The sequence below is a fragment of the Ranitomeya imitator genome, chromosome 4 (genome assembly GCF_032444005.1).
Source record: "Ranitomeya imitator isolate aRanImi1 chromosome 4, aRanImi1.pri, whole genome shotgun sequence".
NCBI classification, from domain to species: Eukaryota; Metazoa; Chordata; class Amphibia; order Anura; family Dendrobatidae; genus Ranitomeya; species Ranitomeya imitator.
The window spans coordinates 646,288,683-646,360,771 of NC_091285.1; the positions used below are offsets into that span (position 1 = coordinate 646,288,683).

A 72,089-nucleotide genomic window follows, 5' to 3' on the forward strand; every position below is an offset into this window, starting at 1 on the left:
GGCAAAAAGACCCTCCGTACCGAACTAACGGCACGGAGGTACACCCTTTGCGTCCCAGAGCTTCCAGCAACAAATTAGACAAGCTGGACAGAAAAAATAGCAAACAAATAGCAAAGAAGAACTTAGCTATGCAGAGCAGCAGGCCACAGGAATGATCCAGGGAAAAGCAAGTCCAACACTGGAACATTGACAGGAAGCCAGGATCAAAGCATTAGGTGGAGTTAAGTAGAGAAGCACCTAACGACCTCACCAGATCACCTGAGGGAGGAAACTCAGAATCCGCAGTACCACTTCCCACCACCAACAGAAGCTCACAGAGAGAATCAGCCGAAGTACCACTTGTGACCACAGGAGGGAGCTCTGCCACAGAATTCACAACAGTACCCCCCCCCTTGAGGAGGGGTCACCGAACCCTCACCAGAGCCCCCAGGCCGACCAGGATGAGCCACATGAAAGGCACGAACAAGCTCGGGAGCATGGACATCAGAGGCAAAAACCCAGGAATTATCTTCCTGAGCATAACCCTTCCATTTAACCAGATACTGGAGTTTCCGTCTAGAAACACGAGAATCCAAAATCTTCTCCACAATATACTCCAATTCCCCCTCCACCAAAACCGGGGCAGGAGGATCAACAGATGGAACCATAGGTGCCACGTATCTCCGCAACAATGACCTATGGAATACGTTATGTATGGAAAAAGAATGGAAGGGTCAGACGAAAAGACACAGGATTAAGAACCTCAGAAATCCTATACGGACCAATGAAACGAGGTTTAAACTTAGGAGAGGAAACCTTCATAGGAATATGACGAGAAGATAACCAAACCAGATCCCCAACACGAAGTCGGGGACCCACACGGCGTCTGCGATTAGCGAAAAGTTGAGCCTTCTCCTGGGACAAGGTCAAATTGTCCACTACATGAGTCCAAATCTGCTGCAACCTGTCCACCACAGAATCCACACCAGGACAGTCCGAAGACTCAACCTGTCCTGAAGAGAAACGAGGATGGAACCCAGAATTGCAGAAAAATGGCGAAACCAAGGTAGCCAAGCTGGCCCGATTATTAAGGGCGAACTCAGCCAAAGGCAAAAAGGACACCCAGTCATCCTGATCGGCAGAAACAAAGCATCTCAGATATGTTTCCAAGGTCTGATTGGTTCGTTCGGTCTGGCCATTAGTCTGAGGATGGAAAGCCGAGGAAAAAGACAAGTCAATGCCCATCTTACCACAAAAGGCTCGCCAAAACCTTGAAACAAACTGGGAACCTCTGTCAGAAACGATATTCTCTGGAATGCCATGTAAACGAACCACATGCTGGAAGAACAATGGCACCAAATCAGAGGAGGAAGGCAATTTAGACAAGGGTACCAGATGGACCATCTTAGAAAAGCGATCACAGACCACCCAAATGACTGACATCTTTTGAGAAACGGGAAGATCAGAAATAAAATCCATAGAGATATGTGTCCAAGGCCTCTTCGGGACCGGCAAGGGCAAAAGCAACCCACTGGCACGAGAACAGCAGGGCTTAGCCCGAGCACAAATCCCACAGGACTGCACAAAAGCACGCACATCCCGCGACAGAGACGGCCACCAAAAGGATCTAGCCACTAACTCTCTGGTACCAAAGATTCCAGGATGACCAGCCAACACCGAACAATGAACCTCTGAGATAACTTTATTGGTTCACCTATCAGGGACAAACAGTCTCTCCGCTGGACAACGATCAGGTTTATTAGCCTGAAATTTTTGCAGCACCCGCCGCAAATCAGGGGAGATGGCAGACACAATTACTCCTTCCTTGAGGATACCCGCCGGCTCAGACAAACCCGGAGAGTCGGGCACAAAACTCCTAGACAGAGCATCCGCCTTCACATTTTTAGAGCCCGGAAGGTACGAAATCACAAAGTCAAAACGGGCAAAAAACAGCGACCAACGAGCCTGTCTAGGATTCAACCGCTTAGCAGACTCAAGATAAGTCAAGTTCTTATGATCAGTCAATACCACCACGCGATGCTTAGCTCCTTCAAGCCAATGACGCCACTCCTCGAATGCCCACTTCATGGCCAGCAACTCTCGGTTGCCCACATCATAATTTCGCTCAGCAGGCGAAAACTTCCTGGAAAAAAAAGCGCATGGTTTCATCACTGAGCAATCAGAACCTCTCTGCGACAAAACAGCCCCTGCTCCAATCTCAGAAGCATCAACCTCGACCTGGAACGGAAGAGAAACATCTGGTTGACACAACACAGGGGCAGAAGAAAAACGAAGCTTCAACTCTTGAAAAGCTTCCACAGCAGCAGAAGACCAATTGACCAAATCAGCACCCTTCTTGGTCAAATCGGTCAATGGTTTGGCAATACTAGAAAAATTGCAGATGAAGCGACGATAAAAATTAGCAAAGCCCAGGAACTTTTGCAGACTTTTCAGAGATGTCGGCTGAGTCCAATCATGGATGGCTTGGACCTTAACAGGATCCATCTCGATAGTCGAAGGGGAAAAGATGAACCCCAAAAATGAAACCTTCTGCACACCAAAGAGACACTTTGATCCCTTCACAAACAAAGAATTAGCACGCAGGACCTGAAAAACTGTTCTGACCTGCTTCACATGAGACTCCCAATCATCCGAGAAGATCAAAATGTCATCCAAGTACACAATCAGGAATTTATCCAGGTACTCTCGGAAGATGTCATGCATAAAGGACTGAAACACTGATGGAGCATTGGCAAGTCCGAATGGCATCACTAGATACTCAAAATGACCCTCGGGCATATTAAATGCAGTTTTCCATTCATCTCCTCGCCTGATTCGCACCATATTATACGCACCATGAAGATCTATCTTGGTGAACCAATCAGCCCCCTTAATCCGAGCAAACAAATCAGATAACAATGGCAAGGGGTACTGAAATATAACCGTGATCTTATTTAGAAGGCGGTAATCTATACACAAGGTCTCAGCGAACCATCCTTCTTGGCTACAAAAAAGAACCCTGCTCCTAATGGCGACGATGACGGGCGAATATGCCCCTTCTCCAGGGATTCCTTCACATAACTGCGCATAGCGGCGTGCTCAGGCACGGATAAATTAAACAGTCGACCTTTTGGGAATTTACTACCAGGAATCAAATTGATAGCACAATCACAATCCCTATGCGGAGGTAGGGCATCGGACTTGGGCTCATCAAATACATCCCGGTAATCAGACAAGAACTCTGGAACCTCAGAAGGGGTGGATGACAAAATTGACAGAAATGGAACATCACCATGTACCCCCTGACAACCCCAGCTGGACACCGACATGGATTTCCAATCTAATACTGGATTATGGGCTTGTAGCCATGGCAACCCCAACACGACCACATCATGCAGATTATGCAACACCAGAAAGCGAATAACCTCCTGATGTGCAGGAGCCATGCACATGGTCAGCTGGGTCCAGTATTGAGGCTTATTCTTGGCCAAAGGCGTGGCATCAATTCTTCTCAATGGAATGGGACACTGCAAGGGCTCTAAGAGAAACCCACAACGCTTAGCATACTCCAAGTCCATCAAATTCAGGGCAGCGCCTGAATCCACAAATGCCATGACAGAATACGATGACAAAGAGCAAATCAAGGTAACAGACAGAAGAAATTTTGACTGTACCGTACCAATGGTGGCAGACCTAGCGAACCGCTTAGTGCGCTTAGGACAATCAGAGATAGCATGAGTGGAATCACCACAGTAGAAACACAGCCCATTCAGACGTCTGTGTTCTTGCCGTTTTACTCTGGTCAAAGTCCTATCGCACTGCATAGGCTCAGGTTTAAGCTCAGGTAATACCGCCAAATGGTGCACAGATTTACGCTCACGCAAGTGTCGACCGATCTGAATGGCCAAAGACATAGACTCATTCAAACCAGCAGGCATAGGAAATCCCACCATGACATCCTTAAGGGCTTCAGAGAGACCCTTTCTGAACATAGCTGCCAGCGCAGATTCATTCCATTGAGTGAGCACGGACCACTTTCTAAATTTCTGACAATATACCTCTATCTCATCCTGACCCTGACACAGAGCCAGCAAATTTTTCTCTGCCTGATCCACTGAATTAGGCTCATCGTACAGCAATCCGAGTGCCAGGAAAAACGCATCGATATTACTCAATGCAGGATCTCCTGGCGCAAGAGAAAATGCCCAGTCCTGAGGGTCGCCGCGCAAAAAAGAAATAACAATCAAAACCTGTTGAACTGGATCACCAGAGGAGCGAGGTTTCAAGGCCAGAAATAATTTACAATTATTTTTGAAACTCAGAAACTTAGTTCTATCTCCAAAAAACAAATCAGGAATAGGAATTCTTGGTTCCAACATAGCTTTCTGATCAATAGTGTCTTGAATCTTTTGTACTCTTGCCGAGAGCTGATCCACAAATGAAGACAGACTTCTAATGTCCATCGCTACACCTGTGTACTGAACCACCCAAATGTCTAGGGGAAAAAAAAGGCAAAACACAGTGCAAAGAAAAAAAAATGGTCTCAGAACTTCTTTTTTCCCTCTATTGAGAATCATTAGTACTTTGGGCTTCCTGTACTGTTATGAAAGGCAATTCAGTACCACAATGGACATAGCGGTCAGAGCACATACAGTGATCTGACAATAACCCAAAATCATAGAACGAGCTCTGAGACGTGGGAACTCTGCAGACCGCAATCCCTAATCCTCTCCAAACAACACTAGAGGCAGCCGTGGATTGCGCCTAACGCTCCCTATGCAACTCGGCACAGCCTGAGAAACTAACTAGCCTGAAGATAGAAAATAAGCCTACCTTGCCTCAGAGAAATACCCCAAAGGAAAAGGCAGCCCCCCACATATAATGACTGTGAGTTAAGATGAAAAGACAAACGTAGAGATGAAATAGATTCAACATACTAGTCAACATAAGTAATTAAACTCAGCCTGACTCAAAAAGTGTAATTGTTTTTTTATAAAAAGTTATAATTTTATTTAAACCAGACATACAACATATAATAAAATAGTGCCTCTGAACCACAAAAATCGTAGTAACGGCAGGTAGATATATACAACACGCAAAGAATATACAAATTCCAAGTATGTAAGTTTCAAAACAGTTATAAATAAATTTTGTTTATAACCAGATAAATATCTATTGATTCCATGGCGAACACCTTACAAACCTATAAAAGCCTTTTACATCTAATTTAGGCTAGGATAAATTTCCAGAATGAAGGTACTTTAGGCTAGGAGAAATTCCCAAACTGCAGGTGTTCCCACATTAAATTGTACTTTGTGCACAGAGCATGCTGAGAAAATACTTAAATCACAACTATATCAAAACAGAACCATAGGGCTATCACTCGTATCACCACCTGGTAACCTGGATTAATCAGACAAAAAGCACACATTGGTGCAAATTCACACCGATATCCTGAAATGATTTTATACAATCTTATAAAGATGACTACTCAAATGGATGATAAATAAGTCCCAAAAATTCTATGTCATCATACATGGGTTTCAATAATACGAGAAATGATATCTACTCTACTCAACGTTACGAATTAGCCCAGAAATAATCAATATTATGCAACCGTATCTATATTGTGCCTGGTATTTGTGGTCATACTAAATAAACCCAAATGCTTATCACAATATGCCAATTATCCGGAAAAACCACAATACACACTTGATTCAAGGCACCTAATCCCCAACTCATCTTCACTACCACAGATTCCGGTCAATTGACAATTACATTCCCTCTACATCGCTCTTGCAGCCCAATAGCTGTAATAATATTGGAATTACCGAAACTTAACAATACATATTACCTAAGGAGCGTGGTGCACACTGTGTGTTAGCCGCGTGGCGTCCTCCACCATGCCGAAAAACCCCGATGCGCGTTTCGCGACAGCTTCATCCTGATATAGCCCCCAGGAGGAAGCTGTCGCGAAACGCGCGTCGGGGTTTTTCGGCATGGTGGAGGACGCCACGCGGCTAACACACAGTGTGCACCACGCTCCTTAGGTAATATGTATTGTTAAGTTTCGGTAATTCCAATATTATTACAGCTATTGGGCTGCAAGAGCGATGTAGAGGGAATGTAATTGTCAATTGACCGGAATCTGTGGTAGTGAAGATGAGTTGGGGATTAGGTGCCTTGAATCAAGTGTGTATTGTGGTTTTTCCGGATAATTGGCATATTGTGATAAGCATTTGGGTTTATTTAGTATGACCACAAATACCAGGCACAATATAGATACGGTTGCATAATATTGATTATTTCTGGGCTAATTCGTAACGTTGAGTAGAGTAGATATCATTTCTCGTATTATTGAAACCCATGTATGATGACATAGAATTTTTGGGACTTATTTATCATCCATTTGAGTAGTCATCTTTATAAGATTGTATAAAATCATTTCAGGATATCGGTGTGAATTTGCACCAATGTGTGCTTTTTGCCTGATTAATCCAGGTTACCAGGTGGTGATACGAGTGATAGCCCTATGGTTCTGTTTTGATATAGTTGTGATTTAAGTATTTTCTCAGCATGCTCTGTGCACAAAGTACAATTTAATGTGGGAACACCTGCAGTTTGGGAATTTCTCCTAGCCTAAAGTACCTTCATTCTGGAAATTTATCCTAGCCTAAATTAGATGTAAAAGGCTTTTATAGGTTTGTAAGGTGTTCGCCATGGAATCAATAGATATTTATCTGGTTATAAACAAAATTTATTTATAACTGTTTTGAAACTTACATACTTGGAATTTGTATATTCTTTGCGTGTTGTATATATCTACCTGCCGTTACTACGATTTTTGTGGTTCAGAGGCACTATTTTATTATATGTTGTATGTCTGGTTTAAATAAAATTATAACTTTTTATAAAAAAACAATTACACTTTTTGAGTCAGGCTGAGTTTAATTACTTATGTTGACTAGTATGTTGATACAATCATAAAAGTGTTCACCCGTTCCAGTGTATAGGAAATGGGTCTGGGTTATATGTTGACATGAAATAGATTCAGCAAAGTGAGGCCTGACTTTCTTAACAGAGCGAGGATAGAAAAGGTAACTTTGCGGTCTACACAAAACCCTAAAGAAAACCACGCAAAGGGGGCAAAAAGACCCTCCGTACCGAACTAACGGCACGGAGGTACACCCTTTGCGTCCCAGAGCTTCCAGCAACAAATTAGACAAGCTGGACAGAAAAAATAGCAAAGAAGAACTTAGCTATGCAGAGCAGCAGGCCACAGGAATGATCCAGGGAAAAGCAAGTCCAACACTGGAACATTGACAGGAAGCCAGGATCAAAGCATTAGGTGGAGTTAAGTAGAGAAGCACCTAACGACCTCACCACATCACCTGAGGGAGGAAACTCAGAAGCCGCAGTACCACTTCCCTCCACCAACAGAAGCTCACAGAGAGAATCAGCAGAAGTACCACTTATGACCACAGGAGGGAGCTCTGCCACAGAATTCACAACAGAGCTCCAATTTTTAGGCACACGGGGGCTCTCCAAATGTGACATGGTGTCCGCTAAAGAGTGGAGCCAATTTTTCATTCAAAAAGTCAAATGGCGCTCCTTCCCTTCCAAGCCCTGCCGTGCGCCCAAACAGTGGTTTACCCCCACATATGAAGTATCAGCGTACTCAGGACAAATTGGACAACAACTTTCGTGGTTCAGTTTCTCCTTTTACCATTGGGAAAATAAAAAAATTGTTGCTGAAAGATCATTTTTGTGACTAAAAAGTTAAATGTTCATTTTTTCCTTCCATGTTGCTTCTGCATTATATAGGACGAAAATGGAGTAAATGTCCATAAAAAATCAGTCAAGTTTATTGAAAATACATAAATAATCAAATATCAACAACACAATAAATACTTATACACAAAAAGGTATTATAGACAGAAGAAATGGCTATGGTAGCACAGATAGAAAACAACGTGGAGTAAAACTGATGCCAGTTGGTATTTTCATAAAGTGCACAGTGATACAGTTTCACTAAGGGGGAGAGGAGGCAGGGTATATCTGATCTAAAGAAATGAATTAAGTCCGTGTGGACGGGTCACAGAGCCCTGTACACAGGCTCTAACCACTAAACAATATCCTGGACAGTCACATAGAGACCCTGAGTCCTTACCCCACAAAGATGGCACACAGGAGAACACCACGCTGTAGCCCCAACGCGCGTTTCGCGTTAGCTTCGTCAGGGGGCTGTCATGTTGCTTCTGCTGCTGTGAATAACCTGAAGGGTTAATAAACTTCTTGAATGTGGTTTTGCGCACCTTGAGGGGTGCAGTTTTTAGAATGGTGTCACTTTTGGGTATTTTCAGCCATATAGACCCCTCAATCTGACTTCAAATGTGAGGTGGTCCCTAAAAAAAATGGTTTTGTAAATTTCGTTGTAAAAATGAGAAATTGCTGGTCAAATTTTAACCCTTATAACTTCCTAGCAAAAAAAAATTTTGTTTCCAAAATTGTGCTGATGTAAAGTATACATGTGGGAAATGTTATTTATTAACTATTTTGTGTCACATAACTCTCTGGTTTAACAGAATAAAAATTCAAAATGTGAAAATTTCGAAATTTTCGCCAAATTTCCGTTTTTATCACAAATAAACACAGAATTTATTGACCTAAATTTACCACTAACATGAAGCCCAATATGTCACGAAAAAACAATCTCAGAACCGCTAGGATCCATTGAAGCGTTCCTGAGTTATTACCTCATAAAGGGACACTAGTCAGAATTGCAAAAAACGGCAAGGTCTTTAAGGTCAAAATAGGCTGGGTCATGAAGGGGTTAAGAATTTTTCAGGTATAATTGCACCAGTCACCCAATTAACAAAGAAAGACGTATCATTTGTTTGGTCTCCTAAAGCACAAGATGCAGACAAAATTCATTACCACACCTATACTGATTCCTCCTAATCCTGATAGCTTTATCACAAAGAACATGTACAAAATATTTGCTACATCCTTGTTCTTATCTCTCCCAAAGTTTAAGGGTATGTGCACACGTCAGGTTTTTTTCCTGACAAAATCCGGAGAATTCTGGCAGAAAATCGCGTTTTTTTCCGCGCGGATTTTTCGCGGGTTTTGCGCGTTTTTTGCGCGGATTTTTTGCGGAATTTTTGCGTTTTTTTTTTTTTTTTTTCCTGAAAGTCATTTTGGCTTAGAAATCCGCAAAAAATCCGCAAAAAGAATGAGCATGTCCATTTTTTTTGCGGAATGCGTTTTTTTTGCGGTAAAAAACGCATCCATCTGAACAAAAAATCCGGAATGCATTCTAAATGATAGGATGCATATTTTTAGCGTTTTTGATGCGGAATTATAGCGTTTTTATAGCGAAATTCCGCAAAAAAAACGCTAAAAATCCGGACGTGTGCACATACCCTAAAGCAGAGGTCCCCAACTCCAGTCCTCAAGGCCCACCAACATGTCATGTTTTCAGGATTTCCTTAGTCTTGCCCAGGTAATAATTGCATCACCTGTGCAATGCAAAGGAAATCCTGAAAACATGACCTGTTGGTGGGCCTTGAGGACTGGAGTTGGGGACCTCTGCCCTAAAGGAGTCAGAAAGGAACTATGATATGGGAAACAAGGAGCTGCTTTCAATGAATGACCACTTCATCTAGAAGGAGCAGCTCAACAAATTCTTTTTCTAACTGAACATCGTAACCTTGAATTTATCAGGTCTTCCAAGTGTTTGTCCACTTGCCAAGCTCGATGGAGTCTTTTTCTTAACTGATTTAACTTTGTTATATCTTACAGACCTGGTTCCCATAATAGTAAGACTGGTGCTTTCCCTAGAATGTTCTCCAAATACTCCTCTCCAACAGCACCATCAACAACTAATCTGTGTGAGCCCAACTTACTGGGGGAGATCCATAACAAAGACCTGCATTAAGATATACGGGAAGCATATGAGACAGACCCAATTCTTCTGCATCCACTAGATCAGTGGTTTCCAACTCCAGGCCTCGAGGGCCGCCAACAGTGCAGGTTTTCAGGATTTCCTTAGTATTGCACAGGGGTTGGAATCATCACCTGTGCAGATTATCACATTACCACCGATGCAATACTAAAGAAATCCTGAAAACCTGCACTGTTGGCGGCCCTCGAGGCCTGGAGTTGGGGACCCCTGCACTAGATGATATATCTCTTAACTTTTTACATAAAGTTTGAAATCTGTATGGACATTGCATCTATGTTCCAGAAATTGTGAAATTAAAGGTATTAAAACTTATCCATGACTCCAAGTTAGCAAGGCACAAAGGATTTAAAAAAAACACAAGAATTTCTGTCTCTCTTCTTTTGGTGACCCAAGTACCAAAAGGAATATGTTTATTTGTGTAGCACCTGTGCCATGTATCAAACTTCACACGCATCATCAATGGGATTATTGTAGCCTCTGGTAATTCCATCTCATCCTTGGGACTCTATATCTATAGACTTCATTGTTTAACTACCAGTTTCAAAGGGGAAAAGTTCCATCCTAGGGTGGTGGACTGACTGGCCAAAGCAGCACATTTTGTCCCCTGTACTAGTTTGCCCTCTGCTAAGGAAACCGCCGATGTCGTAATTCAGAATATGTTTAGTCTACAAGGAGTTCCGGGTGAAGTCATCTCTGATCGTGGACCACAATTTACATTGAGATTCTGGAAGAACTCTTGTCCACCATTGGACATTGATGTCAGCTTATCCTCTTCATTTCATCCCCAGTCTAATGGTCAGACTTTTTGCACTAACCAAACTTTAGAACAATATTTCCCATGTTACATTTGCCATCCTAGGATGACTGGGTTGATTTACTTCATATGGCAGAATTTTCATAGAATAATTGTCAACATGCTTTGACCACACAAACAAGATTATTTGCAAATTTGCGTTTCCATCCGAGTATTCTTCCTAATTTTCCAAGAGAAATGCCTATTCCAGCTGTCAATCTGGAAATGATAAAAGACACTTTTAAGATTTGACCAAGGGAAATATAAGGCTTATCTCCAAGAATTTGAAACTCCATATACTTTCATCAAACCTGGTCCAAAAATATATTGGTCCTTTCAAGATCATATGACAATTTAGCTCAGTAGCTTTTTGTCTTCAACATCCTGGAACAATGAAGATATATCCAATGTTCCATGTCTCCTTACTAAAGGCTTTTGTTCCAAATCCTTTTCCATGGCGTCGTTTACCTCCTCCTGATCCCATTGAACTGGATGTACAAGAACATTATATGATGAAATAGGTTCTGGACTCCAGAATATTCAGAAACAGGTTATAATAATTAATAAAATGGCAAGGGTAGGTGCAGCACCCCAGAGTCCTGGTTCGTTGCAGTAATGTTATTCTTCCACCAGGGGGAGTGATATTACGTCTGAAGGCAATAAAGGAGATCTTCTCATCAGGTAACATAATGCATGCAACATGTTCACACTCCAGACCAGAAGGGGCAGCTCTAAGCCTGTTTAAGGTGAACTCCCCTAGATAACATCCTGATCTGGAAGGAAAGGGGGTTCAGAGTGCAGTTCCTGTCAGGAAGACAAAGGGACAGGACGGAGTCCTGGAGCCTGAAGCGCTGCAGCTCCTGAGGGAAGACACTAAGCGAACATATTGCAGAGAGTGTGCAGGAAAGCAGAGCACAGGAGAGGAATATCAGAGGGAGATCAGCCAGGAGAAAGCTGCCTCCTTCTGAAGCGCACTACCGGTAGCCAGAGCACCGAGGGAGTAAGGATCTCTATGCCGTTACTTCAGAGACTGGCAGGACAGTTAATTCCTTGTTAGCTGCCCAACCATTTACCCAGGAGGCAGGGTGGCAACTTGTGGGGGCCGGGGCGTCTCTAGTGTCCCTATAAAAAGCCTCAGGCCACCAGTCATACGGGTTTGTCCTATCCATAAGGGGGACAGAGAGAAGAGACTTAACATCTACAATAGTTGTGAGGACCTTACCGAGTTGCTCAGCAAGGAGGTACTACAACGCCCAGGCGCTAGAGGAAGGCTATTGAATTCCACCTGGATAAGGGGACTCTGGATTTGCCTTCAGACCGGCCGGACTCTGCCTGGTCTTCGTTGACGCGTTTCGAAGTAACGCTTCTTACTAATAACATAAGCGTAATGAGCTAAGAAAATAATTCTAAGAAAAATGGCACCTGTACACACTAGCTTGCATATGCTGTTCAGTTTTTCTGTTTGTAGCAAACTCCTAGGACATGTGCACTCCTACTCTCATCATCCGAAGGTGATTTTACTTAGCTGGTTCCTTCCTGCCCTATAAACTGTACGCTTTTTAGCCAATGAGTGGTGACTTATTAGGTTAGGGACCCAACAATTAGGTACACCTTGACAATGGCTACTGGATTTGCAGTGCCCCAGGGTCCTGGTCGTTGCAGTAATGTCATTCCTCCACCAGGGGGAGTGATGTTACGTCTGAAGGCAATAAAGGAGATCACTTTACCAGGTATCACAGACCACACAACACACTTCACACTCCAGTCCACCAGGGGGAGCTATGTCCTTATTTAGTAGGGCACTTCACAATTAGGTAAAACTGGTGGTCTGGATAGGAAGTTAGTCAGAAGCTGACTGGGTTTTGACCCAGGCAGAAGCGAGCTGGGCTTCACCCAGCGAGCTGCTATCTGAGCTCCACTCAGGTAGTGGGTCCCTGACATGGGTGGGATCCTATCAGAGGCCTAAACAGAAGGACACGATGCTGCACATGCCTACCGATGCGGCAGCATCCTAAGAAAGAGACATTGAAGCAGAATTGTGTTGCAGAGAGTGAGATACGAAGTCATAGCAAAAGGAGAGGAAACCAGAAGGAGTTCTGCCCTGTAAAAGGCTGCCTCCTTTCTGAGGCGCAGTAGCCGGTAGCCGGAACACCGAGGGAGTCATCATCTCCAAGCCAGGCTCCAGAGACCGGCAGGACAGCTAATTCCATATTAGTTGCCCGACCTTTCCCTAGGAGGCACGGTGGCAACTGTGGGGGCCGGGGCGTGCTAGAGTCCCTGTAAAAAGCCTCAGGCCATCAGTCATATGGGTTGTTCCTATCCATCTGGGGGACAGAGAGAAAGACATAACATCTAGAACACCAACAACAGTTGTGAGGACCTTATGAGAAGCTCAGCAGTAAGGTACTACAACATTCAGGCGCTAGAGGAAGGCTACTGATATCCACCTGGATAAAGGGGACTCTGGATTTGCCTTCAGACTGGCCGGACTCTGCCTACCCTGTGATCTGGTGCTCTGGACTGTGGAGGCTAAAGGCTTCAGTAAAGGTAAAGAGACTGCAACCTTGTGTCCTCGTTCTTCACTGCGCCTCACACCATCACCATCTACACTCTGGGAAGCCCGGGGGACATACTTCACCTGTGGGAAGGTATACCATCTAGCTGCCATAACATCACCCCAGCGGACCCCTAAGCAGCGTCGGTCACCCTGACCGAATACCACAGGTGGCGTCACGAACATTATCCCTTTAAAGACCTTTCCCCATTTACCTTCAGGGTAATGGCATCTGAATTGAGCTTAATTACAACTTTTGCTAACTCTTGAAGTAGAAAAAAAATAAAAATAGCCTAAATACTTTGCTGAACTCACTGGAGTGTATAACAATACAGTGCACTCCACTACTGGCTACTCCCTCTCCTATTGACCTTTGGAATAAATGGAAAATGTCCTCTCAATATGATGTTGCTGTAGAATGAAGAGGATGGAGACTGGATGCCACAGAACTTGATGGAAGGCGATCGCAGAAGGGTTAAGGTAAGGTATAATTTTGGGATGCAGAGATTCATCCTACGTTCACTCACAGTTAATTGGAAACTGCACAAGCTTCTGGATCGCCCCCAAGGGCTAGCGGTACTTGGTACCGGGTCCTTCGGTTCACAGGGGGATGTCACGTGGCTGACCCGGTTGGTGGCCCTGGGACGTCCGTGTTAAAGGGGGAAAGGTCTTTAAAGGGATATGTTCATGATGCCACCTGTGGTATTCGGTCAGGGTGACCGACGCTGCTTTGAGGGGTCTGCTGGGGTGATGTTATGACAGCTAGATGGTATACCTTCCTACAGGTGAAGTATGTCCCCAGGGCTTCCCAGTGTGTAGATCGTGGATGGTGTGAGGCCTCTCGTGGGTGCACCTTGCCTCCTGGGTGTGGGGCGGATCAGTAACGTGAAATTAGCTGTCCTGCCGATCTGTGGAGCAAGGCATACAGGACTGTTGCTCCCTCGGTGTTCCGGCTACCGGGATTCTGCACCTCAGAAGGAGGCAGCCTGTGTAGGGCTGAACTCCTTCTGGTTTCCTCTCCTTTTGCTATGACTTCTTCACCTTCTCTACTATACAGTTCTCTTTTCATGTTCTTTCTTAGGAACTGCCGCACTTAGGGCAGGCGCAGCTCCGTGACCGTCTGTCAAGGCCTCTGACAGGCTCCCATCCCTGTCAGGGACCAACTACCTGAGCAAAGCTCAGCCAGCAACAGCCTAACTTCCTCTCCAGGCCACCAGTTTTACCTAAGTGTGAAGAGTGCCCTAATAAATAGGAGCATAGTTCCCCCTGGTGGACTGGAGTATGAAATGTGTTGTATGTTTGTGTTACCTGGTAAAGAGATCTCCTTCATTGCCTCCAAACGTAACATCACTTCCCCCCTAGAGGAGAATGATATTACTGCAACGACCAGGACCCTGGGGCGCTGCACTTCCACTGCAACTAGGAGACCGTATCACAAAAAGACAGCTCAAAGAAGCAGGAGGTTATAGCATAAATGGGAGTTCAGTACCTAGGAAGTGGTAAGACAGCCTAGTTCTCGGTTACAGTATTCAAGGTTAAACCCAAGGGTGCCTCAGAAAGCCTGAGGATGGTCCACAGAAATTTGTTACAGTCCTCTATTATTGTGAGTTGACCTCCATCAGCAGCGACAGTTGACCCTGTGATAACAGAGAGGATATCGGTAGAGGAAGACTGGTGAAAACCACCTGGTTCATTGGAAAGAGAAGTTGTTCTTCATCAGGGCAAGAAGAAACCACCCATCCAAGCACATAAGTCTTCTCCCTGCTACATCACCCTCACAGGTCCAACTTTGGCTAATAGCCCTTCAGACTTGAGGACTATATCGTCTACACACAGGTTGCTGTTACGGTAACCAAAAAATAGTGGGAAGGAGGTATAACGCATGGCAAGAGTGCTACTATGTCTAGAGATTACTGGAGAATATGCAAGAAATATTTACCTGCAGTGGCCAGTAGATAGAGCCAAAACCTCTCTGCAGTGCCCAGTAAACAATTTACAAACTTTCCTTTTGAGAATAGTTGAGGAAGATTTCGTAAAGTACAAAAGTCAAAGTGTGTGTTCTGGGGAACAGATAGCAGGAAAGTGAGAGGTGGCTGCATCACAGACACTAGTGAGGACAGCAGGCCACCCCAGCAGTATCAGAGACATGTAGGAGCAGAAGAAAAACGGTGGCTGCTCCTACATGGCTGCCAGGCAGAGTGACAAGGTGTACATGGGCAAGCTGCAGGGCAGGACAAGAGGACAGCATCCTCAGAGGCCATAAGTAGCAAGGCCCAGGGTCCATCATCTGAGACTGCAAGTATTAAGAGACTACTGAGACATTGTCATTGTGGCCTGTTGCCCCTGTTCAGAACCCATCTAGTTAAAGTGATCCTATGTTACTTCTGCTATTTTCTATATTGCCTATAAATTACGCAATTTTCCCAGGTCGCAGCTAACAGTAAATCTGTACTAAGCACTAATCCAGATTTGGCGTCATTGTCGCCTACACACCTGCATTTTACAACTTGACTGCTGCACATCACTATCATCGAAAGATGAATGGTCGGGTATTAAATGGTATATTAATTTTGAAGATTTGACCAATATTGGGGGTGAAAGAAGAGGGTTATACTGTGTTAGCTGTGGTTCTTACGGTAACTTAAATGTTCATTCAATACTTTATATACAATGTTTGGATTCATATGTTAGCTGAATAAACTTTTCCTGCTGTCATGGAAACTAGATTGTTCTGTTTTGTGTATTAGCCACGTATTCCATTTCTGGCAGACTAATTCAGATTTTTATACTTAATTTCTAGTATACCGTATGTTCAATAAAAATTGCAAAAAATACATAAAGAAGGCGAAGGACTATTCCTTTATTCCATGTATATCTACTGTAATATCTTCCTTTCTAGCAGTATGTGTCATTATCTATCTAGTACAAAATGCACAAAACGCCAGTTTAAAGCATACCTTTAGTTTTCGGCGACTTTTGATAATAAGCAGTTATGTGCGTAGATGAGGAGTAACTATTTCTGGTCATTACGTGACTTGTATCCTGAATTTCTTGCCAGTTCAACCGTCTCTGTGGGCTCGTTTACTTATTTTCAGTTATTTCCGAGCTAATAGGTGTAGACTAGCTGCTATGATATATTCCATACACAGCATGCACATATGGATCGCCCGTGTCAGGGCAGCGGGGTACTCGGTACTGGGTCCTTCGGTTCACAGGGGGATGTCACGGTGGCTGACCCGGTCCGTGGCCCTGGGACGTCTGTATAAAAGGGAAAGGTCTTTAAAGGGGAAATGTTTGTGATGCCACCTGTGGTATTCGGTCAGGGTGACCGATGCTGCTTAAAGGGACACTGTCACCTGAATTTGGAGGGAACAATCTTCAGCCATGGAGGCGGGGTTTTGGGGTTTTTGATTCACCCTTTCCTTACCCGCTGGCTGCATGCTTTCTGCAATATTGGATTGAAGTTCATTCTCTGTCCTCCGTAGTACATGCCTGCACAAGGTAATCTTGCCTTGTGCAGGCGTGTACTATGGAGGACAGAGAATGAACTTCAATCCAATATTGCAGCCAGCATGCAGCCAGCGGGTAAGGAAAGGGTGAATCAAAAACCCCAAAACCCCGCCTCCATGGCTGAAGATTGTTCCCTCCAAATTCAGGTGACAGTGTCCCTTTAAGGAGTCCGCTAGGGTGATGTTATGGCAGCTAGATGGTATACCTTCCCACAGGTGAAGTGTATCCCCAGGGCTTCCCGGTGTGTAGAAGGTGGATGGTGTGAGGCGCAGTGAAGAACGAGGACACAAGGGTGCCGTCTCTTTACCTTTACTGAAGACTTCAGCATCCACAGTTCAGGGCACCAGATCACAGGGCAGGCAGAGTCTGGCCAGTTTGAAGGCAAGTCCAGAGTCCCCTTGTCCAGCTGGAAATCAGTAGCCTTCCTTTGCGCTGCAGTGTTGTAGTCCCTTACTGCTAAGCTTCTCATAAGGTCCTCACAACTGTTGTAGATGTTATCGATGTTATGTCTCTCTCTCTGTCCCCCAGATTGGATAGGACAAACCCGTATGATTGGTGGCTTGAGGAGGTTTATAGGGACTCTATCATGCCCCAGCCTCTAAGGGGTGCCACCGTGCCTCCTGGGTGTAGGGCGGACAGGTAACGTGAAATTAGCTGTCCTGCTGGTCTCTGGAGCAAGGCATAAAGGTCATTACTCCCTCGGTGTTCCGGCTACCGGGATTCTGCGCCTCAGAAGGAGGCAGCCTGTGTAGGTCTGGTCCCCTCCTGATATCCACTCCTTTGCTAAGACATCTTGGCACGCTCGCTGTAATACAATTCTCCTTCGATGTCTCTTTCTAAGAACTGCAGCTCTGAGGGCATGCACAGCTCTGTATCCTTCTCCTTTGCTCTCTGACAGGATCCCACCCCTGCCAGGGACCAACTACCTGAGCGGAGCTCAGCCAGCAACTAACTAACTTTCCCTACAGGCAACCAGTTTTACCTAAGTGTGGAGAGTGACCTAATAAATAGGAGCAAGAGCTCCCCCTGGTGGCCTGGAGTGTGAAATGTGCTGCATGTTTGTGGTACCTGGATGCAGTTATCCTTCTTTGCCTCCCCTAGAGGAGAATTACATTACTGCAATGACCAGGACCCTGGGGAGCTGCTCATAGACATGAGGGATCCCTGCTCTACATGTTCAGAAGCAGCATGGAGGAAATTATCATAGAATCATATAACGTTACAGTTGCATGTGACCTCCAGGGTCATGGTGTCCAACCCGCTGCTCAATGCAGGATACACTAAGCCATCTCAGACAGATGTCTGTTCTGCCTCTGAAGACTTCCATTGAAGGAGAACTTACAACCTCTCGCGGCAGCCTGTTCCACTCATTGATCACTCTCACTATCAGAATTTTCACTGTATCTTCTCCCTTTCAGTTTCATCCCATTGCTTCTCGTGTCTCCATGTGCAAATGAGAATAACAATGATCCCTCTACACTGTGACATCCTTTCAGATATTGGTAGACAGCTATTAAGTCTCCTATTTTTTGCAAGCTAAACATTCCCAGATCCTTTAACCGTTCCTCGTAGGATATACTTTGCAGTCCACACACCATCCTGGTAGCTCTTCTCTGAACTTGCTCCAGTTTGTTGATGTCTTTTTTTTTTAAATGTGGTGCCCAGAGCTGGACACAGTATTCCAGATGAGGCCTGACCAAGAAGTAGAGAGGGATAATTACTTCACGTGATCTAGACTCTATGCTTCTCCTAATACATCCTAGAACTGTGTTTGCTTTTTGCTGCTGCATCACACTGCTGACTCATGTGCAGTCTGTAATCTATTAGTATACCCAAATCTTTTTCACGCGTGCTGTTGCTTAGTTCTATTTCTCCCATTCTGTAGATGTAATTTTCGTTTTTCTTGCCCAAATGTAGAATCTTGCATTTCTCCCTATTAAATACCATTCTATTAGTTGCTGCCCATTGTGAAAGCTTATCTAGATTCTTCTCAATCCTTTATCTGTCTTCTCTAGTGATATATAGGAGTACTGAGCAGTGGTGCTGGGAATCCAACCCCGAGGTGAAATAAAACATTTAGTAGAAATATGCAGCACAATTTGTTTATTGCTTAACTTTTCTCTTTCTGTCTGCTCCTCCTTTTCACTGCCCTCTAATACGTAGCTGGGCCACTTCTCCTACTGTCAGCCATTGACTAGCTATGGGGATATCATTATGTGGGGGTGTCATACTGTTTGGGGGGACATGGGGTTATCATACTGTGAGTTTTGGTGATATTATACTGTGGGAAGTGACTGGGGGCATCATACTCTGGGGGGAGGTCACTTTAAGGGAACCATACTGTGCTGATAGTGTAGAGGTCAGCCTGGGGCGTAGTCGTGGCGGAGCTCATCATGCTTGGTGTGCCCTGACCTTCCTCCACATATAAATCACCTTTCAATTTCAGTTTACTTGTTTCTCTGTACACTGCGCTGTCGGGGTTCCTCCTTGGTTCTCCAGGCTCACCTCTGGCCATTTGTGTAATAATAGAGACACAGTCCAGTAGTAACTCATGCCGCAGAACTTTACTTTCAAAACTTCGCAGTACATCCAGGTTCAACACAACATTCTCAGCAGATGTCACATTACACATCATTACAGATTTCCCTTTGTTTTTCAACCTGTCACACAGCTTGAGATCAGGTCGTGCCGCAGTGTACGTTTTCTCAGCGTCCTCCCTCTTTAGGCTCACTTCCACTGGGTGTTCCTTCAGCCGTTTCGTGCCAGATCTGAGAGCATCTACCCAGGCTAGAAACTGCCACATGGTGAGCGACCTGCCTCTCTGTAATGCTGTGTCCACCTTTTTAGCTTCCATCCTTGAAGCCCCAGCTTCTGCAATACCTGCAGCTGTTTTTGTGCTGTTTCCCATGCACTGGATGTCTGGGCACTCTCTTGAGATCAACATTACGGGGTATCTATTTTACTCCTGGCAACTTAAGCCCTTCTAAGTTTTATGGGTGCCCAGGCCCTATGAACTCTAAACAGAAAGCTCCCTTCCTTTTACTACCATGACCCCTCCTACATTAACTATTTACATTGATCCGGAGCATTGCTAGTCTATGTGTACATAATTCCCCCATCTAGTGGTCCAATATGTGTACTGTGCTCTCCCTGCAAACCACGCATTTGGTACAGCCACAGGAAAATTAAAATAAGTACGTTCAATATCTATACATATATATATATAGCAGCATATATATAGCAGCATTAAATATACATTTTAACAGCAGTACCAGACAATGTATATACATTTACACATACTCCACCCTGGGACATGCACAGGGGCTCAGGACGGCTACTGCGACCCCCTTACAGTAGGCTGGGGCATCAAACTATGGGGGTTGCTGTGAGGGCCTCATAATGTATGTGGATTAACTGTGAGGATATCATACTGTGTGTGGACACTGTAAACATCATTATGTGTTGAGGTTGTGGAAGTGTTATACTGTGTGGGAGAGCACTGTTGGGACACCATACTGTGCATGTGAGGGTTAATGTGAGGATCAATTCTGTACTGTGTTTATGGGGGTGGGGGGCTTTTTTTGGGCATCATACTGTATGAGGGCCATGGAGGTGGTATTTCAGTGTGTGAGAACACAAAGGGACAGCACAATTACTGTGTACAAGCTGTAATACACGTCCCTTGTATGCCCTTATTTGTCTGCGCCTATATGATGACCCTGCCTACTCTGCCAAATATTGTCTTTATTTTAAGGGTAGGACCCTTGCTTTGGGGCCACATGATTTTTTTGTATGCATCTGTTTCTGAACAGTCTGATCAATATATTCCCACTGGTAGAAAGCCCACCACAAGACTGGGGGTCCCATTCTTCTGCACTGTGATCGTGATTGAATGGTGGTGCATGGTTGCACACTTCCACTCATGCAACAAAGTGACGTGTGTCTGTTCTGCTCCAATCAATCATGAGGTCAGCGAGGAGAAATGGTGGATCAGGCCCCCACTTCACATGATTGGTGGGGCTTTCCAGACAAGCGGACCCAGTGACCTGACATTTAACACCCCTTGAAGTGTAATAATATTAACATTCTTTGTATTTTGTTACTGATGTCTCCCGGAGAGAACAAGGCGGCAGGTCCTCATATACGGTGTACAGAGTACTTCATATTTATACATAATGATGGCAACTTGGACCCAACTTGATAAATGACAGATGTGGCGTCCAGCCCTGTGAGATCAGCGTTACCCGTAATAATATGCTATTCCTTGTAGCTGCCAAACTGTGAAATGTTCTACCGTTTGCCTGGAGGGTCCACCTACCAGTGACTTCATCTTCTTGGCTTCCTCGCGTCCTCATACAACTCCGGAATATTTTACCGGTCTGGTTTTCTTCAATGGTTGGTGATGCACATGCAGGATACAGCTCCTTGTCATAAGGCGATAAAACAAACCACCCTGACGTCTTACATGCGCAAATAACCCAATAGGAACGGCACAGATGAAACCATCGGGCAATGCTGTGAAATAAATACCAGGGAATGTCTATCACAGAAGGAGCACCGGTGGTGCCTTTAGAAGAGAAAGCTCTTCATCCCGTTCTTTAGAAGGACCCCCTTATAGGGCTGTCTTATGGATGGACAAACTGTGTGGGGACCTCATACTGTGCGGGATAGTGGGGGGTTCACTGGGGCCATCAGCCATCTTAGGCATGTGACCACCATAAGGTCCATTTAGATATTCTGTGGCACTGCTATGTAGGCGCTGTGGGGCAGTATTATAATTCTGTGGTTGGACTGTATAAAAAGGCGCAAACAGAAGTTACAGCACAGAACATGGAGTCCAGTGTAAAGCTACCCTGTCAGCTGCCCCAGTAACATTATTATACAAGGGTGTTAATAATTGTCACTCTTCGTTCAGATAAATTCTCTGATGGCAATTACCACTTATCTTGTCCTTTTGCTTTCAGTCATAATAGAGAGGGCTTTCAGTTGAGCGCAGACGAGCCATTTGACAATAGTAGGAGAAATGCATGCAAAGAAATGAGGGAAAGCAAGTGACAGCTCCTATAGTGCTGGCAGAATGATGATGATGAAGAGGGACCACCCACTCAATAAGAGTAGACGGTAAGTTACAAAGTTTGGGAATCTGGACAGGTCCTCGACATGTTAGGCTGGTATTACAAATAAAAAAATAGTGCCGCACACCTTTAGTATAAATGTAATGTACAGGTGCACAAATACGCTGTGTCCAATATACACACATATATATACATGATGCATCAGCACACTGTGATTGCTGCAAACGTTAAAAACGTAAAGTACTTAGCTGTTTTTTTGATCAAAGAGCACAAAAGTGCCCAATCACGTCAAGGTGTACCTTTAATATGGGTGGTTCCCAGCTACTATATGTCTTACCTTTGTATGTGACAAACCGGGTCTCATGTGAATGGGAAGTGAAAAGGAAATCAGGCGCAGCTCACAATTAAAAGCTTGTGTGAAAAAGATGGGTGGATAAGGATGCTGAGCCCTGGAGGCGTCCTCATCCACCAATATGTACTACAAAAATAGATAAAATAGGGCCGCACGCCAATAGTATTAAATTAATGTACAGGTGCACAAATATGTTATGTGGCCTTTATACAAACATGTCCGAAAGTGATGGCACCATTAAAATTGTTCCAGAACAGCAAGTATTTCTCCCAGAAAATTATTGCAATTACATATGTTTTGTTATACACATGTTTATTTCCTTTGTGTGCATTGAAACAGCACACAAAAATATAGGAAAAAGGTAAATTGGACATGTTTGCACACAAAACCCCCAAAATGGGCCGGACAAAATTATTGACACTTTTCCAAAATTGTTGGTAAATAACTTTGTTTGACGCATGTGATGCTCGTTCACAGTCACCTGTGGCAAGTAACAGGTGAGGGAAATATGAAAATCACACATGAAACCAGATAAAAGGGGAGAAGTTGACTCAATCTTTGCATTGTGTGTCTGTGTGTGCTACACTACGCATGGAGAACAGGAAGAGAAGAGAACTGTCTGAGGACTTGAGAACCAAAATTGTCTAAAAATATCAACAATTTCATGGTACAAGTCAATCTCTAGAGATCTTGATTTTCCTTTGTCTACAGTGCCCAACATAATCAAGAAGTTTTCGACCCATGGCACTGTAGCTAATCTCCCTGTATGTGCACAGCAGAGAAAAATTGATGAAGGTTGCAATGCAGGTTAGTCAGAATGGTGGATAAGCAGCCCCAAATCAAGATCAAAAGAAATCCAAGCTGTCCTGAAGGCCCACGGTGCATCAGTGTCAGTCCACATTTGAATGGAATGAAACACTATGGCAGGAGACACAGGAGGACCCCGCTGCTGACACAGAGACATAAAAAAAAGCTAGTTTGCCAAATTGTACACGAATAAGCCAAAATCCTTCCGGGAAAGCAACTCGTGGACAGATGAGACCAAGATAGAGCTTTTGGTAAAGCATATAATTCTGCCTGTTTACCGAAAATGGAATGAGACTTAGACAGAAAAGAAAACTGTACCTACAGTCAAATATGGTGGAGGTTCTAAGAGGTTTTGGGGTTGTTTTGCTGCCTTTGGCACTGGGTCCCTTGACTGTTTGCAAGGCAGGATGAAATCTGAAGATTACCAAAGGATTTTGGGTGCAATATAGTGCCCAGTGTCAGAAGCTGTATAAAGGTCTGGGCCGCATGGAGAACATTCTAGTCTGTTTCATTTAATTAGTAGAGTAGAAATAATTTTCACCAGCATGCTACACAGCAGACATCCCTCTCGTCAGGTAGGGAACCTGTTGTTAAAAATACAGACACAGATATACAAATTCACATTCGGATGCTCCAAGTCAATAGATCTCAGTCCTCATTGAATGCTGAAAATTTTATTTAGCAAAATTTCGATTTGAATGTCAGTCCTCATTGAATGCTGAAAATTTTATTTAGCAAAATTTCGATTTGAATGTCATTTTCTGTAATACATTTCTGACATGAAGACGGGGACAATGAACATTCAAGTTCGTATATAGCATCCAGGAATTGAGGTTCAGGTGGAAGAAAGCATGCACATGCAGGGACGCAGGGTGTATACATTATGATGTGCCATAGTCCTGTACATCCAACCATTACATGGCTACTCAGGAGTACAGCATATCATGGCTGGGTATTGTATGGGCAGTGATGGAAACATGGCAGACTATAATAGTGCAGTAAGATGTGTGGTCCAGGGGTCATCAGCTGCGGAAGTTATTTTACATGGGACCATATGTAGAGGTATAATATATACGGTATCTATCGGCTGCATCTGGCAGATACTAATGGGTGCAGTACATAAGAGTAAATTGAATAACGTGTCTGGACATGGTAGGTGGAAGTGTGTGGACACACAGATGGTCACGTGGCATAGAAAAATGTCCATTAGGTCCAGTAGACCGGCAGGTCTCCGCACAGCACTTGGATGGTGGTGCCCAGGATGGAAGGATCACTCACCAGCTTAAGGGGGTCGTTCTGCTTGCCAGAGCCCAGCTAAGGGTGAAGAAAAAAAGAATATAATATTTAGTAATGCAAGAATCACTTTTCATTTAGAAGAGCGCAATTGACCAAGGAAGGTCAGTAGAGTTGAGCAAAAAGATTCGCAGGGCCTCAGTCCTGCAGCCACGCCAATGTCTGCTGCGCCAGAGCCCTGTAAGACTCCTCCTGCGAGTTTCCTATATGGCCCCACGCCATCGTCATGCAGTATGCCGCGCCATGCCTAATAATCGAAGCAAAGGGGATGCCGAAGAAGTTTGCAGGGCTCTGGTCCATCGGATACAGACTGTCAACGTGAAACTGTGAAAAGTGAGATTAAAGGATCAGTTTAGTTGGTGACATGTGCCGCCCTGGCAGTTTACCTTGCTCAGCACATTTTCGGCAATGCTCTGGAGACTCTGCACGCGTTCTGGTTCCATGTGTGTGATGTAACACGCGTTTCCAGGCCGGGGGCGGGTGCAGATCAACAGCTGGAAATATAGATATGGTTTACGGCACTGGACTTGGCCGTTGTTAGAGGCGCGTCAATCATACTGGGTGTAGATCGTGGTACGAAAGGGAACAGGGGACAAGGCTGTGTCTCATTATTTCTGAATATATCCCAATAACTACAGTCTATACTGTATATTACAGGAATCCCCATCTGAGCAGTTACATATATATTATTAAAGGGGTCTTCCGACAATTCAAAGTTATTTCTTACTGACTGCTGGGGGTCCAAGCACTGCAACCCCAAAAATGGAGCTCTATCACTTATGCTGAGCGCCATGCAGTGATCCTGCAGGGACAACTCCTGTGCCGGATAATTGCCATGACGTATTGGTAAGTCATATGACGGCAAGTCACTGCAAAAAATGGCCTACTGGGACGTTTGGGAATACAAAAGATTACCCAATTCTCTGCGATTTCCATCAGTCTCATAGACAATGAGTGGCGCAAATGTTGACCCTGTGCATCTTTTCGACATTCAAGATGAGGAGTTCTCTGAAGTTCTGGGGATCCCAGAGATCAGTAAGTCATTAGTATTAAAAAAAATCTTTTGTTTACCACTAAAAAAATTTCAGATGTTGTCAGACGTTGGACACCAGCCGATCAGACATTGATGACCTATCTAAAATACAGGTCATCAATCAAAAAGTAGTGGACAACCTCTTTAACATTTCTGGAATAACCCTCAAAATGCTGAGCTCTAGACCACCTGGGTACTACACTACCCATCACCAACCTTTGTAAAAATGTATGACTGTATGACTACTTCTGCGCCCTCCAAACATACATCAGTAACGATCGCGGTACCTTGCTATAGTCGTACACGACACTGTCTGAAGTGTTGATGCCGGTGTCGAGGTGGAAGGTTGCCACTCCAGCACTTCTTAGCTTGGCATTGGCTCCATCCTGCAGGGACATCTGGAAAATCTAAAGACAAAGAGAAACAACAGTGAAGATCTTTGTGCACAAATACAGTATATACACCATGGCACTGCACTGCGGACATTATTGCCAGCAAGAGGAAACTATTGCAAATGGTTAATTTTTAGTGAGGACATTTAATTAAAGGAGTTATTTGATTTATAAGACCATCTTTCTTTCTGAATTGTAAATACAGTGAGTGGTCTTTAATCGGAGCTAAGAACATCCATACAGCGGGTCTCTCGCTCTGCAAGACCCAATAGGGGCCTGCTATGCCCACACAATCCAAATGTGTAATGCTTCTTATTGCCTGTGGTGGCGCTGCAGGGAGATTGAACACCTCCAGTTGGTTCATCCGCATATTGCAGCTGATCACTTGGGGTCTCAGCAGCCATACGCCTTATGATATTTTATGATGTGATATTATGATGTGTATTCCTGCTTAAATGATCCCTTCAGCTCTGCTACACCTGTACTTATAATAGCCATCTTATAATATTGCAAGACGTGGTAATGGATATTTGCTCAAAAAGATGAATTATAATGATGCATTAAAGAGGCTCTCCGGAAATAAAAAGAAAAATAGCGAAAGGACATCTCATTTGAAATTAGTTTCTAAATATGACCACCGCCTTGTTTCACTGACAGAAACCTGTCATAAACTATTAATAGGACAGGAGCATGTGAGCATGTGCAATAGGAAGCTCCTCTGCTGTGACCTGAAGACAACTTGACAGTACATTGAATAGGTCATCTCTAGGTCACAGCAGCCTCTCAGTATTCAGACAGACGGGGTGGACAGCAGTGTGAGCAGCCTCTTCTTACATCAGCGCCCCTGGTATCCCCAGTATTAGATCAGATAGACAGGGTGGCCAGCAGTGTGAGCAGCCTCTTCTTACATCAGCACCTCTATTATCTGCAGTATTAGATCAGATAAACAGGGTGGCCAGCAGTGTGAGCAGCCTCTTCTTACATCAGCACCTCTATTATCTGCAGTATTAGATCAGATAAACAGGGTGGCCAGCAGTGTGAGCAGCCTCTTCTTACTTCAGCACCTCTGGTATCTCCAGTATTAGATTAGATAGACAGGGTGGACAGTAGTGTGAGCAGCCTCTTATTACCTCAGCACCCCTGGTATATCCAGTATTGGATCAGATAGACAGGGTGGACAGTAGTGTGAGCAGCCTCTTCTTACCTCAGTACCTCTGGTATCTCCAGTATTAGATCAATTAGACAGGGTGGACAGTAGTGTGAGCAGCCTCTTCTTACCTCACTACCCCTGGTATCTCCAGTATAAGATCAATTAGACAGGGTGGACAGTAGTGTGAGCAGCCTTTTCTTACCTCAGTACCTCTGGTATCCCCAGTATTAGATCAGATAGACAGGGATGACAGCAGTGTGAGCAGCCTCTTCCTACCTCAGCACCCCTGGTATCTCCAGTATTAGATCACATAGACAGGGTGGACAGCAGTGTGAGCAGCCTCTTATTACTTCAGCACCTCTGGTATCTCCAGTATTAGATCAATTAGACAGGGTGGACAGCAGTGTGAGCAGCCTCTTCTTACCTCACTACCCCTGGTATCTCCAGTATAAGATCAATTAGACAGGGTGGGCAGTAGTGTGAGCAGCCTTTTCTTACCTCAGTACCTCTGGTATCCCCAGTATTAGATCAGATAGACAGGGATGACAGCAGTGTGAGCAGCCTCTTCCTACCTCAGCACCTCTGGTATCCCCAGTATTAGATCAGATAGACAGGGCGGACAGCAGTGTGAGCAGCCTCTTCCTACCTCAGCACCCCTGGTATCTCCAGTATTAGATCACATAGATAGGGTGGACAGCAGTGTGAGCAGCCTCTTATTACTTCAGCACCTCTGGTATCTCCAGTATTAGATCAATTAGACAGGGTGGACAGCAGTGTGAGCAGCCTTTTCTTACCTCAGTACCTCTGGTATCCCCAGTATTAGATCAGATAGACAGGGATGACAGCAGTGTGAGCAGCATCTTCTTACTTCAGCACCTCTGGTATCTCCAGTATTAGATCAGATAGACAGGGTGGACAGCAGTGTGCCAGCATCGGCAGCGAATTGAGGTGTTGTCATTTTGTCACCTGTGTCAGGACACTGCTTGAGGCCTACAGCAGCCTATGACTCCTTGGTCTACCACAAGGTCCATATGTATCTGAATCATATTGATGCTGATGCAGTTCAAAGTTGCGCTTTCCCAGAGATTTGAAGTTCTGAAAGAGAAGTCTGGGGCAAGTGCACTGCCTTAGATCTAGGGTGCTGCCAATTCCATTTTTTAGGGGTGCAAAATTTCAAAATAAAAACTTTTTTTGTCCCTAAGAATTTTGAGCTCAGGGCTATTACACTTGTAACCTCTCCACACTACGTCATTGGTGGCTATTACATGTGTCTCTTTCTTACCGTCTCTGTGTGTTTCTGGCTCATAAACACACCCATCAAGAGGAACCCAAGAAGAACCAGAACCAGGACTACTACAATCACCACCACACATAGGAGCTTCTTAACATGGCCGAGACATGGAATACGAGGTATGGGAAGCAGCTCTGAATATACCTGGAAAAAAAGAAGACACTGGATAAAGCACCGTGTTTATGTATGTACGTATGTACAGTATATATGTGTGTATGTACAGTATAAATATGTGTCTATGTATACATATATACTAGATGGTGGCCCAATTCTAACGCATCGGGTATTCTAGAATATGTATGTAGTTTATTTATGAAGTTTTCAGAATAATGCAATTTATACACAGGATTCGGCCGGCCTGGCGCGACCAATTAGCAAAGCGTGGTTCAAATTCCGTGCCAATTCGCGGGCGGACTGCGACTGTCGTTGATTGTTCGCGGCGGGCGTGACCAATCAGTGAAGCCAGGGCCGGCTCCAGGTTTTTGAGGGCCCTGGGCGAAAGAGTCTCAGTGGGCCTCCTCTTTAACACATACCACGATTCATGATGCACAGATACAGCAGAGAAATATACCACAGCCAAGTAGCATATAACACAGCCCACATAGTATATAACACAGCCCATGTAGTATATAGCACAACCACATAGTATATAGAACAGCCACGCAGTATATAACACAGCCACGTAGCATATAGCACAGCTCACGTAGTAAATAGCACACACACGTAGTATATTGCCCAGCAATGTAGTATATAACAGCCACATAGTATATTGCCCAGCCACATAGTATATAGCACAGCCCACGTAGTATATTGCCCAGCCACGTAGTATATAGCATAGCCAAGTAGCATATAACACAGCCCACGTAGTATATAACACAGCCCATGTAGTATATAACACAGCCACGTAGTATATAGCAGAGCCACGTAGTATATAAGACAGCCATGTAGTATATTGCCCAGCCACATAGTATATAGCACAGCCCACGTAGTATATTGCCCAGCCACGTAGTATATTGCCCAGCCACATAGTATATAGCACAGCCACGTAGCATATAACACAGCCCACGTAGTATATAACACAGCCCATGTAGTATATAACACAGCCACGTACTATATAGCAGAGCCACGTAGTATATAACACAGCCACATAGTATATTGCCCAGCCACATAGTATATAGCACAGTGCACGTAGTAAATAGCACAGCCCACGTAGTATATTGCCCAGCCACGTAGTATATAGCACAGCCACGTAGTATATAGCACAGCCACGGAGTATATAACACAGCCCATGTAGTATATTGCACAGCCACGTAGTATATTGCACAGCCACAGAGTATATAGCACAGCCACGTAGTATATAGCACAGCCCACATAGTATATAGCACAGCCCACTTAGTATATAGCACAGGACACATAGTATATTGTCCAGCCACGTAGTATATTGCCCAGCGACATAGTATATTGCCCAGCGTTGTAGTATATTGCCCAGCCACGCAGTATATTGCCCAGCCACATAGTATATTGCTCAGCCACGTAGTATATTGCCCAGCCACGTAGTATATAGCACAGAGATGTAGTATATAACACAGCCCACGTAGTATATAGCAATGTGGGCACCATATCTCTGTTAAAAAAAGAATTAAAATAAAAAATAGTTTTATACTTACCATCCGTCAGCCTCCCCGGATCCAGCTGAGGCGTTTACCGATGCTCCTCGCGACGCTCTGGTCCCAAGAGTGCATTGCGGTCTTGCGAGATGATGGCGTAGCGGTCTCGCGAGACCGTACGTCATCATCTCGTGAGACTGCAATGCATGGACCGGCCACCGGAGCGTCGCGAGGAGCAGGAAAGGCATCGGATGGATCCGGAAGGTCAGTATATAATGATTTTTTATTTTTTATTATTATTTTTAAGATAAGATCCCGCGCCAATGTCGCTGATTGGTCGCGCCGGCTGGGCGCGACCAATCAGAGAAGCATGATTTAAATCCCTTGCCAATGTCGCTGATTGGTCGCGCCGGCTGGGCCCGAGCAATCAGCGAAGCGGGATTTAAATCCCGCGCCAATGTCGCCCAATCAGCGAAGCGTGATTTAAATCCCTTGCCAATGTCGCTGATTGGTTGCGCCAGCTGGGCGCGAGCAATCAGCGAAGCAGGATTTAAATCCTGCAGCAACGTCGCTGATTGGTTGTGCCGGCTGGTCGTGACCAATCAGTGAAGCGGTGGGACCGGAGCATCGCGAGCTGCAGGAAAAGCTGCTGCGGAGGCGACGAAAGGTGAGAATATCATGATTTTTTATTTTTTTAATTATTTTTTTAACATTATATCTTTTTACTATCAATAGTAATAAATAGTAATAAATAGTAAAAGTTTGTCACATAGAGTTAATATCAGTGTTAACAGACTGCGTTACACCGCGTTATGCCGTTGTGTAACGCAGTCGGTTTAACGGACTGCTACAACGCTATGTGGGCAGCGGGCGCTGACTGGGGGGGGGAGTATAGAGGGGGCACTGACTGCAGGGGAGTAGGGAGCGGCCGGACTGTGCCCGTCGCTCCCAAGAGTCCATTGCGGTCTCGCGAGATGTTGACGTGCAGTCTCACGAGACCGCTACGTCATCATCTCGCGAGACCGCAATGCATGGAACGGTCACCGGAGCGTCGCGAGGAGCGGGAAAGGCCTGGGCTGGATCCGGAAGGTGAGTATATAATGATTTTTTATTTTTTTTATTATTTTTAACATTAGATCTTTTTATTATTGATGCTGCTTAGGCAGCATCAATAGGAAAAAGTTGGTCACACAGGGTTAATAGCAGCGTTAACGGAGTGCGTTACACCGCGGCATAACGCGGTCCGTTAACGCTGCCATTAACCCTGTGTGAGCTCTGACTGGAGGGGAGTATGGAGCGGGCACTGACTGCAGGGAGTAAGGAGCTGCAATTTTGCCGCCGGACTATGCCCGTCGCTGATTGTTCGTGGCTGTTTTGCCGCGACCACTCAGCGATTTGGGATTTCCGTGACAGACAGAAGGACAGACAGAAAGACGGAAGTGACCCTTAGACAATTATATAGTGGATATATATATATAGTATATATATAAGTATATGTATGGGCATATGTATATGTGTGTATGCTTAAATATGTGTGTGTGCATGTGTATATGTGTGTGTATGTTGGCCTGCAAGCTTGTTTGTTTGGCTTTCAATGTTATTGCCTTCTGCTGTCTTAAGGTACCGTCACACTAAGCGACGCTGCAGCGATACCGACAACGATCCGGATCGCTGCAGCGTCGCTGTTTGGTCGCTGGAGAGCTGTCACACAGACAGCTCTCCAGCGACCAACGATGCCGGCAACCAGGGTAAACATCGGGTTACTAAGCGCAGGGCCGCGCTTAGTAACCCGATGTTTACCCTGGTTACCAGCGTAAAAGTAAAAAAAAAATAAAACACTACATACTTACCTTCCGCTGTCTGTCCTTCGGCGCTCTGCTTCTCTGCCCTGTGTAAGCACAGCGGCCGGAAAGCACAGCGGTGATGTCACCGCTCTGCTTTCCGGCCGCTGTGCTTACACAGGGCAGAGAAGCAGAGCGCCGAGGGACAGACAGCGGAATGTAAGTATGTAGTGTTTTTTTATTTTTTACTTTTATGCTGGTAACCAGGGTAAACATCGGGTTACTAAGCGCGGCCCTGCGCTTAGTAACCCGATGTTTACCCTGGTTACCAGCGAAGACATCGCTGAATCGGCGTCACACACGCCGATTCAGCGATGTCAGCAGGAAGTCCAGTGACGAAATAAAGTGCTGGACTTTCTGCAGCGACCAACGACATCACAGCAGGATTCTGATCGCTGCTGTGTGTCAAACTGAACGATATCGCTAGCCAGGACGCTGCAACATCACGGATCGCTAGCGATATCGTTTAGTGTGATGGTACCTTAAAAGGGACCCTGTCACCGCCCCCCCCCCCCCCCAGGGTGTTTTTAAGTAAAAGAGCCATCTTCAGCAGCACTAAGGCTGCATTCTATGAAGGTGGCTCTAATGCTTAGTATCCCTAGGAATGGTGAAATAATCACTTTTATAAATTTCGCGCCATACCTGTATTGTGTCCCGGAGGTATGACTTCTCCCCCGGTGTCAACCGCCTCTGAGACGTCAATCATCCCCCTTTGTCTTCCGGGCGCTGCCTCCTCCTCTCTTTGTCGTGACGCCACCGGCGCCTTCATGTAGCGGAGGCCCCAGATCCCACCCCGCAGTGTGTTATGATGTATTCACACTGCGGCGCTGGGAATCTGGCGCATGTGCATTGGAGCGGGTCACCGTGCTCCATTGAAGATAGTGCTGATGTCTCGCGAGATTTGTGAAGTCTCGCTAGTCTTCGGCACTATCTTCAATGGAGCACGGTGACCCGCTCCACTGCGCATGCGCCAGATTCCCAGCCCCGAAGTGTGAATACATCATAAAACACTGCGGGGCGGGATCTGGGGCCTCCACTGCGCGCAGGCGCGATCTATTTACATCTCTTGATGTAAGTTCCAGGGCAGCGCGTACGGCGCATGCCTGAGAAATAATTGCAAAGTGCAGGCGCCGGTGACGGCACAAACAGAGAAGAGGCGGCGCCCAGTGGGATGATGGACGGCTGCGAGGCGCTTAAGTCAGGGAGAAATCATACCTATCTGACTCAAAACAGGTATGGCACGAAATTTATGAAAGTTATTATTTCACCGTTCCCAGGGATACTAAGCATTAGAGCCACCTTCACAGAATGCAGCCTTAGTGCTGCTGAAGGTGGCTCTATTACTTAAAAATGCTCTGGGGGGTAACAGGTTCCTTTTAAGTTAGTTGATTGATTGTTAACCAGTTAAGTTTGACCTAGATCTAAGAACAAACCTTCCTAATTCTTTAGGCAGAGCTAAGGGGAATGCACTTGTGTAAGAAAAAAATTGTGTGGATTTCATCGAAATACCATATATTTCAAAGCGCCAAGGCACTGAAACATGGCAGTTTTACAGAGCAGGAGACAAAAAAGACATTCAAAAAAACTTGTTCTTAACTAATTTGTTCTGCAAAACTTATTCACCCTATATAGTCATATAATTTATGTTCTAGCTGCTGCATTCACTCATATTTACCACCACCACCCTTTCACACACTCTGCGTACTCCATCCATAGGAGACCCTGCTCTTAAGGCCCCATCACACATAGCGAGTTTTGTGACGCAACAGCGATCTCAGTAGCGATCTCGCTATGTGTGACACGTAGCAGCGATCAGGCCCCTGCTGTGAGATCGCTGGTCGTGTCGGAATGGCCTGGGCCATTTTTTGATCGTTGAGGTCCCGCTGACATCGCTGAATCGGCGTGTGTGACGCAGGGCCGTGCTTAGTAACCCGATGTTTACCCTGGTTACCATCGTTAAAGTAAAAAAAACAAACGCTACATACTTACCTACCGCTGTCTGTCCCCGGCGCTCTGCTTCTCTGCTCTGGCTGTGAGCGGCGGGCAGCCGGAAAGCACAGCGGTGACGTCACCGCTCTGCTTTCCGGCCGCTGTGCTCACAGCCAGAGCAGAGAAGCAGAGCGCCGAGGACAGACAGCGGTAGGTAAGTATGTAGCGTTTGTTTTTTTTACTTTAACAATGGTAACCAGGGTAAACATCGGGTTACTAAGCACGGCCCTGCGCTTAGTAACCCGATGTTTACCCTGGTTACCCGGGGACTTCGGCATCGTTGAAGACAGTTTCAATGATGCCGAAGTCTTTCCCCTGATCGTTGGTCGCTGGAGAGAGCGGTCTGTGTGACAGCTCTCCAGCGACCAAACAGCGACGCTGCAGCGATCCGGATCGTTGTCGGTATCGCTGCAGCGTCGCTAAGTGTGACGGTACCTTTACACTCTCATATGTACAGCCCCCACACTCTTTCCACAATCTTAAACCACACAGATACATTCATTCCCAGCATACAACACAAGAAAAGCTCTCACAAATCACTTAATCATCTGCTCATTCTATTCTCCTCCTAGTAACAAAGAGATATCTCTCCTAACTCAGACCCTTCTTGTAATAGTAAGTTTATCTCCTTCCCTGGTACACTTAGAAACCCTGGGGATCTCATTAATATTCATTGCATTCCTTCTGTCTCCTTTAACTGTGCTCTCTGGAACTCATGGTCATCATGTAACAAACTCCTACATCCATTGCTTTTTCCATTCAAATTCACTTAAACTTCTAGCTCTTACTGAACCCTAGATCCAGCAGTTGGACACAACCACCGCTGCTGCTCTCTCGCATGGTGGCCTACATTTTTCACATAACCCCAGATCTGAGAGCAGACCGGGTGGAGGTGTTGGTCTGCTCCTTTCATCACAATGTGATTTTCAGGTAATCTCCCCAGTACCATTATGGTATGTTTCCACGGTCCGGATATATAGCACTTTGGACGCAGCAGATACCCGCTTTGTCCAAAGCGCTGCCTGCTTTTGTATGCGCGGTGATTCCGCATGTGTTCATTGAACAAATGCGGAATCACTGCATCCTATACATTGGACTGTGTAATTTATCTTGTGGTGACTGAGCGTCTCCGCAAGATAAATAGACATGCTGCAGTCTATGAAAACGTGCCGCATGTGCGTATACGCAAGTCTGCCACCTGCGTCTTTGAACGCATAGAGGAGATGGGATTTCATAAAATCCCCTCCACTATGCTGTAACATCTGGCCGCCGCGAATTGGACACTGCGCTGTATGCAGCGTCCAACCCTCAGCGTTTCCTGACCGTGGAAACATGCCCCTACTTATCATCCCTTAATAAGAATTTTATTTTTATAGAGCCAACATATTCCACAGCACTTCACAATTAAACAGAGACACACTGTCTTGACTTTTCCTGCCCTATTCCCTGTGAGTGGCAGTTATGTATCGCTCTCTGGACCCCTCCAGTCAGTTCTTCGATCACTTTGACAACTGACTTCCACACTTTCTATCCTGTGATCCCCACCCTAAACATGGGGGACTTTAACATCCCTATTCATAATCCCCTTTCCCCTTCTGCCCATCATTTATCCCTAACCTTCTCTCTCGGCCTTTCTCAACTTACTAACTCTCCTACACATGAAGATGAGAATACGCTGGAGTTGATTTTCTTGCGACTCTGTTCAGTGTATGACTATACTAATTCTCCTCTCTCGCTCTCTGACCACAACCATGTTTCATTGTCTGTATATAAATCACCCCACTCAGGACACCTCCACTTACCACATTTTAGGATGTAGGTGTCCGAGCATAGTTTCTATTTCTCCTTATTATTATGATTTATACTATGCAGCGATCACTCACTATTATTTTACTGGTGCCCACTTCCTCCAAATTATGGAGTAGAGGCAGATTCATTCAAGACAGATCTCTGTGCTCCCGATGGTCGGACCCCTGACGATCAGCAAATTGTCCCCTACTCAGTGAATAGGGAATAATTTGCCATTTTGGGAATAATCCTGAGAACTCACATTAGAAACCACGATATAAAATGACTATTTATTATGGAAAATTGCGTTAGTTGCTTATTCTCCACTATGAATTTAGGAGAGTGTTCTCATCCATGATACCAGTCGAGAGGATTACGGTTGGAACCACATCACCGATATCCATAGAAGTTCTATTCCTAGTCTGGCCATCACTAATCTCTAACCTCGCAGGTCCACTTACTGGTGGTGTGTCCATCAACACGGTCTTGCTCTGCTCCATGGCGGCCTGATTCCTCTCTGCTATCAGCAGGTTGTCTGTTTATCCCAAGCCCTGATCCACCATATATACCTGGACCTGTAGTCGCGTCATTGCTGTGAAGTGTCCTCAGACTCTATTACGACAGTTTACTTATACGTGAAAGTATTTAAGAACAGACATACTTCTGACATTTAAGAGGTTTCACTAAAACATTTTCTACCAGATGATGCACTTTGCTTAATGGTTTTTATTCTGCAATCAGCAGAGTTTTCTTAACCCCATATTTCCTTGTCTAATACAGTACATGACATCCTATGTTCCTGGCATTTGTAATGCTCCTATTCCCAAAGGTCTCAGATGACAAAAATCTGTCCACCCAAGGTAGACACTGGACTGCCACTAATAATTTGTATTTATATAGCCCCCATATTCTTCAGCACTTTACAATTAATTGGGGACATGTACAGACAATAAATTCAATACAAGGTAAGTTATATTAGGAGTGAGGCTCCTGCTCACAAGATTACAGCACTGATGAGGTGAAGTCAGTATCAACAAGTAAACATCTACATCCAGGGAAATTATAGGTGACCTATTTTCTTATTGAATCTTTTCTTTCTTTATGTCTCCATCTTGTCCAGAAACCATGACTTTCCACATCCACATCTCATTCCTGCAGTCCTCCCTCTTCTCTAGTCTTCTGCAGCACATCCTAAGGCTGGAGTCACATGCAACGCATAAAAATACGGTCTGTTTTTTACAGACTAAATACGCAGAAATGTTCCCTGAACAGTGATCCGTATGTCATCCGTTGGCAAGGTGTGGCTGCGTATTTTGCGCATGTAATCCTCCGTATGACATCCGTACAGCGAGATTTTCTCGCCGGCTTGCAAAATGGACATAGAATGGATCCATGGGCTCAAATATTCATGAAAACATATATACAGTCTACATATATATATATATATATATATATATATATATATATATATATATATATATATATATATATCAGTGAGACACATATATATATATTTATATTTAATACAGAGCTAGATAGCAGAAAAGCGGGTAATTCAATTGCCGGCTTTTGCTATCTCCTTATCAAACCCGACAGGATATGAGTAGTGATGAGCGAATATACTCGTTACTCGAGATTTCTCCAGCACGCTCGGGTGTCCTCCAAGTATTTATGACTGCTCGGAGATTTAGGTTTCATTGCCGCAGCTGAATGATTTACAGCTACTTGCCTGCTTGATTACATGTGGGGATTCCCTAGCAACCAGGCAACCCCCACATGTACTCAGCCTGGCTAATAGCTGTAAATCATTCAGCTGCGGCAATGAAACCTAAATCTCCGAACACTAACAAATACTTGGAGATCATCCGAGCGTGCTAGGGAAAACCCGAGCAACGAGTATATTCGCTCATCACTAGATATGAAACATGGTTTACATACAGTAAATCATTTCAAATCCGTTATATTTTTACATATCCCTCACTAATAATGTTAGTAGTGTGTGTGTGCAAAATATGTGGGCGCTCTAGGTGTTAAAATAAAGGGTTAAATCACGGAAAAAAACCTGTTGTGGGCTCCCGCGCAATTTTCTCTGCCACTTTATTCATAATGTGTGTGTTTACTTAACCCTTTACTAATATTGGATTAATGGATAGGTGTCTTATTGACATCTCTCCATTATTAACCAGGCTTAATGTCACCTTACAATAGCAAGGTGACATTAATCCCTTATTACCCCATATCCCACTGCTACAGGGGAGTGGGAAGAGAGAGGCTAAGTGCCAGAAGAACCATGTCTCATATCCTGTCGGGTTTGGTAAGGAGATAGCAAAAGCCGGCAATTGAATTACCGGCTTTTCTGCTATCTGGTGCTGTATGAAATATAAGTATATATGTGTGTGTCAATGATATATATATATATATATATATATATATATATATACTGTATATATATATACAGTACAGATTCCTGACTCCTAACTACTGAGCATGTACTGTATATCTACCTATACTATTTTTTGTGTAGACATTTATTCTATCTATTGTAACCTGTCAGTGTGATTTTACTGTACACCGCACTGAATTGCCGGCTTTTCTATAGAACACCGCTGCGTATTTCTCGCAAGTCACACGTGTGGTCCGTGTGTAATCCGTATTATTCTCGCCCCCATAGACTTTCATTGGCGGATTTTTTGCGCAATACGCTGACAAACGCAGCATGTTGCGATTTTCTCAGCCCGTAAAATACAGCTGTGAAATATACGGCAGATAGGAGCTGCCCCATAGAGAAACATTGGTCTGAGTGCAATGCGTAGTTTTTGCTCCTCTCGCTCGTCCATTTTCCTCTCTAGTGTGACCCCGGCCTAACACTCTGCCCTTAAAAATAAGTGTGTTATTAAAATGCCCTCTGCATAAAAATATCCATCCAAACTATGCTCTAAATAAGCCTTGTATGATACATGGCCTCCACACTGTCCGCCTTAATGAGCTACACCCACCACACCTTAATGAGGTATAACCACCCCACTGGCTGCCATTATCAGCTACTGTATAACTGCTATACCATCTGCCCTTATGAACAATGGCTCATACCATGGCTGTCCCCTCTCTAGTTTTCCCTTACACTCTCTACATCTCCACAACAAAGGCATAGCTAGGGTTTTGCTTTGAGGGGCGCCGGGAGGGGGGGGGGGGGGTTGTGGGGTAGAGGCGATATTTCTGAGTGAGCCCCTAACCAGGCAGCTTTGATTACAACGGGTGACGCACCTTAATAGTGGGGGAGAACTTCAGCAGATGACCGCGCTGCTACTGAAAATAATCTCTATATAAAGACCAATATGGATATTACCGCCATATGGTCAGTGGTAGATACCAGCCCTACAGAACATATAAGAGATCACAGCACAGTTACAGATAATGTCTTACCGCTGACGTTCTTTCTGATGGAATCGTTTTCTTTTCCCGTCTTTTCCATCTGGCCCAGACCGACACGACAACTTCTTCTAGCCAAGACTCGTCTGCAGAGACAACAAAAACACATTTCACTTCTCATATTCCAGCCCCATCACCATCTATTCCCAACCTGCACAAACTCCTCATCCTGCTGATATCCCAATACTGAGCCGCTGCTGCCGTATGTGACCCTATTACTGCACCTGATATCCCAATACTGAGCCGCTGCTACCGTATGTGTCCCTATTACTGCCCCTGATACCCCAATACTGAGCCACTGCTGCCGTATGTGTCCCTATTACTGCCCCTGATACCCCAATACTGAGCCGCTGCTGCCGTATGTGACCCTATTACTGCACCTGATACCCCAATACTGAGCCGCTGCTTCCGTATGTGTCCCTATTACTGCCCCTGATACCCCAATACTGAGCCGCTGCTTCCGTATGTGTCCCTATTACTGCCCCTGATACCCCAATACTGAGCCGCTGCTGCCGTATGTGTCCCTATTACTGCACCTGATACCCCAATACTGAGCCGCTGCTTCCGTATGTGTCCCTATTACTGCCCCTGATACCACAATACTGAGCCGCTGCTTCCGTATGTGTCCCTATTACTGCCCCTGATACCCCAATACTGAGCCGCTGCTGCCGTATGTGTCCCTATTACTGCATCTGATATCCCAATACTGAGCCGCTGCTGCCGTATGTGTCCCTATTACTGCCCCTGATACCCCAATACTGAGCCGCTGCTGCCGTATGTGTCCCTATTACTGCACCTGATACCCCAATACTGAGCCGCTGCTGCCGTATGTGTCCCTATTACTGCACCTGATACCCCAATACTAAGCCGCTGCTGCCGTATGTGACCCTATTACTGCACCTGCTGTGTGATTCTCTGTGCCCTCCAAATTCTAAAGTAACCCTCTATAACATAGTAATGCCGGGTGCAAGTGTCCTAGAAAACAGTGCCCACATTTTGCCCCCTAGAAAGTAACAATTCCCTCTGTGTCATAATGCATCCAAATGGATTAATCCCTTTCTTCCATTGATTAGCGATTTGTAAAATAGGATAAATAATATTATTAGACTGGAAAAGGGTATATACAAAAAGTGAAATATAATGAATAAATTTGAGAGAATATGGGGTCCAGGGTTGGGTACTTCTGGAATGGAATCAAGAGGATTGTTGATGGAGAGGTAATACTGAGGAGAGGAGGGCAAAGCTGGGCCTGATACCGCATTATAATATGTGAATGACTTTTTATCAGGTATTTTGGGTGATCTTATATATTTAGGTCTAGAATAGAAATGTTTTATATAAGAATTCTGCCTTCTACAGGAAGTTAAGATCACACTATTTTGATTGTAAGGTATAATGAATGTGAATTACTGGATAGCATTGAGCTAGATTGTTAGCTATACTGAAATGATGTTTGTTACCCTTAGGTTATTATGTTTGTACTAGATGGTGGCCCGATTCTAACACATCGGGTATTCTAGGATATGTATGTATGTATATATATATATCAGCCACATAGTATATAGCGCAGGCCACGTAGTATATAGGAGTACTACGTGGCCTGTGGTATATACTATGTGGCTGCTATATACATAAAGTACATACATATTGTAGAATACCTGATGCGTTAATATAGGCCACGCAGTAAATAACACAGCCCACGTAGTATATAACACAGCCCACACAGTATATAGCAGCCAAATATAGGCCACGCAGTAAATAACACAGCCCACACAGTATATAGCAGCCACGCAGTATATAACACAGCCCACGTAGTATGTAACACTGGCCACATAATATATAGCACAGCCCACATAGTATCTTACAGTGGCCACGTAGTATTTATCACGCAGTATAGAACACAGCCACGTAGTATATAACACTGCCCACGTAGTATATAGCAGCCATTTAGTATATAACGCAGCCCACGCAGTATAGAACACAGCCCACATAGTATCTAACACTGGCCAGGTAGTATATAGCAGCCACGCAGTATCTAACACAGCCCACGTAGTATTTAGCAGTGTGGGCACCGTATCCCTGTTAAAAAAATAATTAAAATAAAAAATAGTTATATACTCCCCCGCCGGGATCCAGCGTAGATCCAGCGCAATCTTTCGTTCCCAGGATGCATTGCGAAATTACCCAGATCACTTAGCGGTCTCGCGACAGAGGCCGCAACCAATGAATATCCGTGACAAACAGACAGAAGGACAGACAGAAAGACGGAAGTGACCCTTAGACAATTATATAGTAGATGTGGTTCTTTATGTGAAGGTTGCTAATGATGTTTGTAACGAAACTAAAAGATAAAAAATTGTTTCAATAGAAATTATTTGATTAAAAAAAACAATGCCCTCTGTGTGCCGGTTTTACAGTCACAGTTGTTAGGAGTCGAGTTCCTGCCGCTGCACAGGGAGAATCTCGAACCTTGTCTGCTGTGGTCTCTCATTCTGCATCAGCCACAGTGTGCAAAGGGTTACTGCTGCCTTTCCAGGCTCTGCCATTGTAGCCAGTACTGATCAGCGGCGAGCAGATGTCTCTGGGACGAAGTCCTGCTTTTCCCCTTCTGAGCATGCGCAAAGGAAGACCTCTCAGTTGAGGTCTGGTGTCACATGGTCAGGTACTGCAGTAGCTCCTATTGGTTTTCCAGGAAGGTCCTGAAGTTGCTCAGTTACTGTAGCAGTTCTCATTGGTCCTCTAGGAAGGTCCTGAACTTGCTGCAGCTATAAAAGGCTTGCATGGCCGCACGGCCATGCGCTAGTATACACTTGTTTATGTGTGTGTGAAAGTCGCTCTTTAATCATCCCCTCCCTTGTATTTGAATGCTCGCGTAAGGAGGATGATTGTAATCTAGCCCCCGACTTGTTACCAACACTTGTACACAAACAGCGTCTATTGCTGTGACCGCCAATGCGGCGCCGTGCGCTATCACCACGCTTTCCAAACCTGGATGATTAGTGGCGTCCGTCAGTGCGGTATTATTATTTCCGTTACATGCAGTACTGCGGCCCTGTGACGCAACAGGGTTCGCTTCTTTCACACAGGGTGAAGCTAACCCATGTGTGTATTCTCATTGTACCGCCATATAGTCCGTCATTGCTTAGCAGCAGGTTCCATCTCTACACAGTGGACCCCGGGCTGCGAAAGCACCTTATTCCTTTTCTATAATTATTTGGTGCGTTCCGCTAGCCCTAACATCAGTAACCTGAGTTCCCCTATAGCAGTAAGTGCCCACTTTATATTTAATAATGTCCAGAGTTTCCCCCCTGTTCAGCTCCCCTATACACAGTATAATGCCCCTCACTGTATAGTACCACCCACACAGAATACTGACCCTTTAGTAGCCCCCAAACTGTTTGATGGCTCCAACACTGTATGATAGCCCCCTAGATAGCCTCCATAGAGTGTAATGCACCAGATAGTCCTCAATATAGTATAGTGCACTTCCCATAGGCAGACTCTATATAGTATAGTATAATACATTCTTCATAGGTAGACTCTATATAGAATATTCCATTCCCAATAGGCAGACTCTAAATAGTATAATGCACCCCCCATAGGCAGACTCTATATTGTATAATGCATCCCATAGGCAGACTCTATATTGTATAATGCACTCTCCATAGGCAGACTATATAGTATAATGCATCCCCATAAGCCTCTATAGTATAATGCACCCCCCATAGGTAGACTCTATATAGTATAATGCACCCCAATAGGCAAACTCTATATAGTATAATGCACCCCCATAGACCTCTATAGTATAATGTACACCCCATAGGCAAACTCTATATTGTATAATGCACTCCAATAGGACATACAAAAGGGACATGTGAAGGCCTTAGTATGTGACAGCAGCCAAATGTAAAAACACAGAATAAATCTGTTATTGCTGTAATCGCACCGACCCAACAAATAAAGTTGTCTAATCACTTATAACACACAAGGAACGGCATAAAAATAAATAGAACAAATTCTTCACCTGCTGTTGATTTGTTCATTCTGCCTCCCAAAGATCGCAGTAAGGCTCAGCTCATATTTATCCTGTGCTCTACGCTGAGCGCTTACACCAGGGTTTCTGTGTAAATCTCTGAAATATATGATTCAAATGGAACCCCCGGCAGAACATTCCCTATAATGAGGCAGATGGAGACACTGTGGACGCCTTCTGGCCTATGATCCGGCTGTGTTCATCTTTTTAGCCGTGCATAAAAGTGTGGTCCGCCACAATTTTGTGCACTTGTGAAAAAAAGGAAAACGTTGAACAGAGGCCAGACATAGTCCAGAGTAACTTTGCTGCTTCATTATAGTAGGTGGCTCCCTCGTGGGTTTCATCTGAATCACATCACTTGGAGATTTAGATGGAAATCCCGATGTAAGTGCTTGGATAAATATGATTCCAAATGTTAAGTAAAATGTTCCCAACAAAAGCTTCAACTCAATCCACAAAAAGCTAAGTCTCCACTCTCTGTTAACGGAAATATAGTTGGCTTCTGTGTTACTGATAGGTACAAAGGCTCTGGAAAGCGCTATAGCTCCTCGTACCCCAAAAGAAATTCAGTAAACTCTGTGCTTCCAAATGCCCCCTGCTCCCTTCTGAGCCCCACAGTGTTCAAAACCCACAATTAAAGTCCACGTTTTGCATTTCTATAGCGATGACATCCTGCCTAACTTCCAGGTGCATGTCTCCAGAAGCATAAGCTGGGCATAACGTACTGGGCACTACAATGCACTGGGCACTACAACTTACTTGGCACTATATTGGCAGTTTGCAATTTTCACTTAGCAACATCCACTGCTGCTTGTTTCTGGAAAACACCCATGGAGTCAAAATAGATACTAAACCTGTAGATAAATTCCCAAATGGGGTACAATTTCCAAAATGGGGTCCTTTGAGGGGGATTCTTTTCTTCTAGTACTTAGGGGCTCTGTATATGGAGTCCACAAACTATTCTAGGAAAATCTTCGCTCTGGCCCTCCTGACTGTCGCCGTGTGGCTAAGCAATACTGTTCGGTCACATATGGGGTATTTCTACATGCAACAGAAATTGTGGGACAAATTTTGGTGCCGAAAATGTAAAATCTTGGGCTAAAACAAAGTTTTTGTAGTAAAAATTTAATTATTTTTTCTTCACTGCCCTATGGCATAAAATTCTGTGACCCACCCATGGTGTCAATATGATCACTGCACCTCTAGATGAGGTCATTGAGAGGTATAGTTTGTAATATTGAAGCTTCTGCTGTTCGGTCACCTCAGGTGCTCTACCAAAATGACATGGCACCCTCAAACCATTCTAGCAAAATCTAAACTCCAAAATGGGGCTTCTTCCCATCTGAGCTTTGCACTGCACATCAAAAGTAGTTTTGCCCTTATATGGGGTATTGGTGTACTTAGGAGAAATTGCACAACAAATATGGGGGTCCATTTTCTCTTGATATCCTTGTAAAAATGAAAAAAAGTGGGGCTAAAACATTTTGTGGGAAAAATATTTATTTATTTATTCATTTTCACAGATCAACGTTGTAAAATTCTGTGAAGCATCTGTTGATTCAAGGTGCTCACCAACCATCTAGATAAATTCCTTGAGGGGTCTAGTTTCCAAAATGTGGTCACTTGTGGGGGGTTTCCACTGTTTAGGCACATCAGGAACTCTCCAAATGCAACATGACACCCGTAGAACATTTTATCAAAATCTGCATTCCAAAACATCACTCCATCCTTTCTGAGCCCTGCCGTGTACCCAAACAGTAGTTTTCACCCACTTATGGCTTATCTGCGTACTCCGGAGAAATTGCACAACAAATTTTGGTGTCCATTTTCTCCTGTTACCCTTGTGAAAGTAAAAAAATTGCATCTGAAATATCATTTTTGTGGAAAAAATGTGATTTTGTATATTCACTGCTCAACATTATAAACTTCTATTAAGCACCTGGGGTTTCAAGGTGCTCACCATACATCTAGAAAAGTTCCTTTAGGGTCTAGTTTCCAAAATTGGGTCACTTGTGGGACGGTTTCCACACTTTAGGCACATTAGGGGCTCTCCAAACACGACATGTCATCTGATAATGATTCCAGCTAATTTTTCCATTCAAAAACTGAAATGGTGCTCCTTCCCTTCCAAGCCTTGCCATGCACCAAAACAGTAGTTTTCTTCCACATATTGTGTATCGGCATACTCAGGAATAATTGTACAAAGAGCTTCATGGTGAATTTTCTCCTGTTTTACTTGTGAAAATAAAAAAAATTGGGTCTGAAAAAATGTTTTTATGGGGAAAACGTTATAAAGTTCTGTGAAGCACCTAGGGGTTCAAGGTGTTCACCACACATCTAGATACATTCCTTGATGGGTCTAGTTTCCAAAATGAGGTCACTTGAGAAGGGGTTCCACTCTTTTGGCACATCAGGAGCTCTCCAAACACAACATGGCATCTGCTAATGATTCCATCAAATTTTGCATTTAAAAAGTGAAATGGCGCTCCTCTCCCGAGCCCTGCTGTGCATCCAAACACTAGTTTTCCTCCACATATGGGGTATCGTCTTGCTCAGAAGATATTGCACAACAAATTTTGGGATTAATTTTCTCCTATTACCCTTGTAAAAATAAAATAAAATTAGATGTAAAGTAAATTTTTTGTGAGAAGAGCTAAATGTTAATTTTTTTTTCCAAATTCTTTTAATTCCTGTGAAGTACCTGAATGGTTAACAAACTTCTTGAATGTGGTTTTAAGCACTTTGAGGGGTGCAGCTTTTAAAATGGCCGCTCATTCTAAAGCAAAATCTGATGGTTAAAAGATGTTGGGAAAGACGACGAAAAAAAGCAAAAATAAAGGTTACTTTGGGACACAATGACGACTGTGTCTTGAAGTGTTTTCCGTCTGAAAAACTTCACGGAATCAAAGAAATCGTGTACACACACCCTGTCAGTGCCTGCCCATACCCTTTAGATAGAAGTTAAGACCACCATACACATTAGACTAGATTTGGACAAACCCGCTAATACCAACGGGTTTCTCTGACTGTCCAATGTGTATGAGGGCCTCTGACTGATGATTATCGTGAGACATTAGAATCCAGCTTTTCTGATTTCAGACTGTAGAGCCTTTTGTCCTGCTGGGAAACCTGCGCACCATGCGCAGGCCCTGGGAGTAGGAAGCCTCTACAGGAGATGCTACCGAGGTGGTGAGTATGTCAGTGTCCCTGAGGGGAGGATTGAGAAGGACAATGCAGGGACGCTGGAGCTGGCGGAGAAGGACAATGCAGGGACGCTGGAGCTGGCGTTACAGTTTTAAAGTGTAGTGAGGTCATCATACCTGCTGCACTAAGATATCAGTCGCCGAAGAAGAATGATGGAGGAGGGAGCATCAGCTGACCCTCCCTCCTCCATCATTGGTTTCAACTATATCGGCATCCAGGTTTTCAGTGCAGTTGAACGTGAGATGATGGGTGAGGCCCCTTTGGCAGTACCCACTGGTACCTGTGTACCTAATATTGTTGCAGGAGTTTCATAATTCCATCTTGAGAGGTCATCTTGGGGTCACAACTATGCAGAAAGCTATTGCTAGATTCGTTTGGTGGCCTTCAATGAATAATGACATGAAAGATTTTGTATCCGCTTGTGAAGTTTGAACACGCACTAAAGTCCTAAAGTCTGTAATAACTGTCCGGCGGGGAAATTGACTCCATTGCCAATTCCAGAAAGACCGTGGACTAATCTGTCCAAGGATTTTGTCGCTAATTTGCCTCTGTCTGGTGGGAAGACTGTTATTTGGGTGGTGGTTGACAGATTCAACAAACAGGCACATTTTGTTTATTTTTTTTTGTCAGGGTTACCTAATACTGAGACACTCTCCAGATTGTTTATTTCTCATATTGTAAGGTTACAAAGGGATCCCTCTTAACCAGGGCCGGTGTTAGGGAAAGGCAGACTAGGCAGCTGCCTGGGGCCCCCACTCCCTTGAGGGCCCCCAGCATCTACAGCAGAAGCTTCACTGATAATAGCCTGCACTAACCCCGCTGCCTCCTCATCACTACCAGAGCTACTGCCTCACCAACACCGGAGCTCTTGCAACCCTCAACCTATTGTCTCATTCCCCATAATCCTGTAGAATGTAAGCCTGCAAGGGCAGTGTCCTCACCCCTCTGTATCAGTCTGTCATTGTTAGTTTGTTTACTGTAAGTGATATCTGTAATTTGTATGTAACCCCCTTCTCATGTACAGCACCATGGAATCAATAGTGCTATATAAATAAATAATAATAATAATGTGGCACCCCAGGGTCCTGGTCGTCACATGGTATTGCTTCCTCTCGGGGAGAGTGATGCTACGTTTGGAGGCAAAGAAGGATAACTGCATCCAAGTATCACAAACATGCAACATGTTCACACTCCAGACCAGAAGGGGGAGCTCTAAGCCTGTTTTAGGTGAACTCCCCTATAAGAACATCCTGATCTGGAGGGAAAGGGCTCAGTTCCTGTCAGAAAGACAGAGGGAAAGGAAGCAGAGGAGCCGTGTAGCCTGAAGTGCTACAGCTCCTGGGAAGAGACATTCAGAAGGCAGAACTGTTTTGCAGCGAGAGGGGGACAAGACCTGCACAGGCTGCCTCCTTCTGAGGCGCAGAATCCCGGTAGCTGGAACACCGAGGGAGTAAGGACCTTTATGATTTACTCCAGAGACCGGCAGGACAGCTAATTGCAGATTACCGGTCCGCACCTACACCCAGGAGGCACGGTGGCACCCCTCAGAGGTCGGGGCGTGATAGAGTCCCTATAAACAGCCTCAAGCCACCAGTCATACGGGTATTGTCCTATCCAATTACGGGGGACAGAGAGAGAGACATTACATCTGTGAGGACCTTATGTGAAGCCATAGGCAGTAAGGGACTACACCACTACAGCGCAAGGGAAGGCTATGATTTCCACCTGGACAATACGATGTTGTGCATAAATATGTGATTCTTCAGAATTTGTTTTAGTCTTTGCCTGATGAAGAGACGTATGTAGTCTCGAAAGCTTGCAATTTGTTACCATCTTTTCAGTTAGCCATTAAAAGGTATCAACCACTGAGGACTCTCAATTCTAAATATGGTGCAATATGTGAGCATTAGGGGCCTAATTTTAAACTTTTTCCTAGGGTCCCACTTTGTCTAAAACCAGCCCTGCTCTTAACATTGTGTCTGATACGGGGCTGAAATTTGTCTTCAAGTTCTGGAGAGCTTTTTGTAAAAAAAAACTGGGGATTGACTTGTTATTTTCATCTGCCTACTACTCTTAAACCAATGGTCAAACACAAAAGGACAAATCAATCTTTGGAAAAAAAGGTAAGATGTTTTGTTGCTGCTCGGTAGGAGGACTGGTCTACATTCTTACCTCTTGCTGAGTTCACCTTTGACAGTCGGATCAATCATTTGATTGGAACGTCGCTTTTTGTGTAATTATGTTTTTAATCCCCATTTTGGTGAATTTTCTAGTATAAGTTCTGAATGTCCTGGGGTGGAGGTCACCATACAGAAACTTGGGGATGTCTGAAGGGAGGTTCAAAATAATATTGGGGCCGCTGTGATTAGCCAAAAATGGAAGGCCGATAGAACATTTTCATCGGGTTGTGCCTTTAAAGTAGGTGATAAGGTTTGGTTGTGATCTAAAAATACTAAATTGAATACCGTCGACGAAATTTGGTCCGAAGTTCATTGGTACTTATGAGATTCTGGAGGTGGCCAATCCTGTGGCTATTAGGTTGAACCTTCCTCCATCTCTTCACATCCCTAACTTCCTCCATAGATCCCTGTTAAAGGAGTTTGTCCCCTTAGTTTTATCTCTTTCATCCCCGCCCCTACGTTTTTTGTCGATGGCTGTTTAGAGTATGAGGTACAGAATATTGTAGATTCTCGGAAGGTCCAAAATTCCTTCCAGTACCCCATCTCTTGGAAGCGATATGGCCTGTAAGAGAGATCCAGGTCCCAGCTCGAAATGTGAAGACCGATCGCCAGGTAAGGGCTTTCCATTCCAGATTTTCTGCGAAACCTGGGGGTCAAGTGGGCACCTAGAAGAGGGGGTGCTGTCACAATTCCACCAATCACAGTGTCCTAAGGATGCTGTGACAATTCAGCCATCCTCTAGGATCAGGGGCACGCTGAGCTGTCAGGATTGTGAGTAAAAGCTCAGCTGACCAATCTAGGTGTCACCTGTTCTGTGTGATTACCTGGTTATTTAACTGCCTGGCAATGATTAGAACATTGCCAGTTGTAAGTTAGCTCAAGTGGTGTATGTTTGCTCTGAGTTTTTATATTCTGATCTTTGTTGCCTGACCTTGGATTTGCCTTTGACCATCTGTTTGCCTAGCACCTTTGTTTACCTAGCACCACCCTTGCCTAGCAATTCCGACCCCAGAATGTGCCTAACTACATCTTTGTCTCACCCCGCTGTTTATGACATTGCCTCCTGGCATATGACCTCGGACTCCTTGACTCACGGTTTGGACGTGAGATGTGACTTAGCATCACAATCTGACTGAGAATCACTGGACACTGAATCATATACTCTAACCAGGGCTACCGAATGGGTAGCATTATATGTATGCACGGACATTTAGAACCTTATGAGTAGACTTCTTACCGCAGGACATGGTCATATCTGTAGCCATATTGATATTCGTGCTTCTGGCATTCCTTTAAGCATTTGGCTTGAACAACAGCAATTGATGGAGATGGAGAGCAACCTGTTGCCTAAGCCTTCTTGAAAGCGTCAAACACTTTCGATAGATGATTTTCACTTACCCAATATACACAAGTGCTACACAAACAACACACAAGTGTTCTGAATGCACCTGAGTGCCAAGCAAACACACAACCAGACCCGAGAGATGTTTACTGACTTCTAGGACCACTCTACAGAGAGACAATCCCCCTCCACTCTCCTGGAACTAGTCACCTTCTTCTTACCTTATATACCCCGGGAAGCTGAAAACATCCCACATAATAATGACCCCACACCAACGGTCTACACTATATTATCAATCTATGGAGTCAAGACTAATAAAATGCTCTTCGGAGCACATCTATTAACTCGCAAACCAAAGTTGTAATTTTATAAATGGAGTGGACACAGACCATCCATCTGTCACGTAGTGCCTTGAGACTGTGGGCGCTAAGCAGGTTCCTAGTACTAGGGGCACCCTAGTCTATCCCTGTCTCCTGGATTACTCCTGAAGATGGAGGTGCCGGGTTCACATGCTTTCCTATGCTCCTATATCAACCCTGATCTGTCCCCTCGCTTACGCAGGGAGGTGGAAAGCAAAGGTGTATGTGATAACATGAACCAGACAAACAGGGATAAATGAAAATAACAATTGTAGAGATACAGGGTTAATGGATGCTCTCGTCCGCTAGCCCAGCTGTCTTTAGAAAGACTGCATGGACCAGGACTCATACCACTGAATGCTCGCTTTCTCCCTGTGGGCAGAACACTACTCAGACAACACAGGGTGAGGATAAAGCAGTGTGGCAATAATTTATAGAACCACCAGCACACAATAGCATACAGAACAGTCCCAGCAAATACCAAAGATGGTGCAAAATACTCAACCTTCTGCTGACTCGCCGGCATTAGAGCTACTTCCAGAGCCGAATACTCCCACCAGTTGCTCTTAACTTTTGGTGGGCCCTCATAGTGAGGAGGTAACGACAAGCTTAGGAAGCTGACAGTTCATTCATCATTCATTGTCCTCCTTACAGTATATTGCACCCCTCAGAATCCTCCATACAGTATACTGCACTCCCCATAGTCCTCCATGCAGTATGCTGCACTCCTCAGAGTCCTCCATACAGTATACTGCACTCCCCATAGTCCTCCATACAGTATACTACACTCTCCATAGTCCTACATACAGTATACTGCATTTCCCATAGTCCTCCATACATTATATTGCACTCCCCATAGTCCTCCATACAGTATACTGCATTCCCCATAGTCCTCCATACAGTATACTTTACTCCCCATCTCCCCATATTCCTCCATACAGTATACTGCATTCCCCATAGTCCTCCAAACAGTATACTGCACTCCCCATAGTCCTCCATACAGTATGCTGCACTCCTCAGAGTCCTCCATACAGTATGCTGCACTCCCCATAGTCCTCCATACAGTATACTGCACTCCCCATAGTCCTCCATACAGTATACTGCATTCCCCATAGTCCTCCATACAGTATACTACACTCCCCATAGTCCTCCATACAGTGTACTGCATTCCCCATAGTCCTCCATACAGTATACTGCACTCCCCATAGTCCTCCATACAGTATACTGCATTCCCCATAGTCCTCCATACTGTATACTGCATTCCCATAGTCCTCCATACAGTATACTCTACTCCCCAACTCCCCATATTCCTCAATACAGTATACTGCACTCCCCATAGTCCTCCATAAAGTATACTGCATTCTCCATATTCCTTTATACAGTATACTGCACTCCCCATACTCCTCCATACAGTATAGTACATTTTCCATAGTTCTCAATACAGTATACTGCACTTACCATAGTTCTCCATACAGTATACTGTACTCCCCATATTCCTCCATACAGTATACTACACTCCCCATAGTCCTCCATACAGTATACTGCATTCCCCATATTCCTTTATACAGTATACTGCACTCCTCATATTCCTCTATACAGTATACTGCATTCCCCATATTCTTTTATATAATATACTGCACTCCCCATAGTCCTCCATACAGTATACTGCATTCCCCATATTCATCTTTACAGTATACTGCACTCCTCAGTCCTCCATGCAGTATACTGCATTACACATATTAATTTACACAGTATATATTGCACTCCTCTTAGTCCTCCATACAGTATACTTCATTCCCCATAGTCCTCCATACAGTATATTGCACTCCTCTTAGTCCGCCATACAGTATACTGCATTCTCCATATTCCTTTATGCAATATACTGCACTCCCCATAGTCCTCCATACAGTATATTGCACTTCTCTTAGTCCTCCATACAGTATACTGCATTCCCCATAGTCCTCTATACAGTATACTGCACTACCCAAATTCTTCCATACAGTATACTGCATTCCCCATAGTCCTCTACACAGTATACTACACTCCCCATAGTCCTCCATACAGTATATTGCACTCCCCATAGTCCTCCATACAGTATACTGCACTCCCCAATTCCCCATATTCCTCCATACAGTATACTACACTCCCCATAGTCCTACATACAGTATACTGTATTCTCCATATTCCTCCATACAGTTTACTGCACTTCCCATAGTCTTCCAAACAATATACTGCACTCCTCATACTCCTCCATACAGTATACTGCATTTCCCATAGTCCTCCATACAGTATAATGCACTCCCCATAGTCCTCCATACAGTATACTGCACTCACCATAGTCCTCCATACAGTATACTGTATTCCCCATATTCCTCCATACAGTATGCTGCCCTCCCCATAGTCCTCCATACAGTATACTGCATTCCCCATATTCCTTTATACAGTATACTGCACTCCTCATATTCCTCTATACAGTATACTTCAATCCCCATAGTCCTCCATATAGTATACTGCATTCCCCATATTCCTCTATACAGTATACTGCACTCCTCATAGTCCTCCATACAGTATACTGCATTTCCCATATTCCTCTTTACAGTATACTGCACTTCCCATAGTCCTCAATGCAGTATACTGTATTCCACATATTCATTTACACAGTATATTGCACTCCTCTTAGTCCTCCACAAAGTATACTTCATTCACCATAGTCCTCCATACAGCATATTGCACTCCTCTTAGTTCTCCATACAGTATACTACATTCCCCATAGTTCCACATAGAGTATACTGCATTCCCCGTAGTCCTCTATACAGAATACTGCACTACCCAAAGTCTTCCATACAGTATACTGCATTCTCCATAGTCCTCTATACAGTATACTGCACTCTCCATAGTCATCCATTCAGTATACTGCATTCCCCATAGTCCTCTATACAGTATATTGCACTCCCCATAGTCCTCCATACAGTATACTGCACTCCCCATAGTCCTGCATACAGTATACTGCACTCTCCATAGTCATCCATTCAGTATACTGCATTCCCCATAGTCCTCTATACAGTATATTGCACTCCCTATAGTCCTCCATACAATATACTGCACTATCCATAGTTCTCTATACAGTATACTGCACTCCCCATAGTCCTCCATACAGTATACTACATTCCCCATAGTCCTCTATACAATATTCTGCACTCCCCATAGTCCTCTATTCAGTATACTGCACTCCCCATAGTCCTCCATACAGTATACTGCACACCCCATAGTCCTACATACAGTACACTGCACTCCCCATAGTCCCCCATACAGTATACTGCACACCCCATAGTCCTCCATACAGTATACTGCACTCCCCTTAGTCCTCCATACAGCATACTGCACTCCCCATAGTCCTACATACAGTACACTGCACTCCCCATAGTCCTCCATACAGTATACTGCACACCCCATAGTCCTCCATACAGTATACTGCACTCCCCTTAGTCCTCCATACAGTATACTGCACAACCCATAGTCCTACATACAGTATACTGCACTCCCCATAGTCCTCTATACAGTATATTGCACTCCCCATAGTCCTCCACACAGTATACTGCACTCCCCATAGTCCTACATACAGTATACTGCATTTCCCGTAGTCCTCCATACAGTATAATGCACTCCCCATAGTCTTCCATACAGTATACTGCATTCCCCATAGTCCTCCATACAGTATACTGCACTCCCTATAGTCCTCCATACAGTATACTGCACTACCCATAGTCCTCTATACAGTATACTGCACTCCCCATAGTTCTCCATACAGTATACTGCACTCCCCATAGTCCTCCATACAGTATACTGCACTCCCCATAGTCCTCCATACAGTATACTGCACTCCCCATAGTCCTCTATACAATATTCTGCACTCCCCATAGTCCTCTATTCAGTATATTGCACTCCCCATAGTCCTCCATACAGTATACTGCACACCCCATAGTCCTACATACAGTACACTGCACTCCCCATAGTCCTCCATACAGTATACTGCACACCCCATAGTCCTCCATACAGTATACTGCACTCCCCTTAGTCCTCCATACAGTATACTGCACTCCCCATAGTCCTACATACAGTACACTGCACTCCCCATAGTCCTCCATACAGTATACTGCACACCCCATAGTCCTCCATACAGTATACTGCACTCCCCTTAGTCCTCCATACAGTATACTGCACAACCCATAGTCCTACATACAGTATACTGCACTCCCCATAGTCCTCTATACAGTATATTGCACTCCCCATAGTCCTCCACACAGTATACTGCACTCCCCATAGTCCTACATACAGTATACTGCATTTCCCGTAGTCCTCCATACAGTATAATGCACTCCCCATAGTCTTCCATACAGTATACTGCATTCCCCATAGTCCTCCATACAGTATGCTGCACTCCCTATAGTCCTCCATACAGTATACTGCACTACCCATAGTCCTCTATACAGTATACTGCACTCCCCATAGTCCTCCATACAGTATACTGCACTCCCCATAGTTCTCCATACAGTATACTGCACTCCCCATAGTCCTCCATACAGTATACTGCACTCCCCATAGTCCTCTATTCAGTATACTGCACTACCCATAGTCCTCCATACAGTATACTACACTCCTCATAGTCCTCCATACAGTATAATGCACTCCCCATCGTCTTCCATACAGTATACTGCACTCCCCATAGTCCTCCATACAGTATACTGCACTCCCTATAGTCCTCCATACAGTATACTGCACTACCCACAGTCCTCTATACAGTATACTGCACTCCCCATAGTCCTCTGTACAGTATACTGCACTCCCCATAGTCCTCTATTCAGTATACTGCACTCCCCATAGTCTTCCATACAGTATACTACACTCCTCATAGTCCTCTATGCAGTATAGTGCACTCCCCATTGTCCTCTGTACAGTATACTGCACTCCCCATAGTCCTCTATTCAGTATACTGCACTACCCATAGTCCTCCATACAGTATACTACACTCCTCATAGTCCTCTATGCAGTATAGTGCACTCCCCATTGTCCTCCATACAGTATACTGCACTCCCCATAGTCCTCTATACAGTATACTACACTCCCCATAGTTCTCTGTACAGTATTCTGCACTCTCCATAGTCCTCCATACAGTATACTGCACTACCCATAGTCCTCCATACAGTATACTACACTCCTCATAGTCCTCTATGCAGTATAGTGCACTCCCCATTGTCCTCCATACAGTTTACTGCACTCCCAATAGTCTTCCCTACAGTATACTGCATTCCCCATAGTCCTCTATACAGTATTATGACCAGTACAAAGTACTGACTGATTTAAAAAACAACAAAAACTCACGTGAGTCATCGCGCAGGCTGCACTGAGATGCCGATACAGTTGAACGTACGATGACAGGTGGGAGAGCCTGATGCTGAGGTGGACAGTGGGCACCCCTGACTCACAGGCCCCATAACAGCCGCGTGGCTTATCACCATTGGCGGTATGCCACTGGGTTGACTTAGGCACCGAACAAACTTCAGGGACTGATGGCTCCAATCATTACTAAACCACTGATGGATAGCAAGCTGGAAGCAAGAAGAAACTAAATACAGGTGCTTCTCAAAAAAATTAGAATATCATCAAAAAGTTAATTTATTTCAGTTCTTCAATACAAAAAGTGAAACTCATATAGTAGGTACGGAAAGTATTCAGACCCTTTTCACTCTTTGTTTCATTGCTGCCATTTGGTAAATTCAAAAAAGTTCATTTTTTTCTCATTAATGTACACTCTGCACCTCATCTTGACTGAACAAAACCCAGAAATGCAGTAATTTTTGGAAATGTATTAAAAAACAAAAACTGAAATATCACATGGTCATGACCTTTTGCTCAGTATTGAGTAGAATCACCTTTTGAGGTAGTACAGCTATGAGTCTTCTTGGGAATGATGTAACAAGTTTTTCACATCTGGATTTGGGGATCCTCTGCCATTCTTCCTTGCAGATCCTCTCCAGTTCCGTCAGGTTGGATGGTGAACGTTGGTAGACAGCCATTTTCAGGTCTCTCCAGAGATGTGCAATTGGGTTTAGGTCAGGGCTCTGGCTGGGCCAGTCAAGGATGGTCACAGAGTTGTTCTGAAGTCACTCCTTTGTTATTTTAGCTGTGTGCTTAGGGTCGTTGTTTTGTTGGAAGGTGAACCTTTGGCCAAGTCTGAGGTCCAGAGCACTCTGGAAGAGGTTTTCATCCAGGATATCTCTGTACTTGGCCGCATTATACTGTACTCCCCATATTCCTCCATACAGTATGTTGCACTACCCATAGTCCTCCATACAGTATACTGCATTCCCCATATTCCTTTATACAGTATACTACACTCCTCATAGTCCTCCATACAGTAGACTGCATTTCCCATATTCCTCTTTACAGTATACTGCACTTCCCATAGTCCTCAATGCAGTATACTGTATTCCACATATTCATTTACACAGAATATTGCACTCCTCTTAGTCCTCCACACAGTATATTTCATTCCTCATAGTTCCACAAACAGTATACTGCACTCCACATAGTCGTCTATACAGAATCCTGCACTACCCAAAGCCTCCCATACAGTATACTGCATTCCCCATAGTCCTCTATACAGTATACTGCACTCCCCATAGTCCTCCATACAGTATATTGAACTCCTCTTAGTCCTCCATACAGTATACTGCATTCCCCATAGTTCCACATACAGTATACTGCACTCCCCATAGTCCTCTATACAGAATACTGCACTACCCAAAGTCTTCCATACAGTATACTGCATTCTCCATAGTCCTCTATACAGTATACTGCACTCCCCATAGTCATCCATTCAGTATACTGCACTCCCCATAGTCCTGCATACAGTATTCTGCATTCCTTGTAGTCCTCCATACAATATACTGCACTATCCATAGTTCTCTATACAATATACTGCACTCCCCATAGTCCTCAATACAGTATGCTGCCATTTGGAAAATTCAAAAAAGTTCATTTTTTTCTCATTAATGTACACTCTGCACCCCATCTTGACTGAACAAAACCCAGAAATGCAGTAATTTTTGGAAATGTATTAAAAAACAAAAACTGAACTATCACATGGTCATGACTCAGTATTGAGTAGAAGCACCTTTTGAGGTAGTACAGCCATGAGACTTAATAATCTTTATTTTTATGTAGCGCTAACATATTCCGCAGCGCTTTACACACATTATCATTGCTGTCCCCATTGGGGCTCACAATCTAAATTCCCTATCAGTATGTCTTTGGAATGTGGGAGGAAACTGGAGTGCCCGGAGGAAACCCACGCAAACACGGAGAGAACGTACAAACTCTTTGCAGATGTTGTCCTTGAGTCCTTGAACCCAGGACTCCAGCGCTGCAAGGCTGCTGTGCTAACCACTGCGCCACCGTGCTGCCCAGTGGTGCTCAGAGCACCGTGCTCTTCTTGGGAATGATGTAACAAGTTTTTCACACCTGGATTTGGGGATCCTCGGCCATTCTTCCTTGCAGATCCTCTCCAGTTCCGTCAGGTTGGATGGTGAACGTTGGTGGACAGCCATTTTCAGGTCTCTCCAGAGATGCTCAATTGGGTTTAGGTCAGGGCTCTGGCTGGGCCGGTCAAGAATGGTCACAGAAAACACAAAAAAGCACAGTAAAACCAAAAACACACTGTTGCAAAAACATCACAGTGGACAGCAAGTGCTAGTAAAAAGATGGAAAAAACAAGGGTATTTGGTTGATACGTTTTTTGCAAAAAATGTATATTAAGCCGCTCTACCAAACGTCAAGGTATACCCATATCAGAGCAGTCCTAACTAATGTATGTAATCCCTATCTGATGTATTTAAAACCTGGTCATATGTACAATACCTATATGAGCAGGATTCAGAAAAGAAATGTCCGTGTGGACACGCTGGACAGAACGGCTCCTGTGCGCACAGCTCAAAAAAAGAGGGGTGGAGGCCTCCCCAGTCTTGTGGACACAAGAAAACAATTATATGAAACCAGAACACATGAGCTGCGCGCACAGTGAACAAGCCCGTAGAGACATGTTCACACCACCAAGAGACTTGAAAACACAAAAAAGCACAGTAAAACCAAAAACACACTGTTGCAAAAAAATCACAGTGGACAGCAAGTGCTAGTAAAAAGATGGAAAAAACAGGGTATTTGGTTGATACGTTATTTGCAAAAAATGTATATTAAGCCGCTCTACCAAACGTCAAGGTATACCCATATCAGAGCAGTCCTAACTAATGTATGTAATCCCTATCTGATGTATTTAAAACCTGGTCATATGTACAATACCTGTATGAGCAGGATTCAGAAAAGGAATGTCCGTGTGGACACGCTGGACAGAACGGCTCCTGTGCGCACAGCTCAAAAAAAAAACTATGTAAAGCAGTTAATACAAGAGAAGATAGTATTCTGCTACAGATGGATCTGGATAAGTTGGAAACTTGGGCTGAAAGGTGGCAGATGAGGTTTAACAATGATAAATGTAAGGTTATACACATGGGAAGAAGGAATCAATATCACCATTACACACTGAATGGGAAACCACTGGGTAAATCTGACAGGGAGAAGGACTTGGGGATCCTAGTTAATGATAAACTTACCTGGAGCAGCCAGTGCCAGGCAGCAGCTGCCAAGGCAAACAGGATCATGGGGTGCATTAAAAGAGGTCTGGATACACATGATGAGAGCATTATACTGCCTCTGTACAAATCCCTAGTTAGACCGCACATGGAGTACTGTGTCCAGTTTTGGGCACCGGTGCTCAGGAAGGATATAATGGAACTAGAGAGAGTACAAAGGAGGGCAACAAAATTAATAAAGGGGATGGGAGAACTACAATACCCAGATAGATTAGCGAAATTAGGATTATTTAGTCTAGAAAAAAGACGACTGAGGGGCGATCTAATAACCATGTATAAGTATATAAGGGGACAATACAAATATCTCGCTGAGGATCTGTTTATACCAAGGAAGGTGACGGGCACAAGGGGGCATTCTTTGCGTCTGGAGGAGAGAAGGTTTTTCCACCAACATAGAAGAGGATTCTTTACTGTTAGGGCAGTGAGAATCTGGAATTGCTTGCCTGAGGAGGTGGTGATGGCGAACTCAGTCGAGGGGTTCAAGAGAGGCCTGGATGTCTTCCTGGAGCAGAACAATATTGTATCATACAATTATTAGGTTCTGTAGAAGGACGTAGATCTGGGGATTTATTATGATGGAATATAGGCTGAACTGGATGGACAAATGTCTTTTTTCGGCCTTACTAACTATGTTACTATGTTACTATGTTACTATGTTTGGTAGAGCGGCTTAATATACATTTTTTGTAAAAAACGTATCAACCAAATACCCTGTTTTTTCCATCTTTTTACTAGCACTTGCTGTCCACTGTGATTTTTTTGCAACTGTGTGTTTTTGGTTTTACTGTGCTTTTTTGTGTTTTCAAGTCTCTTGGTGGTGTGAACATGTCTCTACGGGCTTGTTCACTGTGCGCGCAGCTCATGTGTTCTGGTTTCAAGAATGGTCACAGAGTTGTTCTGAAGTCGCTCCTTTGTTATTTTAGCTGTGTGCTTAGGGTCATTGTCTTGTTGGAAGATGAATCTTTGGCCAACTCTGAGGTCCAGAGCACTCTGGAAGAGGTTTTCATCCAGGATATCTCTGTACTTGGCCGCATTCATGTTTCCTTCAATGACAACCAGTTGTCCTGTCCCTGCAGCTGAAAAACACCCCATAGTATGATGCTGCCACCACCATGTTTCACTGTTGGGATTGTATTGGGCAGGTGATGAGTGTTATGTTTGCTAATGACAGGTGTTATGAAGGCAATCCAGAAACACAGTGTGCTTAGCGATCAGAGCGCACACAGTGATCTGACAAATACCCAAAAATACAAGAACGAGCTCTGAGACGTGGAAACTCTGTAGACTGCACACCTGATCCTATCCTAAACACAACTAAAAGCGGCTGTGGATTGCGCCTAACAACTACCTTGGCAACTCGGCACAGCCTAAGAAACTAGCTAGCCTGAAGATAGAAAAATAGGCCTGACTTGCCCCAGAGAAATTCCCCAAAGGAAAAGGCAGCCCCCCACATATAATGACTGTGAGTAAGATGAAAAGACAAAACGTAGGGATGAAATAGATTCAGCAAAGTGGGGCCCGATATTCTAGGACAGAGCGAGGACAGTAAAGCGAACTTTGCAGTCTACAAAAAACCCTAAAGCAAAACCACGCAAAGGGGGCAAAAAAAAACCCACCGTGCCGAACTAACGGCACGGCGGTACACCCTTTGCGTCTCAGAGCTTCCAGCAAAACAAAACCCAAGCTGGACAGAAAAAAAGCAACAAAAAAAAGCAAAAAGCACTTAGCTATACAGAGCAGCAGGTCACAGGAACAATCAGGAGAAGCTCAGATCCAACACTGAAACATTGACAAGGAGCAAGGATAGCAGCATCAGGCGGAGTTAAGTAATGAAGCAGTTAACGAGCTCACCAGAACACCTGAGGGAGGAAGCTCAGAAGCTGCAGTACCACTTGTGACCACAGGAGTGAATTCAGCCACAGAATTCACAACAGTACCCCCCCCTTGAGGAGGGGTCACCGAACCCTCACCAGAGCCCCCAGGCCGACCAGGATGAGCCGCATGAAAGGCACGAACAAGATCGGAAGCATGAACATCAGAGGCAAAAACCCAGGAATTATCTTCCTGAGCATAACCCTTCCATTTAACCAGATACTGGAGTTTCCGTCTAGAAACACGAGAATCCAAAATCTTCTCCACAATATACTCCAATTCCCCCTCCACCAAAACCGGGGCAGGAGGCTCAACAGATGGAACCATAGGTGCCACGTATCTCCGCAACAACGACCTATGGAATACATTATGTATGGAAAAGGAGTCTGGGAGGGTCAAACGAAAAGACACAGGATTGAGAACCTCAGAAATCCTATACGGACCAATAAAACGAGGTTTAAATTTAGGAGAGGAAACCTTCATAGGAATATGACGAGAAGATAACCAAACCAGATCCCCAACACGAAGTCGGGGACCCACACGGCGTCTGCGATTAGCGAAAAGTTGAGCTTTCTCCTGGGACAAGATCAAATTGTCCACTACCCGAGTCCAGATCTGCTGCAACCTATCCACCACAGAATCCACACCAGGACAGTCCGAAGACTCAACCTGTCCTGAAGAGAAACGAGGATGGAACCCAGAATTGCAAAAAAATGGAGAAACCAAGGTAGCCGAGCTGGCCCGATTATTAAGGGCGAACTCAGCCAACGGCAAAAAGGACACCCAATCATCCTGGTCTGCAGAAACAAAACATCTCAGATATGTTTCCAAGGTCTGATTGGTTCGTTCGGTCTGGCCATTAGTCTGAGGATGGAAAGCCGAGGAAAAGGATAGGTCAATGCCCATCCTACCACAAAAGGCTCGCCAAAACCTTGAAACAAACTGGGAACCTCTGTCAGAAACAATATTCTCAGGAATGCCATGCAACCGAACCACATGCTGAAAGAACAAAGGTACCAAATCAGAGGAGGAAGGCAATTTAGCCAAGGGCACCAGATGGACCATTTTAGAAAAGCGATCACAGACCACGCAAATGGCTGACATCTTTTGAGAAACGGGAAGGTCAGAAATGAAATCCATCGAAATATGTGTCCAAGGCCTCTTTGGGACCGGCAAGGGCAAAAGCAACCCACTGGCACGAGAACAGCAGGGCTTAGCCCTAGCACAAATCCCACAGGACTGCACAAAAGTAGTCTCCTAGTCGCTGGAGACATATCTCCAAACCCCGGCCCCCCATGTTATAGCCAGTCAAACCTCCCAATTGCTACACCCAGAAACCCCTCTAACCTTATTAATATTCCCTGCATGCCTGCTGTCTCTTTCAATTGTGCCCTTTGGAATTCTCGCTCTGTGTGTAATAAACTCTCCTTCATTCATGACTTCTTCCTTTCTAATTCTCTTAATCTCCTGGCTCTTACTGAAACCTGGATCCAGCAGTCAGACACCACCGCTGCTGCTGCTCTTTCATATGGTGGACTACACTTTTCTCATACCCCAAGATCAGACAACAGAGCAGGTGGAGGCGTTGGTCTGCTCCTTTCACCCAAATGTACTTTCCAAGTTATCCCCCAAGTACCCTCACTTGTCTTCCCTTCCTTTGAGGTCCATGTGGTCAGACTCTACGTCCCCTTCTCCATGCGAGTGGCGGTGGTGTATCGTCCTCCCGGCCCCTCTCATCAGTTCCTGGATCACTTTGCCACCTGGCTTCCACACTTTCTCTCCTGTGACACCCCCACCCTTATCATGGGTGATTTCAACATCCCCATTGCCTCTCCCCTCTCCCCATCTGCTTCTCACCTTTTATCTCTATCCTCCTCTTTTGGCCTCTCGCAGCATACTAACTCTCCAACACATGAAGATGGAAACTCCCTTGACTTGGTCTTCTCCCGACTTTGCTCAGTGGATGACTTCACAAACTCCCCTCTCCCGCTCTCTGACCACAACCTTCTTTCATTCTCTATCAAGAACTGCCATCCCGCTCAGGTCACCCCCACTTTCCACACCTATAGAAACATACAGGCCATTAACACCCAGAAACTTATGATGAACTTGCAGTCCTCATTGGCCCCTATTTCCTCCATCTCATGTCCTGATTCTGCATTGAAGCATTACAATGAAACCCTGCAAAGTGCTCTGGATGAAGCTGCTCCTCCTATACATAAAACAACTCGGCACAGACGGCAACAACCGTGGCACACGCTGCAAACACGTTTCCTGCAGCGGTGCTCCAGGTGCGCAGAACGTCTGTGGAGAAAATCTAATCTACCCGAAGATTTCATCCATTATAAGTTCATGCTAAAGACATACAATTCTGCCCTTCACCTCTCCAAACAAACCTACTTCAACACCCTCATCACCTCCCTGTCCAATAACCCTAAACGTCTCTTTGACACGTTCCAGTCCCTACTCAACCCAAGAGAGCAGGCCCCAACCACGGATCTCCGTGCTGACGATCTGGCCAATTACTTCAAAGAAAAAATTGACCACATTCGACAGGAAATCATCTCCCAATCTCTTCATACCATGCACTGTCCTCCCTCCCCCACTGCATCTAGTTCACTCTCTGACTTTGAAGCAGTTACAGAAGAAGAAGTAAGCAGGCTCCTTGCATCTTCGCGCCCGACCACTTGCACCAGTGACCCCATTCCGTCACATCTCCTCCAGTCCCTTTCCCCGGCTATCACCTCTCACCTAACAAAAATATTCAACCTTTCCCTCACTTCCGGTATTTTTCCCTCCTCATTTAAGCATGCCATCATACATCCATTACTTAAAAAACCATCCCTCGATCAAAACTGTGCCGCTAATTATAGACCTGTCTCTAATCTTCCCTTCATCTCTAAACTCCTCGAACGCCTGGTCCACTCCCGTCTTACCCGCTATCTCTCAGATAACTCTCTTCTCGACCCTCTTCAATCTGGCTTCCGCTCTTTACACTCTACTGAAACTGCCCTCATTAAAGTCTCTAATGACCTACTAACAGCTAAATCTAATGGTCACTACTCCATGCTAATTCTCTTGGATCTCTCTGCAGCATTTGACACTGTGGATCATCAGCTCCTCCTCACTATGCTCCGCTCCATCGGCCTCAAGGACACCGTTCTCTCCTGGTTCTCCTCCTATCTCTCTGACCGATCCTTCACTGTATGTTTTGCTGGTTCCTCCTCCTCTCACCTTCCCCTTACTGTTGGGGTTCCTCAAGGATCAGTCCTAGGCCCCCTACTCTTCTCGTTGTATACTGCCCCTATTGGACAAACAATCAGTAGATTTGGTTTCCAGTACCATCTCTATGCTGACGACACCCAATTATACACTTCTGCTCCCGATATCACACCGACCTTTTTAGAAAACACCAGTGATTGTCTTACCGCTGTCTCTAACATCATGTCCTCCCTCTATCTGAAACTAAACCTGTCAAAAACTGAACTCCTCGTGTTCTCTCCCTCTACTAACCTACCTTTGCCTGACATTGCCATCTCCGTGTGCGGTTCCACCATTACTCCAAAGCAACATGCCCGCTGCCTTGGGGTCATCCTTGATTCTGACCTTTCATTCACCCCCTACATCCGATCACTGGCTCGCTCTTCTTACCTGCATCTCAAAAACATTTCTAGAATTCGCCCTTTTCTTAATTTCGACTCTGCAAAAACTCTGACTGTTTCACTTATTCATTCTCGTCTGGACTATTGTAACTCTCTACTAATCGGTCTCCCTCTTGCAAAACTCTCCCCGCTCCAATCTGTCCTGAATGCTGCAGCCAGGATCATATTCCTCACCAACCGTTACACCAATGCCTCTACCCTGTGCCAGTCATTACACTGGCTACCCATCCACTCCAGAATCCAGTACAAAACTACTACCCTCATCCACAAAGCACTCCATGGCTCAGCACCACCCTACATCTCCTCCCTGGTATCAGTCTACCACCCTACCCGTGCCCTCCGCTCCGCTAATGACCTCAGGTTAGCATCCTCAATAATCAGAACCTCCCACTCCCGTCTCCAAGACTTTACACGTGCTGCGCCGATTCTTTGGAATGCACTACCTAGGTTAATACGATTAATCCCCAATCCCCACAGTTTTAAGCGTGCCCTAAAAACTCATTTGTTCAGACTGGCCTACCGCCTCAATGCATTAACCTAACGATCCCTGTGTGGCCTATTTATAATAAAAAAAAAAAAAAAAGGTTCCTCGCATCATGTTCTCATACACTTTATGCAGTATTAGCCCTCTGTGTCTGTACTGCTACATACTTAGGCAGGTAACTGGTTCATGCAGCTTTACATGAACACCTGAGCCTTACACTATAGCTGGTCCGAATAACTAAAGCAATTGTTACCATCCACCTCTCGTGTCTCCCCTTTTCCCCATAGTTTGTAAGCTTGCGAGCAGGGCCCTCACTCCTCCTGGTATCTGTTTTGAACTGTATTTCTGTTATGCTGTAATGTTTATTGTCTGTACAAGTCCCCTCTATAATTTGTAAAGCGCTGCGGAATATGTTGGCGCTATATAAATAAAATTATTATTATTATAAAGTACGTACATCCCGTGACAGAGATGGCCACCAGAAGGATCTAGCCACTAACTCTCTGGTACCAAAGATTCCAGGATGACCAGCCAACACCGAACAATGAAGTTCAGAGATAAGTTTATTAGTCCACCTATCAGGGACGAACAGTTTCTCTGCTGGACAACGATGAGGTTTATTCGCCTGAAATTTTTGCAGCACCCGCCGCAAATCAGGGGAGATGGCAGACACAATGACTCCTTCCTTGAGGATACCCGCTGGCTCAGATAAACCCGGAGAGTCGGGCACAAAACTCCTAGACAGAGCATCCGCCTTCACATTTTTAGAGCCCGGAAGGTACGAAATCACAAAGTCGAAGCGGGCAAAAAATAACGACCAACGGGCCTGTCTAGGATTCAAGCGCTTGGCAGACTCGAGATAAGTCAAGTTCTTATGATCAGTCAATACCACCACGCGATGCTTAGCTCCTTCAAGCCAATGACGCCACTCCTCGAATGCCCACTTCATGGCCAGCAACTCTCGATTGCCCACATCATAATTACGCTCAGCGGGCGAAAACTTCCTGGAAAAGAAAGCACATGGTTTCATCACTGAGCAATCAGAACCTCTCTGTGACAAAACCGCCCCTGCTCCAATCTCAGAAGCATCAACCTCGACCTGGAACGGAAGAGAAACATCTGGCTGACACAACACAGGGGCAGAACAAAAACGACGCTTCAACTCCTGAAAAGCTTCCACAGCAGCAGAAGACCAATTAACCAAATCAGCACCCTTCTTGGTCAAATCGGTCAATGGTTTGGCAATGCTAGAAAAATTACAGATGAAGCGACGATAAAAATTAGCAAAGCCCAGGAACTTTTGCAGACTTTTCAGAGATGTCGGCTGAATCCAATCCTGGATGGCTTGGACCTTAACTGGATCCATCTCGATAGTAGAAGGGGTAAAGATGAACCCCAAAAATGAAACTTTCTGCACACCGAAGAGACACTTTGATCCCTTCACAAACAAAGAGTTAGCACGCAGGACCTGAAAAACCATTCTGACCTGCTTCACATGAGACTCCCAATCATCTGAGAAGATCAAAATGTCATCCAAGTAAACAATCAGGAATTTATCCAGATACTCACGGAAGATGTCATGCATAAAAGACTGAAACACAGATGGAGCATTGGCAAGTCCGAACGGCATCACAAGATACTCAAAATGACCCTCGGGCGTATTGAATGCAGTTTTCCATTCATCTCCTTGCCTGATTCTCACCAGATTATACGCACCACGAAGATCTATCTTAGTGAACCAACTAGCCCCCTTAATCCGAGCAAACAAGTCAGATAACAATGGCAAGGGATACTGAAATTTAACAGTGATCTTATTAAGAAGGCGGTAATCAATACACGGTCTCAGCGAACCATCCTTCTTGGCTACAAAGAAGAACCCTGCTCCCAGTGGTGATGACGATGGGCGAATATGTCCCTTCTCCAGGGATTCCTTCACATAACTGCGCATAGCGGCGTGTTCGGGCACGGATAAATTAAATAATCGACCTTTAGGGAATTTACTACCAGGAATCAAATTGATAGCACAATCACAATCCCTATGCGGAGGTAGAGCATCGGACTTGGGCTCTTCAAATACATCCTGATAATCAGACAAGAACTCTGGGACCTCAGAAGGGGTGGATGACGAAATCGACAAAAATGGAACATCACCATGTACCCCCTGACAACCCCAGCTGGATACCGACATGGAATTCCAATCCAATACTGGATTATGGATTTGTAGCCATGGCAACCCCAACACAACCACATCATGCAGATTATGCAACACCAGAAAGCGAATAACTTCCTGATGTGCAGGAGCCATGCACATGGTCAGCTGGGCCCAGTATTGAGGTTTATTCTTGGCCAAAGGTGTAGCATCAATTCCTCTCAATGGAATAGGACACCGCAAAGGCTCCAAGAAAAACCCACAACGTTTAGCATAATCCAAATCCATCAGATTCAGGGCAGCGCCCGAATCCACAAACGCCATGACAGAAAACGACGACAAAGAGCATATCAAGGTAATGGACAGAAGGAATTTGGACTGTACAGTACCAATGACGGCAGACCTAGCGGACCGCCTAGTGCGCTTAGGACAATCAGAAATAGCATGAGTGGAATCACCACAGTAGAAACACAGACCATTCAGAAGTCTGTATTCCTGCCGTTCAACTCTAGTCATAGTCCTATCGCACTGCATAGGCTCAGGTTTAACCTCAGGCAGTACCGCCAAATGGTGCACAGATTTACGCTCGCGCAAGCGTCGACCGATCTGAATGGCCAAAGACAAAGACTCATTCAAACCAACAGGCATAGGAAATCCCACCATGACATCCTTAAGAGCCTCAGAGAGACCCTTTCTGAACAAAGCTGCCAGCGCAGATTCATTCCACTGAGTGAGTACTGACCATTTCCTAAATTTCTGACAATATACTTCTATATCATCCTGACCCTGGCACAAAGCCAGCAAATTTTTCTCAGCCTGATCCACTGAATTAGGCTCATCGTACAGCAATCCGAGCGCCAGGAAAAACGCATCGACACTACTCAATGCAGGGTCTCCTGGCGCAAGAGAAAATGCCCAGTCTTGAGGGTCGCCGCGCAAAAAAGAAATAATAATCAAAACCTGTTGAATAGGATTACCAGAAGAATGAGGTTTCAAGGCCAGAAATAGCTTACAATTATTTTTGAAACTTAGAAACTTAGTTCTATCTCCAAAAAACAAATCAGGAATAGGAATTCTTGGTTCTAACATAGATTTCTGATCAATAGTATCTTGAATTTTTTGTACATTTATAACGAGATTATCCATTGAAGAGCACAGACCCTGAATATCCATGTCCACACCTGTGTCCAGAATCACCCAAATGTCTAGGGGAAAAAAAAAAAAAGTGAACACAGAGCAGAAAAAAAAAAAAAAAATGATGTCAGAACTTTTTCTTTCCCTCTATTGAGAATCATTAGTTGGCTCCTTGTACTGTTATGTTTGCTAATGACAGGTGTTATGAAGGCAATCCAGAAACACAGTGTGCTTAGCGATCAGAGCGTACACAGTGATCTGACAAATACCCAAAAATACAAGAACGAGCTCTGAGACGTGGAAACTCTGTAGACTGCACACCTGATCCTATCCTAAACACAACTAAAAGCGGCTGTGGATTGCGCCTAACAACTACCTAGGCAACTCGGCACAGCCTAAGAAACTAGCTAGCCTGAAGATAGAAAAATAGGCCTGACTTGCCCCAGAGAAATTCCCCAAAGGAAAAGGCAGCCCCCCACATATAATGACTGTGAGTAAGATGAAAAGACAAAACGTAGGGATGAAATAGATTCAGCAAAGTGGGGCCCGATATTCTAGGACAGAGCGAGGACAGTAAAGCGAACTTTGCAGTCTACAAAAAACCCTAAAGCAAAACCACGCAAAGGGGGCAAAAAAAACCCACCGTGCCGAACTAACGGCACGGCGGTACACCCTTTGCGTCTCAGAGCTTCCAGCAAAACAAAACCCAAGCTGGACAGAAAAAAAGCAACAAAAAAAAGCAAAAAGCACTTAGCTATACAGAGCAGCAGGTCACAGGAACAATCAGGAGAAGCTCAGATCCAACACTGAAACATTGACAAGGAGCAAGGATAGCAGCATCAGGCGGAGTTAAGTAATGAAGCAGTTAACGAGCTCACCAGAACACCTGAGGGAGGAAGCTCAGAAGCTGCAGTACCACTTGTGACCACAGGAGTGAATTCAGCCACAGAATTCACAACAGTACCCCCCCCTTGAGGAGGGGTCACCGAACCCTCACCAGAGCCCCCAGGCCGACCAGGATGAGCCGCATGAAAGGCACGAACAAGATCGGAAGCATGAACATCAGAGGCAAAAACCCAGGAATTATCTTCCTGAGCATAACCCTTCCATTTAACCAGATACTGGAGTTTCCGTCTAGAAACACGAGAATCCAAAATCTTCTCCACAATATACTCCAATTCCCCCTCCACCAAAACCGGGGCAGGAGGCTCAACAGATGGAACCATAGGTGCCACGTATCTCCGCAACAACGACCTATGGAATACATTATGTATGGAAAAGGAGTCTGGGAGGGTCAAACGAAAAGACACAGGATTGAGAACCTCAGAAATCCTATACGGACCAATAAAACGAGGTTTAAATTTAGGAGAGGAAACCTTCATAGGAATATGACGAGAAGATAACCAAACCAGATCCCCAACACGAAGTCGGGGACCCACACGGCGTCTGCGATTAGCGAAAAGTTGAGCTTTCTCCTGGGACAAGATCAAATTGTCCACTACCCGAGTCCAGATCTGCTGCAACCTATCCACCACAGAATCCACACCAGGACAGTCCGAAGACTCAACCTGTCCTGAAGAGAAACGAGGATGGAACCCAGAATTGCAAAAAAATGGAGAAACCAAGGTAGCCGAGCTGGCCCGATTATTAAGGGCGAACTCAGCCAACGGCAAAAAGGACACCCAATCATCCTGGTCTGCAGAAACAAAACATCTCAGATATGTTTCCAAGGTCTGATTGGTTCGTTCGGTCTGGCCATTAGTCTGAGGATGGAAAGCCGAGGAAAAGGATAGGTCAATGCCCATCCTACCACAAAAGGCTCGCCAAAACCTTGAAACAAACTGGGAACCTCTGTCAGAAACAATATTCTCAGGAATGCCATGCAACCGAACCACATGCTGAAAGAACAAAGGTACCAAATCAGAGGAGGAAGGCAATTTAGCCAAGGGCACCAGATGGACCATTTTAGAAAAGCGATCACAGACCACGCAAATGGCTGACATCTTTTGAGAAACGGGAAGGTCAGAAATGAAATCCATCGAAATATGTGTCCAAGGCCTCTTTGGGACCGGCAAGGGCAAAAGCAACCCACTGGCACGAGAACAGCAGGGCTTAGCCCTAGCACAAATCCCACAGGACTGCACAAAAGTACGTACATCCCGTGACAGAGATGGCCACCAGAAGGATCTAGCCACTAACTCTCTGGTACCAAAGATTCCAGGATGACCAGCCAACACCGAACAATGAAGTTCAGAGATAAGTTTATTAGTCCACCTATCAGGGACGAACAGTTTCTCTGCTGGACAACGATGAGGTTTATTCGCCTGAAATTTTTGCAGCACCCGCCGCAAATCAGGGGAGATGGCAGACACAATGACTCCTTCCTTGAGGATACCCGCTGGCTCAGATAAACCCGGAGAGTCGGGCACAAAACTCCTAGACAGAGCATCCGCCTTCACATTTTTAGAGCCCGGAAGGTACGAAATCACAAAGTCGAAGCGGGCAAAAAATAACGACCAACGGGCCTGTCTAGGATTCAAGCGCTTGGCAGACTCGAGATAAGTCAAGTTCTTATGATCAGTCAATACCACCACGCGATGCTTAGCTCCTTCAAGCCAATGACGCCACTCCTCGAATGCCCACTTCATGGCCAGCAACTCTCGATTGCCCACATCATAATTACGCTCAGCGGGCGAAAACTTCCTGGAAAAGAAAGCACATGGTTTCATCACTGAGCAATCAGAACCTCTCTGTGACAAAACCGCCCCTGCTCCAATCTCAGAGGCATCAACCTCGACCTGGAACGGAAGAGAAACATCTGGCTGACACAACACAGGGGCAGAACAAAAACGACGCTTCAACTCCTGAAAAGCTTCCACAGCAGCAGAAGACCAATTAACCAAATCAGCACCCTTCTTGGTCAAATCGGTCAATGGTTTGGCAATGCTAGAAAAATTACAGATGAAGCGACGATAAAAATTAGCAAAGCCCAGGAACTTTTGCAGACTTTTCAGAGATGTCGGCTGAATCCAATCCTGGATGGCTTGGACCTTAACTGGATCCATCTCGATAGTAGAAGGGGTAAAGATGAACCCCAAAAATGAAACTTTCTGCACACCGAAGAGACACTTTGATCCCTTCACAAACAAAGAGTTAGCACGCAGGACCTGAAAAACCATTCTGACCTGCTTCACATGAGACTCCCAATCATCTGAGAAGATCAAAATGTCATCCAAGTAAACAATCAGGAATTTATCCAGATACTCACGGAAGATGTCATGCATAAAAGACTGAAACACAGATGGAGCATTGGCAAGTCCGAACGGCATCACAAGATACTCAAAATGACCCTCGGGCGTATTGAATGCAGTTTTCCATTCATCTCCTTGCCTGATTCTCACCAGATTATACGCACCACGAAGATCTATCTTAGTGAACCAACTAGCCCCCTTAATCCGAGCAAACAAGTCAGATAACAATGGCAAGGGATACTGAAATTTAACAGTGATCTTATTAAGAAGGCGGTAATCAATACACGGTCTCAGCGAACCATCCTTCTTGGCTACAAAGAAGAACCCTGCTCCCAGTGGTGATGACGATGGGCGAATATGTCCCTTCTCCAGGGATTCCTTCACATAACTGCGCATAGCGGCGTGTTCGGGCACGGATAAATTAAATAATCGACCTTTAGGGAATTTACTACCAGGAATCAAATTGATAGCACAATCACAATCCCTATGCGGAGGTAGAGCATCGGACTTGGGCTCTTCAAATACATCCTGATAATCAGACAAGAACTCTGGGACCTCAGAAGGGGTGGATGACGAAATCGACAAAAATGGAACATCACCATGTACCCCCTGACAACCCCAGCTGGATACCGACATGGAATTCCAATCCAATACTGGATTATGGATTTGTAGCCATGGCGACCCCAACACGACCACATCATGCAGATTATGCAACACCAGAAAGCGAATAACTTCCTGATGTGCAGGAGCCATGCACATGGTCAGCTGGGCCCAGTATTGAGGTTTATTCTTGGCCAAAGGTGTAGCATCAATTCCTCTCAATGGAATAGGACACCGCAAAGGCTCCAAGAAAAACCCACAACG

General features: G+C 44.8%; 1 protein-coding gene across 1 annotated transcript; it reads right to left on the reverse strand.

The window, feature by feature from the left end:
- Positions 1-22,532: 22,532 nt before the first annotated feature.
- On the reverse strand, positions 22,533-35,952 carry SFTPC (surfactant protein C). Its single transcript, XM_069762186.1, has 5 exons — positions 35,883-35,952; positions 28,188-28,340; positions 25,651-25,770; positions 24,717-24,824; positions 22,533-24,351 (listed from the first exon to the last, which is right to left on the reverse strand). Exons 1-5 carry the CDS (start codon positions 35,919-35,921, stop codon positions 24,244-24,246), a joined length of 528 nt encoding a protein of 175 aa, XP_069618287.1. The 5' UTR covers positions 35,922-35,952; the 3' UTR covers positions 22,533-24,243.
- Between the last annotated feature and the right edge of the window lie 36,137 nt (positions 35,953-72,089).

Coding starts and splice junctions, on each gene's coding strand:
- SFTPC (XM_069762186.1), bottom strand. CDS start 35,921: ATGGAGCAGAGCAAGACCGTGTTGATGGACACACCACCA. Junction 24,825..25,650: donor TCGTGTACGACTATAGCAAG/GTACCGCGATCG, acceptor CTATATTTCCAG/CTGTTGATCTGCACCCGCCC. Junction 24,352..24,716: donor CCGAAAATGTGCTGAGCAAG/GTAAACTGCCAG, acceptor CTTCACCCTTAG/CTGGGCTCTGGCAAGCAGAA.